This window comes from Plecotus auritus, assembly GCF_963455305.1.
Source record: "Plecotus auritus genome assembly, chromosome: 2".
Taxonomy (NCBI): Eukaryota; Metazoa; Chordata; class Mammalia; order Chiroptera; family Vespertilionidae; genus Plecotus; species Plecotus auritus.
Genome location: NC_137771.1, coordinates 156991196 through 157063284, shown reverse-complemented (window position 1 = coordinate 157063284; position 72089 = coordinate 156991196). Strand labels below are relative to the sequence as shown.

At 41.3% G+C, this 72089-nt stretch overlaps 3 protein-coding genes across 3 annotated transcripts; all 3 read left to right on the top strand.

Annotated features, from left to right (window-relative positions):
- Window positions 1-17689: 17689 nt before the first annotated feature.
- LOC308241882 (translation machinery-associated protein 7-like) lies at window positions 17690-17881 on the top strand (the record flags this gene model as incomplete). The annotated part of the gene is made up of 1 exon (XM_080655562.1): window positions 17690-17881. One exon carries the CDS (start codon window positions 17690-17692, stop codon window positions 17879-17881), a length of 192 nt encoding a protein of 63 aa, XP_080511688.1.
- Window positions 17882-36093: 18212 nt separating this feature from the next.
- Window positions 36094-41489, top strand: DPPA4 (developmental pluripotency associated 4; the record flags this gene model as incomplete). The annotated part of the gene is made up of 5 exons (XM_080654681.1): window positions 36094-36274; window positions 38029-38189; window positions 38272-38322; window positions 38954-39245; window positions 41290-41489. The coding sequence occupies 5 exons, from the start codon at window positions 36094-36096 to the stop codon at window positions 41487-41489; spliced, it is 885 nt and encodes a 294-aa protein (XP_080510807.1).
- Window positions 41490-53116: 11627 nt separating this feature from the next.
- DPPA2 (developmental pluripotency associated 2) lies at window positions 53117-61435 on the top strand (the record flags this gene model as incomplete). Its single annotated transcript, XM_080654680.1, has 6 exons — window positions 53117-53140; window positions 55320-55452; window positions 57425-57570; window positions 57658-57741; window positions 58332-58692; window positions 61236-61435. The coding sequence occupies 6 exons, from the start codon at window positions 53117-53119 to the stop codon at window positions 61433-61435; spliced, it is 948 nt and encodes a 315-aa protein (XP_080510806.1).
- Window positions 61436-72089: the final 10654 nt, after the last annotated feature.

Here is a 72089-nt window from a genome sequence, read left to right as displayed (position 1 = left end):
GCCATTTCAAGCTCTTTAACAAAGGAAGATGTAACACGTTTCTCTCCTCCATACTGTCTCCAGAATCTTGACCAAAGCCTGATAGACACTTGTTTAGATAATACCCTTGGATTAATTTTCTGCCAGGTGTGGTCATGGCAGAAAATAACACCTATTAACAGTAACTAAGTTCTACAATCTCTTCAGCCCATGATACAGCCCCTATCTTCCACATCTTCTCTTTGCTTCAAATTTGATGTTAAAACCACACCATTGGAGACAGTAAAACAGACAGTTAATACATTTAAACCTCATCTTTGTAACAAAGTTCATCCTACCGCACCCCCATATTTCTGCCTCTGCAACGCTTTACATAAGTCTTCATTGTCTTTTTAGTCTCACAAAAACCACCTCATTCTGGTTTTCCTGGTCCCTTGGAGGGAGTCCCACAATGGCCCCTTAACAGAGTAATTTTCCTAAAGCACCACTCCCATCATGTTTCTCTCAGGAACACAGCTGTTCTCATCATTAACTTCTCATCAGTAAGGAGTCAATAAATGTTTGTTGGCATTGACCCCTGGCTTCTGCTAATGAACTTCCCAAGGGGAGAAGAATGGGTTTAATATTTTCAGTATCCGCTTCACTGTAGTATCTTCATGTGTATGTCCACTAACTAAACTTTCCCTCTCCTTTGGACAGTTGTAAATAAATTCATGCACTGACACATTCTTTTTTCTTCACCCTACTGTTTGGTTTATAACAGGATGTGACCACACTGCCTGTCTTCATTTCAATTGTTTTCAAACCAGGTTACAATTTTGAAATATACAGACTTTTTACATTTATTAATTTCAGATTGGCTACTTGTTAATAATATAAAGTACCAACATCTTGTCAGAAAACTGCCTTTGAATCACATTAAATGAGTTATTATACATGTATATTCTTAATTGCTCTTTTAAAAAGGCTGTATTTCCTAAGAGTTTTTTTACAACCTTTCACCAAAGTCAGATCTAAGACAGTATTTGTGGTATTCATCTTACTTGTGCATCAGAACCATTGTTCATTGTCTATGTAGGATCATCAATCTATATTAGCTAACTAATTTGGTCTTGGGGGAACTAATAGAATGAAAATCTGTTCTTTTTAAAACGAACTTTCCACATAAACACTGTGGAAAACATCCTGGATGTTGTGTCTTACACAAGACTGCATTGATTCCCATGTATTTCTAACACCACTCTGCTATAATTGTTGCTAATTAACTGCATTACTAGTGCTCCTTAGAGTTAAGGGATGGATGATCTAAAAAAAACACACACAAAAAAAACATAAGGAGTCAATAACTGTGTCATTCAACATAGCAGCCACTAACCATATGTGGTTATTTAAATTTTAACTAAAATTAAATAAAATAAAAAATGTAATTTCTCAGTCACACTAGCTGCATTTCAAATGCTTAATACCTACATGTGGTTAATTGCTACCTTATTAGACAGTGGATTATACAAAACATTTCCAACATTCCAGAAAGTTCAATTGGATAACTCTACTCTCTAACCTAAGGCATTAGTGCACTTAAAATCACCTGCAGGGCATTTTTAAAAATAGCTTTCTGGGCTCCAAAGTTTCTTATCCGGTAGATGTGATGCAGAAATGGAGAACTCATTTCTGATAAGTTCCTAGGTACTGCTGGTCAGGGTCCACATTTTGACAACCACTGGCTTAGGGGTTCACATCTCAGGTTACTAAGACAAAAACATCTGAGATTGAATCTTAAGCTCACCTCTCACTAACTGTATGATGCTGAGTAAACTTCTAATCATCAGTTCTCTCATCTATAAAACAGAAATGATAACAAATGAGATAATGTAAATATAATGCTTAGCACACATGCTCATTATACGTTAACTGTTAAAATTACATTAGCCTAGAGTTTCTCTGTTACCTAAGGAATTCCCACACAAGGAGTACAACTGGAGGAAATCAGTCAAAAAAAGTGGTAGGTTATATATATATATGTATTTTATTGATTTCACAGAGGAATGGAGAAGGAGAAATAGAAACATCAATGATGAGAGAGAATCATTGATTTGTTCCCTCCTGAATACCCCACCTGGGGATCAAGCTGCAACCAGGCATGTGCCCTGACCTGGAATCTAACTGTGACCTCTTGGTTCATAGGTCATGGTTCAACCACTGAGCCATGCCTGCCAGGGGCAACAGATAGGTTTTGATGGATCAGTGGGGAGAAAGTATTAGCAATCACTCTTAGTGTTCTCAGACTCGTCCCTAAGGAAAGTGTCCAGTGTATAAGATTCTGGGTTCTTGGGGTGCTGTCTGTGTCATTGGGTAAGGAAGGTCAGAGGATCTAAAGAGCATCAATGAAGGATGGAAACACTGATCACAAACTGTATGAGTGTCACCACTTTCTAAGACTGTCCCCACCACTCAAGCGTTGATAAAATTTAGGATGGCTATTCCCTTCAGAGACCTTGTCTGATGAATTAAAAAGTTCTGTTTTCCTTTCTTCTGGTTGGCCTGAAATCATGCTCCAAAGAAAAAGGGAAGATTTTTCACCCTATCACACCATCATTAATATTATTATAACAAATTAATTCTCTTCTTAGTGCAGTTTGAATGTTAGATGGTTAAAATACTCTTAGGTAAAGAAATATTTCAAAATACAGTCTCAACACAGGATAGAGTGGCTAAATCTTTTCAATTTTTAGCCGAAACCGGTTTGGCTCAGTGGATAGAGCGTCGGCCTGCAGACTGAAGGGTCCCGGGTTCGATTCCGGTCAAGGGCACGTACCTTGGTTGCGGGCACATCCCCAGTAGGGGGTGTGCAGGAGGCAGCTGATCGATGTTTCTCTCTCATCGATGTTTCTAGCTCTCTATCCCTCTTCCTTCCTCTCTGTAAAATATCAATAAAATATATTTTATAAATCTTTTCAATTTTTTTTCTAATTACAAAAATAATGCATGCTAATTGCGAGAACTTCAAAATTACAGAAATGTCTGACTAGAAATAATGCCCAATAATCCTTTCCCCCATTCTCCACATTATTATTGTACAAAATGATGTTATAGCGTACACATTGCCCTAAAATCTGTGTTTTTACTTAAAAATGTACCCAAGCCCTGGCCAATGTGGTTCCATTGGATGAGTATTTTCCCCTGCACCAAGAGATTGCCAGTTCAATTCCTGATTAGTGCACATGCCCAGGTTGTGGGTTCAATCCTCATGTAGGGTGTGTTTGGGAGGCAACCAATTGATGTTTCTCACTCACATCCATGTGTGTATGTATGTCTCTCTCTCTTTCTCTCTTTCAAAAAATATCAATAAAAACCTATTTTTTAGAGTGCACCTAAGTTTGCCCTGGCCCAGGTAGTGCAGTTGGTGAGAGCAATGGTCGGCAAACTCATTAGTCAACAGAGCGGCAAACCGCGGCTTGCGAGCCGCAGTTTGCTGACCACTGGGTTAGAGCATCATTCTGATACCTCAAAGTTTCAGGTTCAATTCCCAGTCAGGGCACATAAAAGAATCAAACAATGAATGCATAAGTAAGTAGAACAACAAATTGATGTTTCTCTCTCTCAAATCAATTAATATAATAATAGTACTTTTTTTTTAAGTGCACTTATATTTTCTTTCAAATATGAGAGTACATTGCTCTACTTCATTAATTTTTGGTGGTTTAAAAGCATTTCATTGTATGACTGCTTCACAAATTTAATCAGTTATCTATGGCTGGATATTTGGGTGATTTTAAGTTTTTCACTACTTCATATTTTCTTTTTTTTTAATATATTTTTATTGATTTCAGAGAGGAAAGGAGAGGGAGAGGGAGATAGAAACATCAATGGTGAGAGAGAATCATTGATTGGCTGCCTCCCGCATGCCCTACTAGGGGTTGAGCCCACAACCCAGGAATGTGTCCTTGACCAGAATCGAACCCAGGACCCTTCCATATGCAGGCCGACATTTTATCCACTGAGCCAAACTGGCTAGGGCTCTCCTATCCTATATAATAAATAGGTAATATGCAAATTGACCGTCACTCCAACACACAAGATGGCTGCCATAAGATGGCAGTTGTGGGCGATCAGGCCTGCAGAGGAGGGCAATTGGGAGGGACCAGGCCTGCAGGGGAGGGCAGTTGGGGGGGGGGGGACCAGGCCTGCAGGGGAGGACAGTTGGGGGGACCAGGCCTGCAGGGGAGGGCAGTTAGGGGTGACCCGGCTGGCAGGGGAGGGCAGTTGGGGGTGACCAGGCCAGAAGGGGAGGGCAGTTAGGGGCAATCAGGCTGGTAGGGGAGGGCAGTTAGGGGCAATAGGGCCGGCAGGGGTGGGCAGTTAGGGGTGACTGGGCCAGCAGGGGAGGGCAGTTGGCGGTGACCAGGCCTGCAAGGCAGGATAGTTATGGGCGACCAGGCTGGCAGGGGAGGGTAGTTAGGGGTGACCAGGCCAGCAGGGGAGGACAGTTAGGAGCAATCAGGCCGGCAGGGGAGCAGTTAGGCATAGATCAGGCTGGCAGCAGAGTGGTTAAGAGCAATCAAGCAGGCAGGCAGGTGAGTGGGTGGGAGCCAGCAGTCCTGGATTGTGAGAGGGATGTCTGACTGCCCGTTTAGGCCCGACGGGCAGTCTGACATCCCTCAAAGGGTCCCAGATTGGAGAGGGTGCAGGCTTCATCTCGTGGTAAAATTGCTTAACATGCAATGAACCTAAAGCAGTCATATTTTTATGCAAAAAATTAAAATTTAAAGTTATCAAGACTGCATTATAAAATTTCCAAAAGCCTCCATTAATCAAAAAAAGGGGGGATAGTGGAAAAATAGCATGTAAGGAAAAATATTCTGTAAGTAAATTACATCTAGAAAAATTTTTACTTTGAAAATTAATTTTCATTTATAATGCTAACAGCAAGACACCCATGAAAAACATACATGGTATCAAAATAGGCCAAAGGAAAATCATTTGGGCAAAAAATAAAATGGGTCCCAAGTAAAATTTATAGAAAAGATTCCTTTATTAACTTTTGGTCGAGAATATGTTTGTATATTTTCAGAAAACAACTTCAAGACCATGTGGACTCCTGCAACAGAGAGGAATTGTGACAGGTCTGCTCCAACCATGAAGACAAGAGGAGAAACAGTCCAGAGATGGAAGACCCTGTTGACGCCTTGCCATGCTAGCAGTCAGAAGCTGTGCGTTGCTGCAGGTTGACCAGGACCAAACCAGAGAGGGTCGGACCTGCATTAACACCATTTGTCCACCATCCAGAACTGAAATATCATTGCTGACATGTACAAATAAGGAACTGTTTGACATTGAAACTGGGACTCAGAACCGTTGGACATTGAAATTGGGACACAAACATTTTTGTTCTCATACATTTATTCCTAGTCTGCAAATGTAAGATTTTATTTTAAGGAAAGAAACGGGGGAGATGCCGGAAACCGATCATTGTCTCACTAATTAGAAAGGTGTGGACAAGGAACCTTGGAAGGCTGGTCAACCTTGAAGCTCTGAAAGGTCAGAGCCAACCACTCCCTATCTAATTGAGACAATGGTAATTGAGGCAACTTCCCCATCTTGTAATCATGTAAATCCTTACTGATATGATAATCCGCTTATTACCTGCTTAAGGGCTATGGGTGTTTCCCAAAGCTGCTTAAGGGTAATGGGTGTATCCCATAGCCTCAATAAAAGGGATAGCAAGGCCAGAGCCTAGCGGTAGTCCTCCCACTAGAGGTGGGCTCCCGCCTGGCCCCCCAACATTTCCAAATTAACTCTTTTCCAAGTCTCTTTTCATTTGTGTGCGGCCTTCTCCAGAACCCGAACCCTGAACTGGAACCCTGAACCACGCGGGACGTGAAAGGGGTTCCCACAGCTGAGGGACCAAATTTCGTGCACTAGACCTCTAGTTTACTAAAGAAATTTATATTTGGGAACATTTTTTTTTTTTTTTAATATATTTTATTGATTTCTTACAGAGAGGAAGGGAGAGAGATAGAGAGTCAGAAACGTCAATGAGAGAGAAACATCGATCAGCTGCCTCCTGCACACCTCCTACTGGGGATGTGCCCGCAACCAAGGTACGTGCCCTTGACCGGAATCGAACCCGGGACCCTTCAGTCCGCAGGCCGACGCTCTATCCACTGAGCCAAACCAGTTAGGGCTATATTTGGGAACATTTTTATATATTACAAGTTACATTTTCTTCCTGGCATCACCTGCCTGGTTTTGCTGCTTTTTTATGCCTAAAGCTGAAATACAACTGAGGCCTAGATGTTATCTCTATGGAGGAAATGTAAGGGGGTATAAACTGCTTGACCAGCAATGTAAAAGGTCAGGTGGTCTAGACCTCATGACCAGCCGTATGCCAGGGGAGGAAAGGCCACCCTGGGGGCAAGGTATTGTGCCAGTTTTATTTTTTTCTAGGCACCCAGGGCTTTTTGCCCTGGTAACCTTCTGTAACTGGCTGTAAATTGCTCAGCCACTTTGTTTAGCTATCTGTCTCAGTTTCCCCATTCCACTTGCCAAGGAATTTTCCTAGCTTCTTACTATCCTGCCTCAATGTCAGGAGTCAAAATCCCCATGGATAGGTGTTATATGAACATTTAAAGCCACCAATAAAATATAAGATCATAACCTCACATGAGAAAGTGTATAAAGGGTTGGGGAGCTGAGTGAAGAAGGTGAAGGAATTAAGCAGTACAAATTAAGTAGTTGCAGAAAGAAAGAAAGAAAGAAAGAAAGAAAGAAAGAAAGAAAGAAAGAAAGAAAGAAAGAAAGGAGGGAGGGAGGGAGGGAGGGAGGGAGGGAGGGAGGGAGGGAGGGAGGGAGGGAGGGAGGGAGGGAGGGAGGGAGGGAGGGAGGGAGGGAGGGAGGGAGACAAATTAAGAAGTTACAGAATCGCCACAGAGTCGAATAGCAGCATGGGGAATATAGTCAATAATGTTGAGATGACTGGGTATGGGGCCAGGTGGGTGCTTGGGGCAGTGGGATGGGAACCACGCTGTAGAGTATGAGGTTTTCTGACACTGCTGTACATATGAAACTGGTGTGAAATGGTATTAAAATATAAACCATGGTTGAAAAATATTTTTTAAAAGAACATTGAGCCTGGCCAGTATGGCTCAGTGGTTGAATGTGGACCTATGAACCAGGAGTTCATAGCTCAATTCCCAGTCAGGGCACATGCCCAGGTTGCAGGCTCAGTCCCCAATAGGGGGTGTACAGGAGACAACTGATCAATGATTTTCTATTATCATTGATGCTTCTGTCTCTCTCTCACTCTGCCTTCCTCTCTAAAATCAATAAAAATATATTTTTTAAAAAGAACATTGGAAAAAAAAGAGGAAGTGCGTGTGTAAAAAGGATCAGTAGTAATTCATTTCTGGGGAATTTTAGCTCTACCATCAATATACAGAACGTTTACAGTAGTGTATTTCAGAGCTGTAAGTGGAATAATTCCTTCCCGTTTATACCACTGAGCACATCCTATGAATCAGTGGACAGGTCAATTCTTGGACACATTTTTTTAAATAAATTATTACTGAAATCAGAGAGGCAGGGAGAGGGTGATCGGCTGTCTCCTGCATGCCCCCCACTGGGGATTGAGCCTGCAACCCAGGCATGTGCCCTGAGCAGGAATTGAACCATGACCTCCTGGTTTATAGGTCGACACTCAAACACTGAGCCACGCCAGGTGGGCTCAGACACGTTCTTGAAGTGTTTGTTAGCACCATGGCTGAATTTATTCTGGGGGAGCAGAAAATGTTCTATTTTCATCTTCATCTCTATTTTTCTACCTACAACTTTAAAACAGTTCAGAAAGATGTCAATTTATCCCTTATTATTATATTGTTCTCCAACGAGAGCAAATGTTTCAAAGGCGGTGGTCCATCAATGCCTTTGCAACTCGGGGTTGATGTTAGAGGGGTAAAAAAAAAAAAGAAAGAAAGAGAAAACTGTGTTCAAAATCAATAAACATTTGGCAGTCTCCCTCTCGGGGAGCACGCCCCTGCCTTTCCACTCCCTCTCTCCTCCCCCAGGGGCATTACCTTTGCCTTTCCCTCTCCTGAGTTCCAAGGTCCTTATTTTGCTTCTGTGACTTGCTTCTTGAGCCAACACAGCCCAGCTGACTCACTTCTACTACCACTTTTACTTTCTAAAATAAACTTTATCTTATAATTTGGAAAAAAAATCAATACACATTAAATTCTAGAGATGCTTTAACTCAGTTTCATATTTGAGAAAGGAAACACTCAAGAATAATGAAATTGCACAGTTGTAATTTTCTACTATAACACAGCATCAAGTACATTTTGCCTTCCTTTGAGATACTCAGATGAAAGGCAGGAGTGTATGAATGCAAAGTGTTATTACCTATCTTCTCTTTGAGGCTGCGGTTATTTAGTAATCATTCTCATTTAAGTTATTCTTACTGTTCTATGTATGGCTATGCTTCTAGCTCAGGAGGAAAACAATTCTTATCATAAAAGCCACCCTATTTCAGAGCCCAGTAAAATTTAAAGGCACAAGAAAATGAATTATATTGAACAAGAGTTAAGGCTTCCGAGCAAAAATGCTACGTACTGCAGAATTAATTAAGCCAGCTTTTATCAACTCTCACTGCGAAGTTCTTTGAGGTGGTTATCTGGTGTGGGGGGGGGGGGAGGCGGGGGCGCGAAGGGGGGAGCCTCATGTACTTATGTTTTCTATTCCCTGAATCATTGGGATGCTAGAGCTGAAAGGAAAACAGGGGCCACCATCCATGTCATATCCAGGTCCCCTGGAGGAGGAAAACACAGCCTTACAGAGCAGACCTCATGTGGACAATACTTGGAAAGTGACTAAATGAAGATTTAAACCTCAATAAGGTGGCCCTTGCCGGCTTGGCTCAGTGTGATAGAGCGTCTGCCTACGGACCAAAGGGTCCCGGGTTCAGTTCTGGTCCAAGAGCACGTACTTGGTTGCAGGCTCCTCCCTGGCCCCCTGGCAGAGGTTCGTGCAGGAGGCAACCAATTGATGTGTTTCTCTCACATAGATGTTTCTCTGTCTTTCCCTCTCTCTTCTCCTCTCTCTTCCACTCTCCCTAAAAATCAATGGAAAAATATCCTCAGGTGAGGGAAAAAAAAAACAAACAAAAAAACTCAGTAAGGTGAGAAGACACAAAATCCTGAATGCAGACATTAGCTGTGCTGTTAAACATTTAGGAGGTGGACTCAGGACTTGGTGGGTCACCAGGAGTTAGTACAGATTCTGCCCTCACACTGGAAACTGCAGAATGTTCTCAGTCACTGCATCTCGTCTAAATCTTTGTATTCTTCCTCCTTTACTTCAAGATAGATCACTATCTCTAGGTGAGTTCTTATTATCACAAAGACTAGTACAGAGCCAGGTATTTCTACATTTTCAAATAAAGTTGGTTCTTTAAGGCTTGCAGACTCACCAATGCCGTTCTTCCCCAGTAACGTGCCAGCAAACAGCCTGGGAAATCAACACTAATTAATCTACTGGCAAGGCTCTGAAGAGCAAACTTTGGGAAACATCAATATCCTCTGACGCAGTGATGAATCTCATGGAGTACTGATAGACATAATTGGTCTTGGCTCAAAAAGCATTTGCATATGTTCTCAGTAACATATTTGAAATAAACTAGGGACCCAGAGCTGCCATGGTAACTGTACAGGTTGTGGTCTTCATGTGGATGCTCCAAAAAAAGATGAATGGAGATGGAAATAAAGCTCATGAACCACTTGCCATGTGGCTTGGTTCAAAGCTAAATCAGCCAGGAGGAATTGGCAACATTTTTTTCTAATTGATTTACTAAGGGAATGCTTTTCTGCAATTTGTCAGTCCCAAAGTGCCATCTTTTTCCAATGTATACTAAATTTTACATCTTAAAGGGGACTAAAAGTTTTGCTTTTGGGATACTGATTTCAAGGTGATAATTAAGAAACAAGACTCAGAAAGAACCCTTGATTCCCCAGCCCCCTTCCCTGTCCAAGAGATTCAGATAGAAAAACCTGTTTCAGGAAGGAAGTCTTAGGATGTTGGCCTTAGCCTCATTTGAATTAAGCATGATAATGGGGTCCAGGTCTGGTAGCTCAGTTGGTTAGAGCATCATCCAAATATGCCAAGGCTTTGCTTTCAGTCCCAGTCAGCACACATAGAGGAATCAATCAATGAATGCATAAATAAATGGAAAAACAAACTGATGTTTCTCTCCCTAAAAATCAATGTTTTAGTCCTGGCCGGTATTTTCAGTGGTTAGAGCATTGGGCTCTTGCACGGAAAGGTCTGAGGGGTCGATTACCAGTCAAGGGCACTTGGCTGGGTTTTGGATTGCTCCCGGCCCCCTGGTCCTGCACATGCAGGAGGCAATCAGTCCATGTGTCTCTCTCACCTGTCTCTCTCTTTCCCTCTCCCTCTCCCTCTCCCTCCCTTCCACTCTCTGAAAAGCAATGGGAAAAAAAATATCCTGTGGTGAGGATTAACCAAAAATAAATAAAAATATTTTAAAGAATGATAAACAGGAGGGCTTCAGTTAGGGGTGTGTTAACTAGATACATCCTGTCTCCCATTGTTTCTGAGTTGCCTAGCAACAATTTGCAAGCCACGTGCTCCACTCTTCCTCAACTACCTGTAAATCATTCATTGTCACTTTTTTAAAAATATGTTTTTATTGATTTCAGAGAGGAAGGGAGAGGGAGAGAGAAATGGAAACATCAATGAAGACAGAGAATCATTGATCGGCTGCCTCCCGCAAGTCCTACACTGGGGATGCAGTTGGCAGGGCCTTTACCAGGAATCCACTCTCAACCACTGAGCCAGGCAGGGGGCCATTCTCACTTTTAAAGTCTAAGTCCGCAACCCTACCCCCTTTTCTCCTTTATCCAAAATGACATATATACCCAATGTTGTCTCACTGCCTTTGGCATTTCCATGCTTATGTGAATTGCCCATACGCATGTATTAAACTTTCCATTTTCAAAGAATAAAATAAAAAAGGAAAAAAAAAAAGAAAGGCTCGCTAACCCTCACCCGGATGCGCCGGCGCAGGGCAGTCCGCCCACGGTGATGGTGATGCGCAGCTAGTGCGGCGCTGCTGGGGGCCCTTGCCAGTGGGTAGCGGGCTGGCGGGGGACCAACTCCAGTGGTTCGTACTGGCCGGCTCCGCGGGCCACGTGGCGAGGAGGATGCCAGGGGCGCCCGAGTGGGCGAATAGCCGCCCTGGCGGGTGCTCTTCTTCAGCACAGACCAGTTCGCCAGCGAGGCGCTGCGGGGCTGCGTGCCACCAGGTACGAGGGAGGAGTTTAAGCGCCCGGCTGCTGAGGGCGCCGAAGTCCAGCCTCTGAAGACACCCCGACGGTTTGGATTCCCGCTGGGAAAAGAACCGGCGCCAGAAGGGTGTGAGCCCAGATCTTGGCCAATCCTGGCGCCCCGAAGGCTCGCCGCACCCGCTCGGGATGGTCGGGTCTACACACTCCACGCCCTGTCTATCCGTTCTCCGAGCGCTACTGGCGCCCCGCGGCGCCACGCCCAAGCTAGCCGCTTTGCGTACATTACCTCCCTTCCATTTGCATGTAAGGAAAGCCGAGCTGAGAGAGGATAAGTGAGGATAAGTGATTGCGCAAGGTCATCAGCTGAGCTGACTGGGCCTAGAATGGGGGCAGACTTCAAAGTTCTCCCCTTTCTACTTCCTCCAGTCATATAATTTGTACCCCCCAGTCCCTTGAGTTTAACAGGCGCAGGCATCCCTTGCACACCCATGTTTTATTCGTTCGCCTCCATGTCCTCCCTGTATACAGCCTAGTTTTCTGGGGCTGAAATAAGGACATAGTCTCCAAAACCAACTGTTTTCAAATGAATAAATTTATAAAAACGCTTGAGTATACATTTAGGATTTCTAAAATTTAACAAATCTTGGGGGTGGGGGGGTTATCAATTTAAAAATTTATGTTCTCCTGTTAATCTGTCCCTGGTAATTAGCCCAGCCAGAAGAATTTATAAGATGAGATAAAAAGCATTATCAATTTTTTAGTCCCCACATGTGCTAGTGATGGACTTAGTGTTGTAGGCAGCAGAGCAGCACCAGGTGTATGACCAATGGGGTCAGACCAAACCTGGGTTCAGCAACCTCAATACTTGGGTTCTGGCTAGGAAAGAGTTCAGAGTCTAGACCCAAACTGTAAGAGAACATTTATCTGGTAAATTACAGAGGTAGAAAAGTAATTCCTAAAAGAAATGGACTTAGGAAACAAGTTACAGAAGTAAAGGAAGGACCCTTGGAGCTTGGGAGTGAGGAAGCCAAAGGTAAAGTGCCCCAGGCAGGGAGGCGGAGGGGAAGGAAAAGGAAAAGGAAAAGGAACTGGTGTGCTCCCGAGATTTTAGGGGAGGTCCCAGGGGAAGATTCAATAGAATATTCATCAGTTTTCCAGGTGTGTCCATTCAGGCTTGTGATCTCCACTGATTGATTGGCGGTTACCAGGGTAGGGGGTCATTCAATGCTTAGGCAACCATAGCTGGTTTTGTTGCTTATCTGGACCTGGAGCTGAAATACAACTGAGGCATAGATGTTATCTCTAGGGAGGAAAGGTCAGGGGGTCTAAACCAGCCTGACCAGCGATAAGCTTGGGGAGAAAAGTCACCCTGGGGGCGAGGTCCCACCCTGCAATTGATTGTCCCTTGCTAGGCACCTGGGGCTTTCCACCCTGGTGGCCTTCTGTACCTAGCCCATCAGCCCTGCTCAGCTCATGTTTGTCTAACTACCGACAACACTAGGATACACAATTGCTTTGGCACTTAGCACATACAGAAGACCAGAAGATGGAAACCTAATAACCAAGTAATGCTTCTCTTGGTGCACAGTGAATTGAGAAGAGGCTGGGGAGAAGTAAAAAGTAGAGCATATTAGGTGTTTTATAGAACCATTTCAGTGCTTATGTATCATCACTTGGGCAGATCTGTAGGGCCTGAAGCTAATACAACTTTGGAAGTCTCTCTAAGAAAAAAGAATATAGCCCTAGCCAGTTTGGCTCAGTGGATGGAGCATCAGCCTGGGGACTGAAGGGTCCCAGGCAGGTTGGGTTCAAGTCAAGGGCATATGCCTCAGTTGCAGGCTCCATCCCCATCCCTGGTCAAGGCTCCAGTGGGAGGCAACCAATCGATGTGTCTCTCTCATATTGATGTTTCTGTCTCTTCCCCTGCCTTCCACCCTCTCTGAAAATCAATGGGAAAATATACATAGGTGAGGATTAACAAAACAACAACAAAAAAAGAATATAGCCCTGGCCAGTGTGGCTCAATTGGTTTAGCGTCATTGGGTATACCCAGAGGTCTGGGGTTCCACTCTCCTACCTCCCCACCCCATCAGGGATGGGTTGCAGGCTCCATCCCTAGTAGAAGAAGGAGGGGGAGACGTGTAGGAGGCAGCCAATCAATGTTTTTCTCCGTTCTGCTCCCTCTTTAAAATCAATAGAAACATATTTAAAGAAAAATATAAAATTATGATTGTAAAACTTCTACAGACCTCACAAGAATGGTCCGGAACAGGTGTAGTACCTGAAGCCTTAAACTTCAATAGCTTCATGGTAAATCTGCCTGAGTAGCAAGTCCTGTTCTTTAAAGTAAATGCCTAAGGCCCTAACCGGTTTGGCTCAGTGGATAGAGCGTTGGCCTGCGGACTAAAGGGCCCCAGGTTCGATTCCGGTCAAGGGCATGTACCTCAGTTGCAGGCACATTCCCGGTGGGGTGTGTGCAGGAGGCAGCTGATCGATGTTTCTCTCTCATCGATGTTTCTGGCTCTCTATCCCTCTCCCTTCCTCTCTGTAAAAAAATCAATAAAAAAATATATTAAAATAAAAATAAATAAATAAAGTAAATGCCTAAGGAAACTAGAAGTGTAATTCAATGACAATGTTTGATGACATTTTGGAATCCCTACTACTACGAGATAATTAAGGACCAGAACCACCTTTTTTTGTTTGTTTGTTTCTTTTTTTTTTCTTTTTTTTTTTTTCCCCAGAACCACCTTTTTATTATTCTTGCCTAACACCTGATGGAAGGGAGGAGGAAAGTTGGGAGACAGTTTATAAAAACACAGGTTTGGCCCTGGTCGGGTAGTTGAATTGGATAGAGTGTTGTCCAGATATGCCAAGGTTTGGGTTCGATCTCTGGTCAGCACACATACAAGAATAAATCAAGCCCTGGCTGGTTTGGCTCAGTGGATAGAGCATTGGACTGCAGACTGAAGGGTCCTGGGTTCAATTCCTGTCAAGGGCATATGCCTGGGTTGCAGGCTCAATCTCTAGTCTGGGGCGAGCAGGAGGCAGCCAATCAATGATTCTCTCATCACCTGTGTTTCTATCTCTCTCTCTTCTCCCTTCCTCTCTGAAATCAATAAAAATATATTTTTTAAAACAGAATCAACCAATGAATGCATAATTAAATGGAAAAAAACAAATCAATGCTTCTCTCTCCCTTCCTCTCTCTCTAAAATCAATCAATTAATAAAAAAAAATTAAAAGAAAGAAACAGGTGTTTTTGTTTGTTTGTTCATTGATCTTAGAGAAAGGGAGGGACAGAGAAAAAAAACATGGATTAGGGATAGAACCTGAAACCCTGCCCTAACTGGGAATCAAACCCACTACCTTCAGGTGTATAGGGTATCACTCCAACCTCTGAGCCACACTGGACAGGGTGATTTGTTGTTTTTTTCTTTCATGATATCATGTCTACCAACAACCTCAAATTTTTTACCTTTTTCACCAAAGTTATAAACTCCCCTGAGGGCCCATCTCACTTCTAGGTTTACTCTAACCAATTTCTTAAAATAACCCCATAGAGAGTAATTATTTCCCACTATAAGAGATACCTAATAGGTAGATTATTATAAAGTCGGTGTGTCGAATTCCAGTGTACATATTTAAATACCAATGGATGTGGAGAGAGAGGTGGTCTTATACTGTGTTATAAATTGGTAAAATCATTCTGGCTATGAATTGAACTACATATAAATTTTTAGTAAGTCTAGCTTTTGACCCATCACTTCTAGGAATACACAGTGCAGAGAGATTCAATCAACTGCTCCATCCAGCTCCACAGCCACAACTCCCACCAAATCTCTCCATTCTATTGAATAGTAAAACAGTGGTTATGTATGATACTAGTGGCCTGGTACACGAAATTCATGCACGGAGGGGGGTTCCCTCAGCCCAGCCTGCACCCTCTCCAATCGAGGACCCCTTGGGGGATGTCCAACTGCCAGTTTAAGCCCAATCCTACAGGGATCGGGCCTAAACTAGCAGTTGGATATCCCTCTCGCAATCTGGGACCATGGGCTCCTAACCACTCACCTGCCTGCCTGCCTGATCGCCCCTAACTGCCTCTGCCTGCCTGATCACCCCTAACTGCCCTCCCTTGCCGACCTGATCTCGCCCCCAACTGCCCTCCCCTGCCAGCCTGATCTCGCCCCAACTGCCCTCCCCTGCTGGCCTGATCACCCCTAACTGCCTCTGCCTTGGACCCCACCACCATGGCTTTGTCCAGAAGGAAGTTGAACATCTGGAAGATGGCCGGTCAACCTGGTCTAATTAGCATATTACCCTTTTAGTAGTATAGATAGATTATATAGGATAGGATTGCTTAAATGGGGGGGAAGCCTTTTTCAACAGGAGGAGATGCTCTTGGCAGACAAAAACACATAATCCCTATATCTGGACTGATAGCCAGCCATATGCACTATATTGCCAAACTGGTCATTAAAAAATTAAACTGCTTTCTTACACCTTACACCAAAGAGCTGTTGCCCTTAAAACCCCTCCTTAGCCCCCACCTTAGGTTTTGCCTTCCCAGTTCACCCAGAAGGTTCTGATTGGTCGGTTTCTATGCCAGTCAGCATCTCCGGGCCTGATCAGAGAGGCAGGGCTGATCAACAGCCACCCCAGGCTCCTGGCGAACAGGCTGAACTGCTGATCTCTAGGGAGAGAGCGGTGAGGCTGCTGGCGAGGCCCAGAGAGAGAGAGAAGCAGGGTATGATTTGATACATGAGTTACGAGGAAGCAGGAAAGATGATACCCTCAGCTTTGGATATTTTGGGCCTAAGGTGCATGTGGAACATCTTTGAAAGCAGCAGCTAGCTCTTACTAGCTTTGTAACCTCAGGACCTAGAACATCTTCTGGCAGGTATTTATGAACGTACTGAGTGATTCAGCCCCCCAGATTTTATTGAGACAGCTTGTGTGCCCTGCTTTGTGCTGAGCACAAAGGGGGTTGGAAATGTCTTTTGGTGACTTGTTTTCTGGTCCATAAATGTCTGAAATGGTTGCTATACCAGAGTTCTTGGTTACAAATAATAGAAACCAACCAGGAAAATTTTAAGCAGAAAATCACCTTATTGGAAGAATATTGGGTTTAGAATCCACAGGAGGCTGGGAATCTATGCTTGGAAAATGGGTCTTCTTTCTCTATCTAGACAAGATTTCTTACTGAACAGCTTCTCTCCATAATTCATTATAGTAGGTCCTTTAGTATTTTTTGCCTGATAACTTCTAGTGTTATCTCATCAGTTATTAGAAACTGTTTTGCTTAGTAACCAATACTAGAATCTGAGGAAATGGGACATTTTTTCTAAGCCATTTTTGAATCCTTAAAAAAGGAAAAAAAATTCTTTCATTATTTATTTGGAAGAATATCAGAAAATGAAGATTTTTTTTGCCCACTAATATTTCTACTCAGACTTATATATCCCTCTTTTTAAATCAGCCATCTTTAACAGGCTCCTTCTCTCCTCTGCCTGTCTGTTGTATGGTTGGAGTGGGTTCTGCTCATTGGATTTGCATCTTGTTTTATTCGGCCTCCAGTGATTGGTTGGATACCTGGGGGCAACCAGGAGGTGACTCTGATAACTGGAATGGTGAGTCAAGGTGTTACCCGGGGTCATGTCTCACGATGCCAAAGAATGAGCTCTACGGACCAGAAGATTTAAGCAAAAGTGTGGAAAATTTATTACAAGCATATTCAGATTCCCCTCATGGGGAGGGGGGGTCCAACAATGGGCTGCCTACCTTAAGCCTTGTAGTCCAGGGGTATATATTTGCTACAAGCCTGCTCTATGTCTACCAGTGTCATCACCTGCTGGATTCCCTCATTGTTCTTGCCCAGCAACAGACCTGAACTTTCTTCGTTTCTATGCGTTCATACATCTTGTTGCAGAAGGCCCTCCCTTGGTTTTCCATGCCTCCCACTTTGAGTCCAGAAACACTTTATTATTTCTTCTTGGTTGGTTTCTGTGATTAGGCTTGCTCAAACTGCCATGTCTGCCCCTGCCTATGTTCCACCTGCCTTTGTTTTCCACTAGTAATGTCTGCCCTATCTGCCTACTTTCAAATTAACCCTCTCAACTCCACCTCAAGAAATAGGATAAAATAAAATAAAAGGAACATCTGAGAGGCTGTTCTTTCACTCTGCACTTTGTTGATGTTGGCCTTCCTTCCCAGACTATAAACTCAATGAGGGCAGAGACAAATATCAGTCTTGTTGACTGCTGTAACCTGAAGGCTTAGAACAGAGCCTGGCACGTCAGGGGTGTTTTATAAATGTGTTGCCTGATTGACTGAACCTAAGCCTCTCATACTTTAAAATAGAGATGTGTCAGGTTCCAGTGGCAAGGTCTGGGGAAGGGGTGGCAGGTGCCATGTCTGGCCAGGAAGGTGGCAAGAAGAAGCCCCTGAAGCCGCCCAAGAAGCAGGCCAAGGACATGGATGAGGAAGATAAGGCATTCAAGCAGAAGCAAAAAGAGGAGCAGGAGAAATTCAAGGAGCTCAAAGTGAAGGCCGCAGGGAAGGGTTCCTTGGCCCCAGGTGGTATTAAGAAATCTGGCAAATAAATGATGGTGGAAAAATAAAATAAAATAAAATAAAGGACAATAAAAATAAATAAATAAAAGTAAATTTTTAGAAAAAGAAGAAGAAATCTGGCAAAGTGCTCTCCTTCTTGGGAGCACACCTGCGCCTTCTCTGTCCCCTTCTTCATCTCCCAAGGCACATTACCTTTACCTTTCTCTCTCCTAAGCTCCAACAGCCCCTTCTTTTGCCTCTGTAACTTGTTTCCTAAGCCTATTTCTTTGATGGCTCAGTTTTTCTAAAGCCCTAGCAGTGCCTAGCTGGTCTGGATCAGTGGATAGAGCGTCAGCCTGTGGACTGAAGAGTCCCGGGTTCAATTCCAGTCAAGGGCACATGCCCAAGTTGCGGGCTCGATCCCAAGTAGAGATTGATATTTCTATCTCTCTTCCTCTCCCTTCCTCTCTGAAATCAATAAAAATATATTTTAAAAATGGTACATCCTAGTCACTATAATGATTAGTAATCAATTAAATGCAAAAAAAAAAAGTACAAGGGATCATTGCATGACCTTGGAGAGTTAAGATAAAACGGACAGCTGTAAAAAAAAAACTTTACTCTTTCAGTTAGGGTTTGCTTTTTTTTCCCGAAGCTCCATTTTCCATTGTTGCTTTTTAATCTCTGGAGTTAAGAAGTTCAGGATTTGCCCAGATAAGATAAAGTAAACAAAATTCTTTACCTTTCACCTTCTTGTTTCCACCCTTTTTTTTTTTTTTTAATATATTTTATTGATTTTTTACAGAGAGGAAGGGAGAGGGATAGAGAGTTAGAAACATCGATGAGAGAGAAACATTGATCAGCTGCCTCCTGCGCACCCCCCACTGGGGATGTGCCCGCAACCAAGGTACATGCCCTTGACCGGAATCGAACCTGGGACCTCTCAGTCCGCAGGCCGACACTCTATCCACTGAGCCAAACCGGTCAGGGCACCACCCTTTTTTTTTTTATATCCTCTCTCAGTCTTTGGTCTTGTGCCTTTTAGTATTCTTTTTATCTTTTTTTTTTTTTTTTTTTTTTTTTTTTGCTTTGCTTTCCCTTCTTTTTCCTAAGTTTTTCCTGTGGTTGTTGCTTTGTTTTGTGGTTTGTTTGTTTTTTTAATTAAACCTTTATTATTGAAAGTATCACATATGGCCCTCTGGCTCCCCCATTGACCCTTTCTAGCCTGTCCCCATTCCCCCCATGTAGAGAGAGCCTGGGAAGGTACGTGGGCATTCTTCCTTAATAATTGTCAGCTGGACCCAAGGCAACAGGCAAAGCTGCGTCTTGGTTACACATCTTACCAAAAAGGCAGATGTGTTCTCAGCATTGACTCTTATCTTTGCCCAGATGTAGGGAAGTGGGTTTTGATATGTAAATACAGTCAAGCACCAGGAATGAATACGACCTGGGCCCACCCAAGCTCCTTTATCTTAAGTTTTTGGTGAAAGCTTCCTGGTATTTGGGGTATAAAATAAACATGCTGCATTGGCTCTGGGTCACTGTCTCTCCATCAGAAGAGGGCAGCAGTCCACCCGGTCCCAGCTTTTTCCTTCTATCTCTGTGTCTTGTCTCTTCCTTTTATTTCTCAATCCCCAGCCCCTTACTCAAAGAACTGGGTCATCTCTCTTTCTGTGCTGGACATGGAAAAGAGAGACCCTGCCATACCCTCCCCCACCTCAGGCCTTCTACACCCTATTGTCTATATCCATGAGTTATGCATACAAGTTCTTTGATTGATCTCTTCCCACCCATCCCCCCTCCCCCACCTCCTCTCTGAGATTCCGAAATTTGTTCTATGCTTCTATCTCTGGATCTATTTTGTTCATCAGTTTATTTTGTTCATTAGATTCCATGTATAAGTGAGATCATGTGATACTTGTCTTTCTCTGACTGGCTTAATTTTTTTTAATTTTTTTTATTGATTCCAGAGAGGAAGGCAGAGGGAGAAAGAGACAAAAACATCAATGATGAGAGAGATTCATTGATCAGCTAACTCCCACATGTCCCCAGCTGGGGACTGAGCCCACAACCCAGGCACATGCCCCTGACCTGAATGGAACCCGGGACCCTTCAGTCCACAGGTCAATGCTCCATCCACTGATCCAAACCAGCCAGGGCTCTAATGGGCTTATTTTGCTTAGCATAATTCTCTCCAGGTCATCAGAAAATTAAATATGGAACTGCTATTTAACGCAGTGATCCCACTACTAGGAATATATTCTAAAAAACCCAAAACATCAATTAGAAAGAATGTATGAACCCCTGTGTTCATACCAGCACAATATATAATAGCTGAGATCTTGAAACAGCCCAAGTGCCCATCAGTAGATGCGTGGATAAAAAAGCTGCGGTACACTTACACCATGGTATACTATGCAGCAGTAAAAGAGAAGGCTCTCTAACCCTTTGAGACAGCATGGAGGGACCTGTTGTTGCTTTGCATAACTTTATTTTTTTGTTGTTGTTTTTTGTTTGGTCCTGCTGTGTCTTGTTCTGTTCTGTAAGCATGTATATAACAGCTGGCATGACAAGGTTGGGGTTGAGCCTCATTGTCAGCAAGTCAGAGAGGACATCCCTCCCATGAATGGGGCATCAACAGGAGAGCCCAAATAACACACACAAGGGGCATTTCCAGAGCATCCAGCTCATGAAAACAAAGAGACTGTATCACTGGACCACTCAAGACACTTTCTACACAAGGCTATCCCACAAAGACTGGGAGGCATAAAAGTTTTATCTAATACATATATAAAAAAAAAACAAAGAGACTTCTAAAATGGGGAGACAAAGAAACAACCCCAAAAGTGAAAGATGAGGAGGAATCTCCAGAAAAAGAACTACATGAAATGGAGCCAAGCAACCTATCAGACATAGAGTTCAAAGTAATAGTTATAAAGATGCTTAAAGAACTTAGTACAAATTACAAGGAACTCAGTGAAAACTAAAACAGCATAAAAAAGGAAATAGAAACAATGAACGAGAATCAGACAGAAATAAAGAATAGCATATCAGACATCAAAAACTCACTGCAAGTAATTAAAAGTAGATTGGATGCAGCAGAGGATCAAATTAGTGATTTGAAAGACAAGGTAGAAATAAATACCCAATTACAACAGGAAACAGAAAAAAGAGTTAAAAAGGAGAAAAATAGTATAAGGGAGCTCTGGGACAACATGAAACATAACAATATCTATATCATAGGAATATCAGAAGGGGAAGAATGTTAGCAAGGAACAGAGAACCTGTTTGAAGAAATAGTGACAGAATACTAATACTTCCCCAATCTGTTGATGGAAAATGTCAGACAAGTTCAAGAGGCACAGAGAGTACCAATCAAGATAAACCCAAAGAAAGCCTGGTGGCATGGCTCAGTGGTTGAGTGTCAACCTATGAACCAGAAGGTCATAGTTAGGTTTTCAGTCAGGGCACATGCCTCGGTTGTGGGCTTGCTCCAGTGTGGGGCATACAAGAGGCAGTCAATCAATTATTCTCTCTCATTCTCTCTCTCTCTCTCTCTCTCTCTCTCTCTCTCTCTCTCTCTCTCTCTCTCCCTTATCTCTGAAATCAATGAAAATATATTTTAAAAAATATGAACCCAAAGTGACCCACACTTAGACACATCATAATTTAAATGGCAAATGTTATAGACAAAGAAAGAATCTTTTATTATTTTGTTGTGGTTCTTAATCCTAGCCTTATGACATTTTTTGGTTGATTTTTAGAGAGAGTGGAAGGGAGAGGTAGAGACAGAGAGAGAGAAACAGCAATATGAGACATCGCTGCATGTGCCTAGACCAGGGCTTGGGATTGAGCCTACAACCAAGGTACATGCCCTTGATAAGAATTGAACCCATGACCTTTGGTCTGTGGGCCTATGCTCTACCCCCTGAGCCAAACCCGGTAGGGCAAGACAAAGAAATAATCATAAAGGCAGCAAGAGAGAGACAGAAAATTACCTACAAAGGAGTTTCCATTAGAATGTCAGCTAAATTCTCAATAGGAATACTTCAGGCCAGAAGGGAGTGGAATAAAGTATTCAAAGTAATAAAAGTAAGGATCTAAATCCAAGACTACTGTATCCAGCATGGGTATAATTTAATATTGAAGGTGAAATAAAAAGTTTTTCAGACAGAAAAAAAAGGCTCAAGGAGTAGATTACCACCAAATCAGCAATGCAAAAAATGTTAAAGAGACTGCTTTAAGAAGAAGAAAAGGAAAGAAGATCATAGACATAAAGAAAATAAAAATAGTAATAAATATCAATAATAACCTTAAATGTAAATTGATTAAATGCTCTAGTCGAAAGACATAGGATGACTGAACAGATAAGAAAATATGGCCCATATATATGCTATTTACAAGAGAGCCACCTAAGAACAAAAGATACACATAGACTGAGCAGTAGGATATGGGAAAAAATATTCCATGCAAATGGAAAGGAAAAAAAATCTGGGGTAGCAATATTCACATCTGACAAAATAGACTTCAAAACAAAGGCCATAACAAGAGACAAAGAAGGCCACTTCATAAGACTATAGGGAATGATTCAACAAGAAAATATAACCTTGGTAAACATATATACATCCATTAGAGGAACACCCAAATATATAAAATATCTCTTGATGGACTTTAAGGAAGATTGACAGCAATACAGTCATAGTAGGGGACTTTAACATACCACTGACATCACTGGATAGATATTACAGACAAAAACTCAACAAAGAAAGAGAGGCCTTAAATGATACACTAGATCAGATTGATCTAACTGATATTTACAGAATATTTCAACCCAAAGCAATAAAATATTCTTCTCAAGCACACATGGAACATTTTCATAGATAGATCATATGTTAGGACACAAAATCTATACAAATTCAACAAGATTGATATCATACCAAAGCATCTTCTCAGATTACAATGTCATAAAGTTAGTAATCAACTACAATAAAAAAATAACTCAAAACCATTCAAATAAATAAATAGCATGTTATTAAACAATGAATGAGTTAGCAATGAGGTGAAGAAGGAAATTAAAAATTTCCTGAAAACAAATGAAAATTAACACAAAACCACCCAAAACTTATGGGATACTGTGAAAACAGTCCTGAGAGGGAACTTCATAGCATTACAAGCCTATCTTAAAAAACAAGAAAAAGCATTAATTGTCCAGCTAGTGTGGCTCAGTGGTTGACCCTCGACCTATGAACCAGGAGGTCATGATTCCATTCCTGACCAGGGCATGTGCCCAGGTTGCAGGCTCAATCAACATTAGGGGGCATGCAGGAGGAAGCCAATTAATGATTCTCTCTCATCACTGATGTTCCTATCTCTCCTCCCTCCCCCTTCCTCTCTGAAATTAATAAAAATATATTTTTAAAAAAGCATTAATAAACTGTCCAACCCTACAACTAAATGAATTAGAAAGAGAAAAACAAGAAAAGCCCAGAATGAGAAGGAAGAAAATAATAAAGATCAGAGCGAAAATAATGACATAGAAACTTAATAAAAAAAAACAAAGACAATACAAAAGATCAATGAATCCAAGAGCTAGTCTTTTGAAAAGATAAACAAGATCAGTGTTCGGCAAACAGCAGCTCCTGAGCAACATGCAGCTCACGAGCCATGGTTTGCCGTTCTGTTAACTAATGAGTTTGCTGACCACTGAACAAGATTGATGAACCCATTGCCAGACTCATCAAGATACAAAGAGATCTTGTGGGGCTCCTGTGGTGAGACATCTTGGCCAGCACAGTTACTGGCCCTGGGAAGACAGCTGCCTTTCTCCTTCTGTGAAAAGGAAACAAACAAATAAAAATATGAACAAAGAGAGAAAACCCAAATAAATAAAATCAGAAATGAAAGAGACCATATAACAATGGACACCACAGAAATACAAAAGTTTGTAACAAATACTACAAACAACTATATGCCAATAAACTGGACAATCAGGTTAAATGGACACATTTCTAGAAACATACAATCTTCCAAAATCCAATCAGAAAGAATCAGAAAACCTTAATAGGCCAAAAACAACTGATGAATTTGAAGCAGTAATTTAAAAACTCCTAGCAAACAAAAGTCCTGGGGACTGGATGGATTTACAGAATTTTACCAAACATTCAAAGAAGAACTAACACATATCCTCCTCAAACTATTTCAAAAAATTCAAGTGGGCGGAACACTTACAAGCTCTTTTTACAAAGCCAGCATTTTCCTAATTCCAAAACCAGATAAAGACACTACAAAGAAAGATATTACAGGCTAATATCTCTGATGAACACAGATGCTAAAATCCTCAACAGAATTTTAGCAAATTGGATCCAGCATTATTTTAAAAAGATCATGTACCATAATCAAGTGAGATTTATTCCAGAGATGCAAGGCTAGTACAATATTTGCAAGTCAATAAATGTGATACATCACCCACCCAATGTGGTTCAGAGGTTGAGCATTGACCTATGAATCAGGTTGAGGTTTGATTCCTGGTCAGGGCACATGCTGGGGTTGCAGGTTTGATTCCCAGTGAGGGGTGTGCAAAAGGCAGCCAATCAATGATTCTCTCTCATCATTGATGTTTCTATCTCTCTCTTCATCTCCCTTCCTCTCTGAAATCAACAAAAACATATTTAATAAATAAATAAATCTGACACATCACATAAACAAAATGAAAAATAAAAATCACATGATCATAACAATAGATACAGAAAAAGCATTCGACCAAATCCAGTACCCTTTTTGACAAAAACTCCCAGCAAAATGAGAAGAGAGGGATCATGCTTCAACATAATAAAGGCCATATATGACAAATCTAGAGTGAACATCATTCTCAATGGGCAAAAACTAGAATCATTTCCCCCAAGAACAGGAACAAGACAGGTATGCTTTCACCAATCTTATTCAACGTAATACTAGAAGTCCGAGCCACAGCAATCAGACAAGAAGAGATAAAAGGCATCCAAATTGGAAAAGAGGAAGTAAAACTGTCATTATTTGCAGATGACATGATATGGTACATAGAAAACCCTAAATACTCCATCAGGAAACTATTAGATTTAATAAGTGAATTTCGGCTTGACCAGTGTGGCTAAGTGGTTGAACATAGACCTATGAACAAGGAGGTCATGATTCGATTCCCAGTCAGGGCACATGCCTGGGTTGTGGGCTCAATTCCAAGTGTGGGGTGTGCAAGAGGTAGCCAATCAATGATTCTCTCTCATCATTTATGTTTCTATCTGTCTCTCCCTCTCCCTTCCTCTCTGAAATCAATAAATTATTTTTTAAAAAAGACTGATTATTGGGTGGCTATGTCTATGTTGAGTGAGAGATAGACTAGAGTACAGGTTCCCCTTCAATTGATCATCCATATTTTGAGTAGAACAGTCTCCCATTAAGAAGGCATGTAGAAAAAAAAATCTCTAGGACATGCCAAATCATTAATTATAGTACATGTTTGATTACGATGCTTGTTTTACCACTTGCCAGGCATCTGGAGCTTTGTATATCTGGCCCATCATCCTTGATTTGGGGAGGTCAGGAGATCTGGACACAAAATGACATTGTGACAGTGTCTTGAGATGGTGTTTCCTGAGTACAAGTAGGGCTGGTAACTGGTAACCTGGTGGAGACAAACTGTTTTTTTTTTTTTTTTAAATAAATCTTTATTCAGATTATTACAATTATTTCTCCTTTTTCCCCCCATAGCTCCCCTCCACCCCTTTCCCACCCCACCTTCTGCCCTTACCTCCCCGCCACTGTCCTCATCCATAGGTGTATGATTTTTGTCCATTCTCTTCATGAATCCCCCATACCCCTTTCCCCCTGAGAATTATCAGTCCACTCCCTTTCTATGCCCCTGATTCTATTATATTCACCAGATTATTCTGCTCCTCAGGTTTTTAATTCACTTGATTTTTAGGTTCACTTGTTGATAGATATGTATTTGTTGTTCATAATTTTTATCTTTACTTTTTTCTTCTTCCTCTTCTTTAAGAATACCTTTCAGCATTTCATATAATACTGGTTTGGTGGTGATGAACTCCTTCAGCTTTTTCTTATCTGTGAAGCTCTTTATCTGCCCTTCAATTCTGAATGATAGCTTTGCTGGGTAGAGTAATCTTGGTTGTAGGTTCTTGCTATTCATCACATTGAAAATTTCTTGCCACTCCCGTCTGGCCTGCATAGTTTCTATTGAGAAGTCAGCTGACAGTCGTATGGGTGCTCCCTTGTAGGTAATTAACTGTTTTTCTCTTGCTGCTTTTAATATTCTCTCTTTGTCTTTTGCTCTTGGCATTTTAATTATGATGTGTCTTGGTGTGGTCCTCTTTGGATTCCTTTTGTTTGGGGTTCTGTGGGCTTCCTGGACTTGTAAGTCTATTTCTTTCACCAGGTGGGGGAAGTTTTCGGTCATTATTTCTTCAAATAGGTTTTCAGTATCTTGCTCTCTCTCTTCTTCTGGCACCCCCATAATTCTGATGTTGGTACGCTTGAAGTTGTCCCAGAGTCTTCTTACATTATCTTCAACTTTTTGGATTTTTTTTTTTGCTTTTTGCTTTTTCGGTTGAGTGTTTTTTGCTTCTTTGTATTTCAATTCTTTGACTTGATTCTTGTGTTCCTCTATTCTGTTTCTGGGTCTCTGTATAATATTTTTTATTTCAGTCAGTGTATGTTTAATTTCTAGTTGGTCCTTTTTCATATCTTCGAGGGTCTCGTTATATTTATCGGCCTTTTCTAGGATATTCTTAAAAAGTCTTATAACGGTGGTTTTGAATTCTATATCCAGTCGTTTGTTTTCCTCCATTTCTTTCGTTTGTGATCTGATTCTTTGACCCCGCATTTTCACTGATTCCCTGAGTTGGTAAGGTAGATATTTGTGCTAGGTTTCCAATATGGCCCAGTGGGTCTGCCTCCCCAGTTAACCTGAGGTGGACACTCTTGGTGCACCCCTTTGTGGACTGTGTGTACAGCCTTGTTGTAATTAAGTCTTTATTGTTGTTGGTATCACTGGGAAGAATTGACCTCCGGGTCAGTTGGCTGTAAGGATCAGCTGTGTCTATGCTGGGAGAAGCCCGGTGCTGGAGACAGCCCTATAGGATTAGACTTGCCAAATTGCAATAGCCTCTGTGCTCAGCTTGGATGGGGTGGAGCCTCAGTCTTGGCTTCCCGTCAGCCCCGCCCCTGCGCGCATGTGCGCTTTCAGTCCTCCACCTTCCCCGGCTCCCGAGTCTCCGCCCGAGAGTCCAGACTCCCCCCACAAGAGCGTGGGACCCCAGGGGCTCGCCTGGAACCGGGGTTCACTGCAGTCAGAACTGGGGCACAGTGCCGTCAGGAGCCTCTGACTCCCCTCCACCAGGGAAAGCCCACGGCAACCTCCACAGCCCTTGTGCGCACCGGCGCAGGCGCGCTTTCAGTCCTCCGCCTTCCCTGGCTCCCGAGTCTCCGCCCGAGAGTCCAGACTCCCCCCGTAAGAGCGTGGGTCCCCAGGGGTTCGCCCGGAACTGGGGTTCAGTGCAGTCAGAACTGGGGTTCAGTGCGGTCGGAGGCTTCCTTCCCCCTTCCGCCAGAGGAAGTCAGCCAGGCTCTCAGCCGCCCTTCCTCTCTGCACGCACAAAGACCCTTTGCCGTACCTCCAATTCTCTGTGAGCTTTTCTCCTTCCTTCTAGTTGTAGAATTTTCACTCAGCCTGCTTTCCTGTGGTTCTGGATGGTGTCCGTTCTGTCTTTTAGTTGTAGTTTTGAAATTGTTGTGCGAGGCAGCAGTTTAGGTGTTTACCTATGCCGCCATCTTGGTTTCTCTCCGGAGACAAACTGTTTTTACAAATTTTAGTATTACTGGGGCAAAAGCTAGAACAACAAGAATTATGACAAATGGTCCGGTGGAAGGGAAGAGATATTAGTTTGGAGGGTTGTAGTCTAATATACCAAAATGAGATGAGGTTTATTCCCTCTCTCTCTCTTTCTTTCTTTCTCTCTCTCTTTCCTTAAATTCTAAATTCAAGAATATTTTTTCATTGATTTTTAGAGAGTGGAAGGGAGGGGGGAAACACAGAGAGAGAGGGAAACATCTATGTGAGAGAGACACAATGATTTGTTGCCTCCTGCACACACCCCGACCAGTCGGGGATTGAGCCTGCAACCAAGGTACATGCCCTTGACCAGAATTGAACCTAGGACCCTTCAGTTCATGGGCCCACATTCTATCCACTGAACCAAACCAGCTATGGCAAAATGAGGTTTATTCTCTTGCTTTCTTTTTACATATATATATATATATATATATACATATATATATATATATACATACATATATACAATCCTAGCCTTATGACATTTTTTGGTTGATTTTTAGAGAGAGTGGAATGATAGCTTTGCTGGGTAGAGTAATATTGGTTGTAGGTTCTTGCTATTCATCACTTTGAATTATTTATTGCCACTCCCTTCAGGCCTGCATAGTTTCTATTGAGAAATCAGCTGACATTCGTATGGGTACTCCCTTGTAGGTAACTAACTGTTTTTCTCTTGCTGCTTTTAATATTCTCTCTTTGTCTTTTGCTCTTGGCATTTTAATTATGATGTGTCTTGGTGTGGTCCTCTTTGGATTCCTTTTGTTTGGGGTTCTCTGTGCTTCCTGGACTTGTAAGTCTATTTCTTTCACCAGGTAGGGGAAGTTTTCTGTCATTATTTCTTCAAATAGGTTTTCAATATCTTGCTCTCTCTCTTCTTCTGGCACCCCCATAATTCGGATGCTGGTATGCTTGAAGTTGTCCCAGAGGCTCCTTACACTATCTTCATATTTTTGGATTCTCTTTTCTTTTTGCTTTTCTGGTTGGGTGTTTTTTGCTTATTCGTATTTCAAATCTTTGACTTGATTCTTGCGATCCTCTAGTCTGCTGTTGGATCTCTGTATGTTATTCTTTGTTTCAGTCAGTGTATGTTTAATTTCTAGTTGGTCCTTTTTCATATCCTCAAGGGACTCACTAAATTTATCAGCGGTTTCTAGAAAATTCTTGCAAAACCTTGTAACTGTACTTTTGAACTCTGTATCCAGTCATTTGCTTTCCTCCATTTCTGTCATTGTGACCTGTTTCTTTGTCTCTGCATTTTGGCTGCTTCCCTTTGTTGATAGAGTGGCTTTGTGTGCTAGGTGTCCTATAGGGCCCAGTGGCTCAGCCTCCCCAGTTACCTGAGGTGGACACTGTGTCATTTATATAACTTGGTGCACCCCTTTGTGGGCTGTGTGCACAGTCTTGTAGTTAAGCCTTGATTGTTGTTGGTATCACTGGGAGGAATTGATCTCCAGGCCAACTGGCTGTGAGGATCAATTGTGTCTACGATGGGAGAACTTCTGTTCTGGAGACACCCTTATGGGGCAGGACTTGCTTCAGTGGGGCTTTGGTGCTCACTGAGTCTGCCCCCTGAGTGTGTCCCTTATGGATCTGAGGAGTTGTAACCTGGATGGTCCTACTCTGATACCTGGGTACACTAACTGTTGGATCTCCAAGGAGGTGCAAATTTAGCCTCTGCCTGAGGCCACCCAGCAGGAGCTACAGAGAGATCTGCAGATTTCTTTCCTTTGTTTGGGGTTTAAAGGTGCCTAGATGAGACCCAGCTGTGAAGCAATGCAAGCTGCTGTGGAGCCTTGGGCCTTCTTTTGGATATTCTGGGGCTCTCTGACCCAGCTGCAGTTTGTTAGGTAATTTTAGATTGCAAAGGGCCAGGCCATTCATATGCAAAAGCCTCTGTGCACAGCTGGTGTGGAGTTGTAAATTGGGTGTGGTGGGGTCTCAGGGAATCAACAGGGCAGAGCAAACAGCATGGCTGACCTTTAGCCCTGCCCTAAGAGGCCCCTGGGTCTCAGTGTCCTGCAAGCACCTCTGAGAAAAAGCCGCCCTCATGTTCCAGCCCGATGCCAGACAGTCCTGTTTCCCCCCCTTTTGAGTCTGGGTCCCCAGAGTCTCGCCCAGAACTGGAGTTCAGAGCAGTCAGGAGCTTGTGTCTCCCTCCCAATTGAACAAGACAACCACGTCCTCAGTTGCCAGCCCTTTCCGTGCGCACCGCCGTACCTCTGCACTTTACTTCTGCACCTCCTCTGAGTCTCAGTGTGCTTTTCTCTTCCCTTCTAGTTGTAGAATTTCCACTCAGCCAGCCTTTCTGTGGTTCTGGGTGGTGTTTGTTTTGTCTTTTAGTTGTAGTTTTGAAGTGGTTGTGTGAGGCAGCAAGTTCAGGTGTTTACCTATGCCGCCATCTTGGTTTCTCCTATATAACTTCCTTTAAAAAAAAAAATATGAACACTTCACAAATTTGGGTGTCATCCTTGTGCAGGGACCTGCTAATCTTCACTGTATCTATATAACTTTCTTTTAACATTTCTCTTTACAAACCTTCTATAACTTTCACAAACCTTTTTACAACTTTATTTTTTATTTTTTTTTTAAATATATTTTATTGATTTTTTACAGAGAGGAAGGGAGAGGGATAGAGAGCTAGAAACATCGATGAGAGAGAAACATCGATCAGCTGCCTCCTGCACAACTCCCACTGGAGATGTGCCCGCAACCAAGGCACATGCCCTTGACTGGAATCGAACCCGGGACCCTTCAGTCCACAGGCTGACGCTCTATCCACTGAGCCAAACCGGTTTCGGCTAATTTTTTTTCATTATTGATTTCAGAGAGGAAGGAAGAGGGAGAGAGATATAGAAACATCAATGATGAGAGAGAATCATTGATCAGCTGCCTCCTGCACGCCACCTACTGGGGATTTAGCACACAACCTGGGCATGTGCTTTTGACTGGAATTGAACCTGGGACCCTTCAGTCCACAGGCCAATGCTCTACCCCAAGCATGTTAAACTCAAAGGCTAACATGGGCCAAATAAACAGGTTTAAGTTTATGTAGGCCCCAAAAAACGAAAGCTTCAATTTTCATAGAAAGGTAGGTTTATTTCAATAGAGACATGCTGAATACAAAGGGCTGAAATAAATGAGTAATCATTAACATAAAATAATAGAACATTTTAATATAAATTAATATTTTTTCTTGAATATTAATTTACCAGACACTGAATAACTGCATAAATTAATAAGCATAATGCAACTAAACCTATTTTTCTTGTTCCCTGAAAGCAAAATATTTCCTGTTGTGCACATCAAACAAGGCAGTCCAAGACTAATGACGTGGCAATAGGTTGCTAACATATTCACTGCTAGTATTAGTGGAGAGAAATAGTTTGCCTGCACGTAAGGGAAATGAATGCAACATGATTATAGTAACCAATCATTAGGAAATGTTGTATTTCGTTATTAATAATTATGTATAACAGATTATTGTAAAAATTAGGTCACAAAATTTTTATTAAAACGTTTTTCACATACTAGTACCATCATATTGTCTGGGCTGCAAAAATATTCGTTGTGGGCCGCATGCGGCCCATTGGCCTCGAGTTTGACATGCTTGATCTAGACCCCTGCTTTCCTCTTTGGTATTTTGGGGCTTGCTCAGTTCACACCTACACTTCCTTCTCTACTCCTAGCTCCCATTTACTTACTTCCTATGGCCACCTATTTCTATACTGTGAGTAGATTATCACTTCCATCTGAGTAAAAAATTATCTCTTTTTCATCATTTTAGGGCAAGCAATGAGATATAGGAAAACAAAACAAAATAAAGGGACAAAACAAACTTTGTAATCTGACAAGGGAAGGTTTGAAATCCAACAGTCACTTGTTCTGAACATAGGAAATGTCTTCACTTATCTTTTTTTAAAAATATATTTTTATTGATTTCAGAGAGGAAGAGCGATAGAAGCATCAATGATGAGAGAGAATTCTTGATTACCTGCCTCCTGCATGCCCCGCACTAGGGGTCAAGCCAGAAACTCGTGAATGTGCCCTGAGCGAGAACTGAACCAGGACCTGCTGGTTCATAGGTCGACGCTAAACCACTGAGCCATACCAGCCCGGGCTTCAGGTATCCTTAATCCCTGACAGTTTAGCAGTGAGGTGTGATCTGAGGAGGCCATTTTCAAACATTTTGTAAGAAAAGAATCCTTGTTTGGTAGTCAATAGGTTAGGACCTCAAGCAGTAGAATCAGGCTGACCTAGACTTAATGAATTTTAAATACTTATTGAACTTTTAAAACTATTAGTTGCTGACAGATGGTAAGGTGTTAGTTATCATTAGTACAGATGGGAAGCTGGAGGTTTTTATGTGTGTTTTTAAAATTTTCACCTGAAGATATGTATTTTAGGGAGAGGAAAAGGAGGGGATCCATTGATGCAAGAAACATCAATCCATTGCTTCCTGTATGTGCCCCAACAAGGGATCCAACCCAAAACCTGTGTATGTGCTCTGACCAGGAATGGAACCTGCCACCTTTCCATGGGACGACTGAAAAGCTGGAGTTTTAATTGTTTGAGCAACCTTCTTAAGAAAGAAGATGTTGCCTTAGCAGTTTTGGCTCAGTGGATAGAGCATCGGCCTGCAGACTGAAGAGTCCTGGGTTTGCTTCTGTTTAAGGGCACATGCCTGGATTGCAGGCTTGATCACCAGTAGGGGGCGTGCAGGAGGCAGCCGATCAATGATTCTCTCTCATCATTGATGTTTCTATCTCTCGCTTCCTCTCTGAAATCAATAAGAATATATATATATATATATATATATATATATATATATATATATATACATATATATATATATATATATATATATATATATATATATATTTAAAGAAAGATGTTATGTAGTACATGAAAACCTTTTTTGCTTTCCTCAAGCCACCAATCTGGCCCTGAAATTCAACTGTTTCCTAAAGTTCTGGCTTTAAATCCCTTCACTACTATGGTTCAGAAGTCTTTTGTTTTTCCCTTGGAATTTTTCTGAAGTTTTAACTTCCCAAGATCTCCTGAGCCACACCTTAGATAATTATGTTAAAAAGCTCAGGAAAAAAAAGGCCAGTAATGGTATTAATCCATTCATACCACGGTTCCCTCATAAATAAAAACACAGGTAGCATTCACAAATTGTGGGGGAGGGGAAAAAAGGAAGGGGGAAGGAGTTCCTTTGGTTGGCAGGAAGTAGGAGGAGACTTTTTAAAGCAATTTTGGGTCAGGGGCCATTTCAGAAGTAAGAACATTTTCTTCGTCAGCCTTGAATTCTTTTCTCAGTATGGAAAATGCAAAAGGCAAGAAGGTAAGGACATTAAGGACATTTTAGTGGCTTTGTTTTCTGTCTTTGTGTGTTACACTCTCATCATCAGCACATTCATTCTTTTTTTTTTTTTTTTTTTTTTGGTAAGAGAACATTTATTGGGTAAATTACAGAGGTAGAAAAAGTAATTCCTAGAAGAAATGGGCTTAGCAAACAAGTTCTAGAGGTAAAGGAGAGTGAGGAAGCTAATGGTAAGGTGCCTGGGGCAGGGAGAGGGAGGGGGAAGGGAAAGTAAGTTCTAGATATGGTGGAAGCCTGCTAGATATGAGGAAATAAATAAGAAATGAGTTGGCTGTTTTTGGTTTTAAAGAGATGCTTTATCCTGTCAAAATAATCAGGTATCAGGGCTAGAAGGAAACGAAAATGGGAATAAAAGAGAGGTGAGGAAAAGACTTTAGAAAGAAGCAGTTGACTAAGGCTGGGAGAAAAATGAGATCCTAAACCAAAGGTGCTGTGTCTGAGCTGGTCTTTTCCTGGGGTTGTTAGAGCCAAGAAATAATTAGAAGCCATACATACTGGTGAGCACTGCAGACAGAAACTAAAGCTGGAGAGACTTCGAGGTTACTACTGTGGGGGCTAAAAAACTATATTACACTTTTCCTCCCACCTTCTAAGTTCTTCTGGCTGGGCTAATCAGATTAGCAGAGACAGATTAATAGGAGAAAATAAAGTTTTAACACATGTGCATGGGAAATTCACATGGGCAGGAAAATTCCCGAAGACAGTGAGGCAACATTGCCATTTTGGACAAAATAGAAAAGGGTGTGTGTGTGTGTGTGTGTGTGTGTGGCGGGTTGGGGGGGGAGGGGGGAGGAGGAGGAGAATGGTGAGATCTTAGATTCGTAAGTGAGAATGGGCAATTTACAGGTAGAGAAAGAGCTGAGCTTACACGGCAGAAAAATCCTAGCCAAAGACCCCCACCTGAAGCCCTCTTATTATCATAATTCAAATTAGGCCAAGGTGAACATCCTAAGATCTTTGTGAAGCAGTTTCTCTGTCTGAAGCTCTTGGGGCTGAGGGGGTCAAAGGTTCTTTCCAGTGCTTGCTTCGGCAGCACATATACTAAACTTGGAATGATACAGAGATTAGCATGGTCCCTACGCAAGGATGACACGCAAATTCGTGAAGTGTTCCATATATATATATATATATATAAGTTTTTTAATAAACGTGTTTCTTTTTTTTTTTTTTTTTTTTTTTTAAATATATTTTATTGATTTTTTACAGAGAGGAAGGAAGAGGGATAGAGAGTTAGAAACATCGATTAGAGAGAAACATCGATCAGCTGCCTCTTGCACACCTCCTACTGGGGATGTGCCCGCAACCAAGTTATGTGCCCTTGACCGGAATCGAACCTGGGACCTTTCAGTCCGCAGGCCGACGCTCTATCCACTGAGCCAAACTGGTTTTGGCAATAAACGTGTTTCTTAATAAACAGCTTAAAATCAATATCCCAAAAAGGCAGCCTCAGGGTGGCCAAAGTTTGGTTTCTTTCAGTACAGAAGAATTAAACAACTCTGCCAAGAAACCTGATCACTCTTGGGATCTCTTCCTAGAACCGAGTCATTTTTGCCCTCTCAATTTTAAGATTTTTGTGAGGCCCAAAAGTGAGTATTTTGTGAAAGAGCTTTGCAAATGTAAAATTTGAATATGAATGTTAAACTGCTATAGAGTTGTAAAAATGCCATACAAATGTTAATTTGTCCAGTACTCCCACCTGGATGGATGATAGAAGTGCTTTAGATTTGGGAGCAAATTGACCTTAGATTTAATTTTATCTAAAATACTGTGTGCCCTTAATTTTGTAACCTTAGTTATCAATACCTGATAGAAGATAGAGGCTCAACAGAGGTCAGTTTCTCCATATCACCCAACATTATCATCCCCACTGTTCTCTTGTTTCTTTTGATTCTATTAACCAATAAGTAATTGAATGCCTATAATGAAAAGTAAAGAAATTCTACCCTGGTGGGGCTTACAATCAAATGGAGTAATAGGCACTGATCAAATCACAAGCAAATGTAAAATTGCAACTGAAAAGTGGTGGAATGAGGAAATGATGTAGGTTTGCCATGGTTGTAAAGGCTAAAAAGGATTACCAGATGAACTAAAACTGGAAGTGAGAGTCAAAAAGAGTAAGTTTTAAAATGTAAATAGAACCCAGGGGGGGAAGGAGGGGGAGGGTGGAGCTGAGGGAAATCTTTTTATTTTTATTTATCAGTTCTTTTTATTTTTTTAATCCTCACCCAAGGATCTTTTTCCATTGATTTTTAGAGAGAGGAAAAAACAGAAATAACTGATGTGAAGGAAACACATCGATTGGTTGCCTCCTGCACGCACCCCAACCAGAGCCCGGGCCAGAGAGGAGCCTGCAACCAAGGTACTTGCCCTTGACTGGAATCTAACCTGGGACCCTTGGGTTTGCAGGCCGACACTCTATCCACTGAGCCAAATGGGCTAAGGTAGGGAAATCTCTTTAGGTCAAAGTAACTGTGTTGGGAAGGAAAGGAATGCTGAGACTGAAACTTGGGGCAATGGAGAGTAGTGGAAAAAATAAAAAACTGAAATGGAAAATATGAGGCCGGTACATTGTATTAAGGGCATTTGATTATCCTGATATTTCCCTGCTAAGAACAATAATGGATGTATAGCATCTCTATGGGAAACATTTTTTGGAAGCAGTCAAGAATAAAGAAATGGGGGGGAGGGGTTGTAAATCTTCCTGGTGAGAGATAAGGATAATGTGGGTGATATAAGGGCTTCTTCCAAAGCAGAGCATAATTTCCTCTATTTTATTTGTATCTATAACTTGTGTCTTCTCTCATACATTCAAATTGGCCTTCTCCCATTTCTCCATCATTGTTAGCTATCTTATACATAAACCTGAGCATTAAGATGATACCCAGAGAATACACACTGCCTACGGACTTCAGTGACCTTCAGTGACCGTCTTGGTGTCTTGGGTGTGGATAACCTTAAGGCAGATAATGTGATGTGGTAGGTCAGACACCAGAGGAATGACTGACTGGCTCTTCTATCCCCAGCAGAAGTCCCCAAAGAAGTCAGGGGAGCAGCAAAAAGCTTCAAAATCCCAACTGGTACCAACTAAAGAGAAACATGAGGGTGCTGGTGAACCAAGTCAACAAAGAACCTCAGAGATGGAGACCAAACGGAAGAGATCTAAGAAAGATGACAAAGGTAAGAGGTACACAGCCCCTCAAATCCCATTTCCTTGGTTTAAGCCTGAGGAACTTTTCTGGAGAAGGAAATAAATGTTTGTCCTCTACTCTGCAGGCCATATGCGTCCTTTGAAGCCTGGCTTAAATCTCGCCTCCCTGAAGCCTTCTTTCAGTCACCTCTTAAAACTTATTACTTCCTGTCTCCAAATTCCCACAATACATTTGGTTCTAATGATCATTTTGCTTCCACTCTGACTAGGAGAAAATTCTGAGATGTCCTAAATTACAGCCGCCCGAGTAGGAGCGAAAGACAGAACTGTTGGTCTGTTGATGTCCAGAGGCCGGCTAAGAAAGAACTGCTCACATTCTTCTTGTTGTGTGGAGCTTGGATTAAATTCCCGGTTGTATTTCTACAGATTATTGTAGCCAAGTACCATCACACTCCATGAGCCACCGCTGTGTCTTTATGTGTGGGCTTTCTGACTCTATGCCTATCCCAGTCCTGGCTCCACTTCACTCTCTCCCATCCCTTTGCCGATGGCTAATGTAAATTCTTTCACGTGGGTGTACACCTTTCTTCCCCCTCCCTGCTTCTTAATGTATAAAAACACTTGTAAACTCCCAAGTCGATGGACATGCTTGTCTCTTCCACCTAGCCAAGCTGCTGGTGGTTTGGACTTCATGTCCCAAGACCCATCTCCTTTTCAGCTAGCATTTCTGGCTCAATGAAACCTTTCTTTAAAAAAAAAAAAAAGACTTTCAGCCATGGAAATTAAAATTTTTGTTTTAACCAGCTGCTTGGAGTTAAGGACCTCGATGTGCAATGACTTGCGGCAGACGGATGCAGGTTTGCAATTACATTCTTGAAACTCACCCTGGCTGGTTTGGCTCAGTGGATAGAGCGTCAGCCTGCAGACTGAAGGGTCCCTGGTTCAATTCCGGTCAAGGGCACATTCTTAGGTTGCAGGCTCCCGACCCTGATTGGGGTACATGCGGGAGGCAAACCAATCGATGTGTCTCTTTCACATCGATGTTTCTCTGTCTCTCGCCTCTCATCCTCTCCCACTCTGTCTAAAAATCAATGGAAATATATCCCCAGGTGAGGATTAAAAAAAATAATAACATTCTTGAAACTCCACTTCCTATTTTAAAAATCGAGGATAATGTCTACTAGGCTGAGTCAGGGGTGGAAGGTCAGTTGTAATTTATATAGAATGATTCGGTAAAACTTCTAAACTATACCCAGCTAGTAACCTGGACTCAGTAAATGCTGGGAATTATTAGTGTAGATATAGCTGTGTTCTGTAAGTCTTTTCCTAAATGGTGTGTGTGGGGTGCAGCAGGAGGCCTGTGTGCTAGGACAGCAATGCTGCCCTGGTGGGGTGGGCTGGCAGATCTGTGGGTAACAGTCGTTGTTCTGAACATTGCTGAATGGTTTACTGTTTTGCGAGAGAACAAGGCATCACTGCATATTTATGATCATTTCCCTGGATTGGAAGTATGATCTCTAAGCAACTTCCTTGGAATCTCTGGGTTAAGTAGCTCACAAGTGTGTGTGAGAAGTGGGGAGTTTTAGGAATTAAAAACTGGGGAACTCAGAAGTATTAAGTCTTAGGTGTGAGGTCTGTGCCTTTGAGGTTTTGTGGTCACGGGTAAGTCATTTAACTGTATACTGGGGACTGTACTATGATAACTAAAAGTGATTGTACTTTTGACATTTTAAAAGGTCACATAAGAGTTAATTATTACTAATTTTATCCCATTCTCCTTCAGTTTCTTGTCCACAAAAGATGGCACCAGAAAAAAAAAGAGTAAGAATTCACAAGAAGATACCAATTCCTCCGCTGCCCCTTCACTTGCCACCAGTTAACATGATTCACCGAGACGTCGTGAGGGCTTGGTGCCAGCAATTAAAGCTGAGCACCAGCGGCCAGGTGAGGGCCCAGGCTGTTAGTGCGGCTAGAAGGCAGTGTGGGAACCTTGATCTAATTATTAACTCATTTTCTCTTGTCTTAGAAATGGGAAACATATGATAGGCTGCGTGCATATGCTTACCCTAATCAAAAGGTGAGTAACGGGTAAGAAATTTGGTAGAATGGAAGCTTCTGTTATCATCCTAATTACCTACTTTAGTATGAAAAAGTTGTAAAAGAATTGCCCTCCACTCCTAAAAAGGCACAACATCCCTGTCCTTAGTTTTCACCAACTCTGCAAAGAGTAATAAAAATGATGTTGCACTTCTTTTAAAAAAAATGTTTTTATTGATTTGGGGAGAGAGAGAGAGAAGTATCAAGCTGTTGCCTCCCACACGTGCCCCAACCAGGGATCAAACTCGAAACCTGGGTACGTGCCCTGACCAGGAATCAAACCGTCAACCTTTTAAGACACACTAGCCTGGGTGAGGCTTCATTTATTTTATTTTATTTTATTTTATTTTATTTTATTTTATTATTTTATTTCAGATAGGAAGAGAGAGGGAGATAGAAACATCAATGATGAGAGAGAATCATTGATTGGTTGCCTCCTGCATGCCCCCACCCCGCCATTGGGGATCGAACCCACAATCCGGGCATGTGCCCTGACTAGTAATTGAACCATGACCTTCTGGTTCATAGGTCAATGCTCAACCACTGAGCCACACCAACTGGGCTAGGCTGCACTTCTGATAACACTTTAATCTCTCCAATCCTATTTGTAGAATATTCCTATCAAACCAGAGGAGGCAAAGATATTGACATTATCACAAAGGAAATTGAAGATGGAAAAGGGGGAAATGACTCTGGACAGTTCTGGTCTTCCTGAACTGACTGCTCCCCTGGTGGAGGGGCCTGCTCCTGACGGGGGTGCTGCTGCTCTCCTGGAGGGAATGGACAATATTTTCGTGACAACTTCCACCCCGGATGATGTGTTTGCCTCCTGGAGCAGAATTGCAGCCACTACTGGGAAGACTGGGGAGATGGAGACTGTGAGGTTGACACAGGAGGCCTCTGGTAAGCCCCATATCAAAGCTGGTTCTGGTTCAGATTAGGAAATAACTTTAATTGAATTATTATTTAATGTTTTGTTGTTGTTGTTGTTAGTCCTCACCTGAGGACATTTTTTTTCAGAGTGGAAGGGAGCGAGATTGACAGAGAAACATCCATGTGAGAGAGATAGAGAGAGAGTCATCAATTGGTTGCCTCCTGCACAGGCCTGGACCAGGGCTGGGGATCAAGCCTGCAACCAAGATACAGACCCTTGACCAGAATTGAACCTGAGACCCTTCAGCCTGCAGGCTTATGCTCTACCTACTGAGCCAAACCAGCTAGGGAGCTTAATTGATATTAATCTCAATTTAGGGTATATCTAAATGACCTAAAGGGCTAGTGATTCCTGCCATCACCCTTAGTTTCTGATTCAAGGCCTGAGAATGTGCATTTCTGGCAATTTTCTCGGCACTGCTGAGGATGCTAGTAGGGGGACCACCCACTCTGAAAACCACTGCTCTAAATTACTGGTGTCATCACAAAGGGATGGCAATCTGTTTGAATTAATTTAGCGTAACAGTTTTGGCTCAGGGGATAGAGTGTCAGCCTGCAGACCAAAGGATCCCAGATTTGATTCTTGTCAAGGGCATGTACCTCGGTTTCAGACTTCTTCCAGCCATGGTCAGGGTGCGTGCAGGAGGCAACCAGTTGATGTGTTCCTCTCACATCAATATTTCTGATAATTCTCTCTCTTTCCCTCTCTCTTCCACTATCTCTAAAAATCAGTGGAAAAAATATCCTCGGGTGAGGATTTAAAAAAAAAGAAAGAAGGGCAGGCTCTAAAATCAACTCCCTGAGCTGAAGCCCTGGGTCTTCTAACATCCGTTAAATGAGAAACACTGACAGATTGTTTCAGCTTGTTCCCACTTTTCACACCATAAAATGGGTTAAGAATACAATGCTACCTCCTACTTTTGTAAGGATTATAGAAGATATAATTAAGGAAGACAATAAATTGGCAAGCTAAACAAACTGCCTGTTGAAGTGTTCACACCCTTGGACCTATTTCATGAAGGCCATTCAGACCTCTCTGGGTTAGTCTCTCTGTTGAGGAAACCAGAATGGGTCATCTACAAATGTAACTCTTCGACATAAATAAATTTATTTTGAGGTGAAGGCAATTAAACTCAGAAAAAAACCCTCCTTCTTTTCTGCCTAAAGGGAGGACATAAATTCTCCTTTTGCCAGAGATGCTCTTGTCAACTGAGAGATGGTACCAGAGGAACCTGTGAGCAAACCTTACTCCATTAGTGTCCTCCCCTGTATTTACCTCCCCACAGTTCACCACCCCTGGAGGCCTAAACCTGCTTTCTTTTGTCCCGTCATTTCTCCACAAATATATTGTTCTTTGTAGAAGATGTTATACAAGATGGAATCCTAAGTCGCCATTTTGAGTCCGGTTTTGTTGTGTATTCTCCTACCTGGCATGCACTTCATACATTAATAAAGTGTTTTTCTCTTATTAATCTGTCTTTTTAGAATCCCAGCTGGAAGCCTAAGATGGGTAGAGAGGTAAAGTTTTGCCTCCCTAACACCACCATCTACCCACTTGCAGCTTATTCCACTTCCAACTATAGTTTTTGTTTCTTTTTAAAGTTGTAATAGGAACTGTCTTGCATTATTTTCTAAAGGGAACAGGATACAGCAGGTTAACTCAAAATTCCAGGGTTCAAAAAAAAAAAAAAAATTCCAGGGTTCATATCTCAAGAGCTAGCACTTGAGAAAGAATCGAAGACCAGGATGCAATTTTTTTTTTACAGAGAGGAAGGGAGAGGGAGTGTTAGAAACATCAATGAGAGAGAAACATCGATCAGCTGCCTCCTGCACACCCCCTACTGGGGATGTGCCCACAACCAAGGTACATGCCCTTGACCGGAATCGAACCCGGGACCCTTCAGTCCGCAGGCCGACACTCTATCCACTGAGCCAAACCGGTTAGGGCCAGGATGCAATTTTGAACATGATTTGGTCTTGCTCTGTTTGTACTTACCTGTTTTTCCTTCCCCAGGTTACAAGTGGTGTGTGGTCCATGGACAAAGTCTCCCTGCAGACACAGAGGGTTGGGTTCAGCTACAGTTTTATGCTGGGCAAGCCTGGGTTCCTGAAAAACCGGGGCAAGTGTGTGCACTCTTCTTGATACCTTCCCGCAACTTTCCACCCCCACACCTGGAGGATAATATGTTGTGCCCCAAATGCATTCATAGGTAATTACCTAGTTCTTTTCTACAAACTAAAAGTGGGCCCTTGGATTTTAGTTGAGGGAAACGAGAAATGCATGTTTCTTCATCTTAATTAGCCCTGTATTTCAAGCAAAAGTTATCAGTAAAGAATTTCAAGAAAATTATCACCCATTAGTATATTCCTAGGAAAAAAACATTATGTCTATTTGGAGACCCATAATTTTAGAGAAACACACATTTATAATTACTATATTCCAAGTATATGCACTACACTGAAATAATGACTATCCCAAAAAAAAACACCCATCTTCCTTTAAGTAGCCTACAGTCTAATGCGGATGATTGGTTTGTAAACATCTGTAAACATTTGATGCCATGTGGTGACTGGCATCAAAAAAGAGATTTATTAACGTAAGGGAAGAAATGACTAGATGAAAAGCAGTAAGGTTATTTTTCAGTATGGGGATCAGAGCCGAGGCTGTGAAGGAACCTTAGGACAATATAGAATTGAAAGTAGTTCATTGTGACAGAATATTGCAGAAAATAAGCCTCAGTTTTCTGTTACAAAATATGCGTGGTAATGCCTATCTAAAGATTGTAAAAAAAATAAATAAATAAATCCGTAAACAAGAAAAATGTACATTTGCAGTTGGGAGGAGGACAAGGAGTTGAGTCAAGCAGCTCATCCCTAGGTGAGGGGCCACTGAAGGGTTTTAAGCAGGTAAATGGACTGAGGCTTACATTCCAAGGAGGAAAGAGTGTACGAAGCATTGGAAGAAATCTTGTAGGGAAATCCACTTTTCATATGTTTAATGGGCCTGCCACTTCCTATAGGTGCCAAAAACAAATAATCTTGCTTCTAGATAATTATCTGATGGTTATTTAGATATTGCTAAAGGTAAGAGTTGCAGTGGAGTTCAGGTTAGTGCTTCAAGGAACAGCAGTATTGGGGGAATGTGTTAAAGGAGGCAGAAAAGAAATGAGAAAAGCTGGACTATGAAGTTAATGGGAAGAGTGCCTGAGGAAACTTTTCTAATTCAAGTGAAGCTTGAAGAAGGTACACATAATATACTTGTTTAGATGATATAAGATTCAAAGCAGTAAAGGATATAGAAAATTTGGTGTTGGTTGAGTCAGGGGAGGAAAGAAGTAGACACTGCACTTGGAGGTATTTTCTGAAAGTACAAATGGAGTAATAGGATGCTTACAGGGGATTTTCATCGGGGACAGAGAAGATGGGGAGAAAAGAATCCCTCTGGTGCAGCCCAGTCTTGGCTCCTAAGGGTCTGTGCCCCCCACCACTCAGCTGTAAGGAACCACCCAGGGCTTCATCTCAGCTTTCTGTTGTCCCGCTTACCCTCCACCCTTTTGGTGTCATGGTTACTGAACACCAGAGATCCAGCACAGCTGGTAGAGGATAGCACTCTGAAGTGGGGCCCCTCAGGCCAGACTCCGCCTTCACCATCTAGGAGTGGCAGCCCCTGGGACCTGGCACAGGGAGTGTACGCTTGTTTTTTCCCCTTTTGGCTGTCCTGCTTCCTGCCACAATTCTATGCCAACGAAGTTAAATACAATGGAGGTCATGTTGGATAGCTTTTTACTGACATACTGGGACCATGGGAAATGGTAAAAAAAAAATCACTCGGGGGCCTCTCCTGCCCCAGGCTGCACAGAACAGGAATATGATAGAGACAAATGGTAACGTGGCTGAAATTGCCATTCCTAGAGGACCTGGCCATGAGCTTCCCACCCACTATCCTAAAGTTTAAGGACAGTTTTACTGGCATTCCAGCACTGGGTTTCTTGACATTTCTTGTTTGGAATTTTAAAGATGACAGTCATTTCATTTGCTTTATAGGAATAAGGTATTAGCGAGAAGCTTCCATTGCCAAGAAAAAGGGTACAGCTATGATTGTAATTAATATGGTAGAAAGGTGACTACAATCAACTCCACGGTGCCACTGACAGCAACTCCGGGCTGCTTGACACCCTCCACGCTCCCTGCTTACAGGGCCCAGATGGGTGAGGAGCAGATGTTACTCTCAGACTACCAACAGTGCCTGCTGCTTCGTCTGCTGGGATATGGTTATGTTTTAAAATAGACATGCATTTCACAAACTATCACTCATTGCAGTGAAGATGCAAAAGTCACACCATCCAACGATTGCCCATCTGAAACAGAAGGGACTCGAGCAGCTCTTTCACGGTGGGAACCTGAACTGGACCTCTCGAGGGGAGTGGAGAAACAGGTGTGCTCCCTCACTAGACTCCTGCCTCAGAATTGTGTTCGCTCCCAAAAAACATTCTTAATATTCAAAACATTTTGCGAAGTTGTCTTAACTTGGGATTTCTGTAGTGTGTCTCTGGGATAAAAACACAGGGCACTTGGGCCAGTATCATTTCCAGTTGTAACTGTTTTGTATATTTTTGCTGTTTAAAATATGTCCAAGGTTACTTGAGTCATAAATACCTAGTATGCTTAAAATACATATGTAAAGTAATCCATCTGCTATGTTTTGAGAACTTTGTTGTATGCAAATTATTGTTAATGTTCTTAACTCGGTAGGATTAAGCCAAAAGGCATGATTTTGTTTCAGTGTAATAATATACACTTTATTTCTTATTAGTGTATGTATATTATTTTGTTTTCTTTTTTAACTTTTTCCCTTTTTACATTGGATTGCTCAAGTTTCTATTTTATTTCCTTCCTTTCTTTATTAATTTGGGAATTATACCTACTTTGCTTTCCAATTCTGCTAGACAGTTCCCTGTTCCTAACACACTAAAATAAACTTAAAATTCTCTTTACATAAAATAAGTCCTATCACTAAGATTGTTTAGTTACCCCTCCTTACTGCCCCTGGCAGAATAAAATCTAGTCACATTCCCCAATCCTCCATAAAATCCACAAACCTCCCCCAAATTACTATAAAGTTTTCACTATCCCCCCTTCACTGTCTTTGTCCCAAGATCTTAGAATATTTCAAAGAGACAAATTGAAGTTACATTCTCTATAATTCCATGACAAAGGGGCCTTGTGTATGGTCTTGATGGGGGAGGGCGGAGGCAAGAGAAGAGCCATTTTTCCCATCTAGAAATTAAAATTAACAGCCACAAAGATATGTCTGTGCCCATAAGCACATGTGTGGTGTGTGTGTGTGTGTGTGTGTGTGTGTGTGTGTGTGTGTGTGTGTGTGTGTAACGTATGAGGTGCAATAGAAATCTGGGGCCAGCTCTCCAAATTTTCCTTGGCTCCAAAGGGACATAGACAACTAAGACTTGGTACTGAAGTAACAGCTCAAGTCTGAAGTCCTGCTAAGACATTGCTGACTGAGGCAAAGGAACCTGCATGCAGAAAGTCTGAACTCACTGACAGGAAGCAAAAGTGGAAGTGACCACATCTTCAAAGATCCCCCAACACTAAAGAGCAGAGATGGAAAGAAGAAAGGGGGGGAAAGTTTTTTTGTTGTTAATCCTCACCCAAAGATATTTTTCCATTGATTTTTAGAAAGAGTGGAAGGGGGGAAAAAAATGAAAGAATAGAAGGGAAGGGGAGAGACTGAGAGAGGGAAAAACATGGATGTGAAAGAGACACATCGACTGATTGCCTCCTGCAGGATGGCGAGGTACATGCCCTTGACCAAAATTGAACCCGGGACCCTTCAATCTACGGGCTGATGCTCCTCTATCCACTGAGCCAAACTGGTTAGGGCAAAAACTTATTTTTCTTTATTTTTTATTTTTTTGTTAATCCTCACCCGAGGATACTTTTTCATTGACTTTTTTTTTAAAGGTCATTCCCTTTTCCCAGGCAACTTAATTTATTTATTTTAAAAATATATTTTATTGATATTCACAGAGAGGAAGGGAGAAGGATAGAGAGTTAGAAACATCAACGAGAGAAAAACATCGATCAGCTGCCTCCTGCACACCCCCTACTGGGGATATGCCCGAAACCAAGGTACATGCCCTTGACCTGAATTGAACCTGGGACCCTTCAGTCCACAGGCTGACGCTCTATCCACTGAGCCAAACCAGTTAGGGCTCCATTGATTTTTAGAGAGAGGAGAGACAGAGAAAACATCAATGTGTCCATTGGTTGCCTCCTACAGGCACTGCGACCAAACCTGCAACCAAGGTACGTGCCCTTGACCAGAATCAAACCCAGGACCCATCAGTCCATGGGCCAAAGCTCTATCCACTGAGCCAGAATAGCTAGGGCAAAACTCATTTTTCTTTAGAAGCAAAGTTGTTTTGACACAAGTAAAGACATCTTCATTCTTCATCTGTTGTCATTGATAAGCAGTCAGCAGCTCAACACCTAAGGGGCCCCACTGGGGGCTTATCCTATACTAGAGTCTCAGTGCATGAATTCATGCACAGGTGGGGTCCCTCTGGGTGGCCTGCAGTCCAACACCACCTGCAGCTCCTACCTGCCACTCTCCCTCATCCCGGCCCCACTGTGCCTGCCACGGGCTCACGCCCAATCAGTCCTGATTGGGAGAGTCCTGCATCTGGTGCCCTCCCAAGAAGAGTGGCCTGTGAGATTGGCCTGAAACCTGCTCTCTGACATCCCCTGAGGGGTCCCAGATTGTGAGAGGGTGCAGGCCAGGCTGAGGGACCCCACCGGTGCATGATCGGGCTGGGGAGGGAATGAGGTGGGGCGTGTCTGGCTCCAGGAGGGGCTGGGGGCCTGGGTTGCTGAGGATGACCCAGGCTTCCAGCCCACCCTGGCTGCCACTCAAGGAGGGGTGGGGGAGTGGCCAGCCTGAAAACAGCCCTCAGCCCCTTACCCAGGCTGGCCACACCCCCATGGGGTGAGGGTCCCCACTAGGAAGCTTGGCCAGCCTGCAAACAGCCATCAGCCCCTCACCCAAGCTGGCCAGGCACCCCAGTGGGGACCCCCACCCTGAAGGGAGTGTGGCCAGCCTGAAAACAGCCCTCAGCCCCTCACCCAGGCTGGCCACACCCCAAGGGAACCCCCACCCTGATCTGGGACACCCTTCAGGGCAAACCAGCTGGCCCCCACCCGTGCACCAGGCCTCTATCTATACTAATAAAAGGGTGATATGGTAATTAGACTGGGAGACTTTACAGGAGACCTTCTGGACAAAGCCATGGTGGCGGGGCTGAGGTAGAGGCAGTTAGAGGCCAAGAGGGGAGAGCAGTTGTGGGTGATCAGGCCAGGATGGGATGGCAGTTGTTGGTGATCAGGCTGGTAGGAAGTCCATTGGGGGTGATCAAGCAGGTGGTGGGGGGGAACTTGGGGGCAAGCAGGCTGTCAGTGGGATTTAGTTGGGAGTGATCAGGACAGTGAGGGGGGGGCAGTTGGGGGCAAGCAGGCCAGTGGGGAGGGTAGGCGGGGGCAAGCAGGCCAGCAAGGGGGGCAGTTGGGGGTGAGCAAGGCCAGCAGGGGGTCAATTGGGGGTGAGCACGCTGGCACAGGGGGCAGTTGGGGGTGATCAGGCTGGCATGGAGGCATTTGAGGGTTAGCAGGCTGGCCGTGTGGGGCAGTTGGGGGCAAGCAGGCCAGCAGGCAGAGTGGTTAGGGGCAATCAGGCAGGCAGGCAGGTGAGTGGTTAGGAGCCAGCAGTCCCAGATTGCGAGAGGGATGTCCGACTGCCCGTTTAGGCCTGATCCCTGTAAACTGGCAGTAGGACATCCTTTGAGGAGTTCCAGATTGGAGAGGGTGCAGGCCGGGCTGAGGGACACCCCCCATGCACGAATTTCGTGCACCGGGCCACTAATAGGATAATAAAAGCTTAATATGCTAAGTGTTGGGTTGACTGGTTGATCTGGACTGAGCAAGATGGGCTGGACATGCCCTGGGACCCTCCTGTGGTCCCTCCCCGGCTGGCCAACCTCCCACATCACTCCCCCGGCCCTGATCGTGCACAGGTGGGGTTCCCTCTGCCTGGCCTCGCCTTCTGGCAATCCAGGCTGAGGGACTTCCCTCCCCACCCCCCAAGTGCACAAATTTCGTACACCGGGCCTCTAGTGGATAAATACAAGTGGAGAAGCAACTCTGGCAAAGGGACATTTAGACTGAATGTTTAGAATTTGTGAGGACTATCTGAGAGATTAGATTTGGACAAAGTGACTCTTCTCTAACCTAAAAACTCTCCAAAGACTCTTTGGGCATCTCTCATTCCACATAGATGGTGGTGGGTTATAAACCACCCCAGAATCTAGGTGAGAGACATCAGCCTGCCTATTACACTGAAGTCTTCATTCCCTAGCATCATATCATGCTCTAGCAACAAGGAACTTTTACTTTTGTGCTGGCAGCTAGAAAGCCAGCTCTAGCTTGGATGCCATCTCCCCAAAGTGCCTTCTAGCATAAAAAGACACACCTCATATTAAATGTGGATGTGTAATTGCAATTTCCACAGAGAACCCGGGCTAAATAAATTGCTGGCATAAAGCAAAACACTGTTGTTTCATCATTCAGAAGATTTTTTTTTCTTCAAAAGAAAAAAAAAAAAAAGCAAAAATGCCCATTTATTCTGTTAGAAGGTTAAGATTTGTAACTATTGCTCTAAAGTAGAAATTAGTTCAATAGTCCTTTTAAGTGGGAATTTCTTGAAATGAAGAATGTGGCAAAAGTTGGGAACACCAAAAAAAAAAAAAAAGTTGGGAACACCTTCCAGTACAATTTCATTTTTCTCCTCAGAAAAGGAAAGAACTCAGTAGCAGTCCCTTCCATTTGGAAGTGAGATGGAACTATAGTGGCCAAACTGTTTCTCAGAACCCTAAGGCTCTGCAGATGTCTTATGGGTTTTATTTCTCAGCTAGAGTCACTCCACTTTTACCTGTTATGTATTGGTGCTCCATAAATATTTACCCTTTAAAATATGTTCCTCTAGCCGAAACCGGTTTGGCTCAGAGGATAGAGCGTCAGCCTGCGGACTGAAAGGTCCCGGGTTCGATTCCGGTCAAGGGCATGTACCTTGGTTGTGGGCACATCCCCAGTGGGAGGTGTGCAGGAGGCAGCTGATCGATGTTTCTCTCTCATCGATGTTTCTAGCTCTCTATCCCTCTCTCTTCCTCTCTGTGAAATATCAATAAAATATATTTAAAAAAAAAATAAAATAAAATAAAAATAAAAATAAAATAAAATATGTTCCTCTAATTATTTTTTTAAAAAGGATTTTGAAAATACAATGCATTTGCAAATAAAAATATATTTGAAATTGGTAATGCATTTTTCTTTCAGAACACTGTTATTGAAATAAATATTAAAATGCAAGTATTCATAAATAATTTTTCTTAATTTTTAATATATCTACCCTACAGCCTAGATTATTATTTTTTTTAAATATATTTTATTGATTTTTTACAGAGAGGAAGGGAGAGGGAGAGAGAGTTAGAAACATCGATGAGAGAGTAACATCCATCAGCTGCCTCCTGCATGCCCCCCACTGGGGAGGTGCCCGCAACCAAGGTACATGCCCTTGACCGGAATCGAACCTGGGACCCTTCAGTCCACAGGCCGACGCTCTATCCACTGAGCCACACCGGCTAGGGCTAGATTATTATTTTTTAAAATATATTTTTATTAACTTCAGAGAGGAAGGGAGAGGGAGAGAGAGAGATAGAAACATCAGTGATGGGGGAGAATCATTGATCTGCTGCCTCCTGCATGCCCCACACTGGGGATTGAGACCACAACCCAGGCATGTACTCTGACTGGGAATCTAACCATGACTTCCTAGATTATGGGTTGTTGCTCAACCACCAAACCACACCGGCCAGGCCTAGGTTATTTTTTTTTTTCAAATAGCTTTACATCCTGCTTTTGAGCTTTGAGGTATATACTGAAGCCCCAAACTTAAGTTGGTGTAATACAACTTAGAGAAATTTGTTGCACCTAATTAAGAGCCTTCTCTGAACCAGGCGCTATGCTGAGAATGAAGAGAATGAAGATGCCTTTGCTAACTCAAGAGTGTCATAGACTGGTAAGAGAGTCAAGTGAGTCTGTGGTCAGTGTTTACACCACATCCTTTAGCAGCAGTGCTGATAGGGGCTTCTACTCAAAAGGGGGTTGGGTGGGATGAGGAAGACAGGAAGAACTGTAGCAAACCTGCATAGCCAGCATTCAGACACAGCTAGACACAGCATAGAAGGTCCCTGGGACCTTCATTTTCAGGGGTTCTAAAGGCTGGGCATTTAGGGAGGTCTTGGGATCAAATCAATAGAATATTCATTAGCTTTATGCTGATATACCAAAACGAGATTTATTTTTTTAATTTGTCCTTGGGTGTGGTTGGAAAATGGGACTTAATTGGATTTCTGTTATCTGTCTCCCTGAGTAGGGTGATTTAAGCTATTTACCCTCTGGTTGGGGAGGAGAGTGCAGACCATTTACTCTTAAGTGTCCTTGGTTTAGGGAAGATAGGATTTACTTGATGGGTAAAAACTGCATTTAACTGTCTCAGCTTCCCCATTCCACTTGTCCTGGAATTTTCTTAGCTTCTTACTTTTCTATAATACCACTACATATTTGTCAGCCTGGATGGTTTGATAATATTAAATAATTATTTAAAATCATTTTTAGATATTGCACTGGCCAGTGAGCTCAATAGTTAGAGCATTGGCCCATGCACTGAAAGGTCTCAGGTTCAATTTCTGGTCAAGGGCACATACGTGGGTTGCAGGTTCAATCTCTGACCCAGTCGGAGCACATTCTGGTGGCAACTGATCAATGTGTCTCTCTCACATCAGTGTTTCTCTTTCTCTCTCTCTCTCCCTCCCCTCCTTTCCCTCTCTACCTCCTTTTCACTCTCTCTAAAAATCAATGGGAAAAATATCCTTGGGTGAGGATTAAACAAAAAATAAAATTATTTATTTATTTTTATTTTTTATTTTTTTAATCCTCACCTTAGGATATTTTTCCATTTTTTTTTGAGAGAGTAGAAGAGAGGGGAAAGACAGAGAAATATCCATATGAGAGAAACACATCTATTGGTTGCCTCCTGAATGAGCCCTGACCAGGGCCCGGGCTGAGGAGGAGCCTGCAACTGAGGTATGTGCCCTTGATCAGAATGGAACCCAGACCCTTCAGTACACAGTCGTCTCTCTGTCTGCTGAGCCAAACTGGATAGGGTAAAAATAAAATTATTTTTAGATATGAAAAAGATATTGTAATTGAAAGGTGAATGTGGTGGGTTAGCGTTGTGGTGGGTTAACACACCCGGGTAGGCTAAATAGCCATCTCAAATGATGATTAAAGAAAATTGAATTTATGTAGAGAAAGGGGGTAGGGAAAGGGACCTCCAAAGGGAAGGGCTGCACAGCACCGAGCCGAGGGGACATTGGGTGGGTGATGGCAGCCCCCAGGAACTGGAGTTTCATCCTTACATGCAGTCACTGGCGGGAAACTGGTGGTCAGTTGGGTGTGGGGGCTAAGCTGGCGGGCTTGGAATGCGGATGGAATGCAGGTGTGCAGTCAGGTGCCTTCAGGACAGTTTCCATTCTTTGTACGGCCTGATTCCTGTTGTCCAGCAAGTTTTACCTGGTTTTTTGTTTTGTGGCGAGAAGCTTGCAAATGGCCGTTAAGGATTGTATTGCCCTGTAGGCCTAACAGTAATTATACTTAGAAAAAGTCTCCCATCCCCAAGTTTATAAATAAAATGACATGAGGTCTGGTAGTTCCTTCAAACTAATCCAGGGGAATAGGAGGTGTTTGAGATGAAATGAGATTGGCTAGAACTCAATAGTTGTTGACGCTGGATGATGGATACAGAGGGTTCATGACATTATTGTCTGCTTTGTACGTGTTTGAACTTTCCCATAATATAACATTTTCAAAAAGCAAAAACAAACAAACAAAAAACACCCAAAAACCAACATACAAACAAACCACAAGAAAACAAATAAGATAATTATGTTGTAATAAATGCTAAGAAGAAAAAAAGTGGTAATAAAATAGTTTTCCCACTTGAAGTTCTGACTAGCTTAAGGCACTGGGATTAGTTCAGGCTACCAGGATTAGTTCCTCTCTAAATTACTGAGGAAAAGCCCACCAGGCCACTCCCCTACCCCCGCCCCCTTCGAATAGATAGGTGGAGTGCATTTCTGGTTGAATTTCCATGGGTCGATTCAGTTTCTAATCTGAAAGAAAGGAGTCAGGATTCCAACCATTATCTGCCTAATCCAAAACCTTTTGGTCACACCCTGATCTAGACTATGCTTTTAGACTTTTAAGTAATTTTTTAAAAAGTAATTCTTTACCTTGAAGGCTTGATGAAGCACACATCCTGAAGATCTGGGGTATGGTCTCATAATTTATTTTCCCAATCATTTCTTCAGTAAACTGAAGCTGAGCCCTTGCAGATCACATTTTGAATATAGTACATATAAACTAAATTAAACTGATCTGGGCTCCATGGGTCCTGAGACTAATGGATTGAACCACTTCCCTAGGGCAGAGAAAGCACCCCGTGAGACCACTGCATGACAAAGCTGCCATAATGTTTGCTAATAATTTCTTTAATGGCTCTGGCTCCTTGGTGTGGCTTCTTCAGGGTCAGTGGTTCTCAACCTTTCTAATGCCTCGACCCTTTAATACAGTTCCTCATGTTGTGGTGACCCCCAACCATAAAATTATTTTCGTTGCTACTTCATAACTGTAATTTTGCTACTGTTAATGAATTGTAATGTAAATATCTGTGTTTTCCGATGGTCTTAGGCTCTACAGTAGCGGTTCTCAACCTTGTGACCCACAGGTTGAGAACCGCTGGCAGAGAACCGCTGGCAGGGTTGCCTAAGACCATCGGAAAACACAGATATTTACATTGTGATTCATTAACAGTAGCAAAATTACAGTTATGAAGTAGCAACGAAAATAATTTTATGGTTGGGGGTCACCACAACATGAGGAACTGTATTAAAGGGTCGACATTAGAAAGGTTGAAAACCACTGTTCAGGATCATCTCTTGTCACACCTGCCTCTAACATTATGCTCCAGTGATTCCAATGTGCTTGCAGTTCCTTCAGCATTCATTAGTCCATCACTTGCCTTAATATTATGGGTCTTGCTGCTCCTCTTCTAAACAGCCAAACCCTTTCCTCTACCCAGCTCCCCAGTATTATAAGGTTAATATTTAAGTCTAGAACTAAATCCAGAAGGGATTATGTTATTAAACCCTACAATTCAAATCTAATCTTCCAGTGAGTGACACACCCCTGGGCCTAAATCAGTTATGAAATACCTCTGAATCTTTTTTTATTCCTTCTATAATAACATCATTCAATCCATCATCAGTATTCTCTGAGAAATGTTTAAAACTACCCTGTTCAATTGTAACTTGTCTTCGAGAATTTTTCACTTCCAGTTTTATCCCGTCTTTATTTCTTAAAAGTAAAAATCTCTCTTTTCAAAAATTCATGAATGCTAATACTTACCCAAAAATTCCAAGCTCACCTAATAAGATAAGATAGGGGATAAAACTGATAACAACATCACCCAGTCAGATAATGGTGGGAGGGCGGGGCTTGGGAAGAGAAAGAAAAGGTCTTTTGAGAAACAGGAAGTCGAAAGAGACATTTGCTTATAAAAAGAGAAATCAGGCTAGAAACCCTGTGGTTAAATGGAGTCAACTGCACGTATCCTCAACACTGCTGGCATTGCCTTCCTCTGAGTGCTCCTGAAAATGGCAAACTCAAGAAGCGAAAAGGTAAGTTTAGTTTAAATAAAATTAATTTTTCCGCAGATTCACTTTTCAAAGCCTTTCTGGAGCTCACTTATGTTTTTCTCTTGCCACGAATCTTAATTTCTGTATGTAAGACATTTCTTCGTCTAGGAATCTCCCCTTCGTGGTTGATTATTTTCTTCCACGTGATTGTGGCTCTGTATACTTGGGTGAGAGTAGAAAGGAGAAGCAAAGATTCTTCTTCATAGTGCAAAGTAAGAGATTTATTTTACAGAAAGGCATGTTGTAGGTCAACAAGATAAAGACTGGAAAGAAGGAGAGCTGCTGTACAAAGAACACAGGAAAGATTAACATGGATAAGGCCAAACATGAAGGGACCAATTAGTTTCTTCCAGAAGTGAGAAGTAATGTAATCCCAATGGCCTTGGTATCAAATGGGTTTCCAGACCAGGCTTGGGTCACCTTGGACTGCAGGAGAGGATATAATTGAGGCTTCATGGGTATTTTCAGGGCTGCTGTAACAGGCTAGACAAGGACTGAGTTGGCCAACATTAAATATATGATTATAGGCAGGCCATATAGCTGCTTTGAGCCCCCATTTATCTCTAGAGTGGAGTAATACTTCTCCAATAATGTCAATGTTTTTTTGAAGCTGACCATTGAATGTGTGTGAAAGTGCTTTGAAAAAGTGTTATACAAATGTAAAATCCCTATATGCAAGCTAGGAGTTTGAGAGCTACAGGAAGTCTTTGAGATTATTTAAATAGGGAAAACGGATGGCTGCTTCAGATGCCGCTTGGCTGCTGTGGGAAAAGTGTATTACATTAGGGCTGGGGTGGTTTTGAGAGAAAAAGCTAAGTTCAGAGATTTACTCAAGCATGTGTTACTCTGTGGCATTGGTCATTTAATTTCTGAGACTTAGTGGCCTAATTTGTAAAATAGGAAAACTAATAAATTACTACAAGCATGTTATAAGGATTAAACAAAAGAAATACAGAAAGCATCTAGCATAGTGCATGTTTACTGTACAAAACCAGTAAATGTTAATTCCTGCCTGTCCACTTCACCTTTCAGTCACTAGATCATTAAAGCCCAATCTGTGCTGGGCACTGTGTTAGTTACTGTAATAGCAAAGGGAGTAAAACAGACGCATTCTCTCTCCTCAGGTCCTAGGCTGAAATAAGCCCATATGGCCGGAGCTCAGAAAGCTCTTAAGCTGGAATGGCAGGGCCACACTGTCTAGGAATGTGTCATGTAGGCTACATGAAAGAGTTTTGTCATTTACTCAAAAAGCAATGATAAGCTATGGAAGTATTTTTTAAAAAATATATTTTATTGATTTTTTTACAGAGAGGAAGGGAGAAGGATAGTTAGAAATATCGATCAGCTGCCTCCTGCACACCTCTTACTGGGAATGTGCCCGCAACCAAGGTACATGCCCTTGACCGGAATCGAACCTGGGACCTTTCAGTCCACAGGCCGACGCTCTATCCACTGAGCCAAACCGGTTAGGGCACAACGGAAGCATTTTAAGCAAGCAGGAGAGCAATCTAAAGAAAGAGTGGAGTTAGAATGGATTTTTAATAACTAGATTTTTGCATCTGCCAGTAAGGGTTAATGATAGCTTGAGTTGTAAATCATGTGATGGAAGATGGGAAGGCAGCAACACATTTCATATAGATTTCAGAGATAAAATGAAAGTATTTAGTGTTTTAGTTGATGGAAAGGAAGACCACGAGGGGAATGGTTTCCCCAAACCCCTTCAATTTCCTTTTTATTTGTTAATCCTCCCCTGAGGATATTTTTCCATTGATTTTTAAAGGGTATAAGGTAGGGGGAGAGAAAAAAACATTGATGTGAGAGAGAGATAGCGATTGGTTGCCTCCGGCACATGGTCTTATCGGGACCCAGGACCCTTCCACGGACCCTTCCACAGGCCAAAGCTCTATCCACTGAGCAAACAGGCTAGGGTTCTTCCATTTTCTCTTTATCACTTGTAAATCTGTTTTTAACCATTTTCTCATTTTTTTTGTTTGTTTGTTTTTGAAAATCTAGTAAAGGGTCTGCTAATAACATCATATTTAAGAAAATCTCAGTAATTTTTTTTCCATCACCTTCTCAGTTTTGTGATTTGAAAATAAGCGGTTTAATTGTATGCATCAAATGAAAATTGGTAACTGACCTTTTTCAGGATTTCTTTCAGGATGAATTAGAAGAAGAAAATGTGATACTCACATTGGTTCCAATAAGCGAGGAACATAATGAACATCAAATGGAACCAAGTGTTTCTTCAACCTCAGACAGCAAACTGACAGCACCTAGGACAAACGATAAAGGTGTGATGATAAGGATTGCTCAGTGTACTGCTCCTCCAGCTCTGGAAAGCCCAGGAAAAAGGATTTTTCTTTTCTCTTCTTTGGCCATACCAGGCCCAGCTTAAATCTCACCTCAATTACCTGTAATAAGAGATTTCTCTAACTCCCATGCTTGTCATTTGCTAAGCACTATGTACTGCTTGCTTTTAAGACACACAAAAACCAGCATGTAGAGTGTTTTGGACAGAGCATAGACTTATGGGGCAGCTGGATAGAAGTTCAAATTTCCAACCCATGACCCTCAACCTTCTCTTCATTTTGGTTAATACATACTTTGCATACCTCTTACAAAGACTAATTTTTTCCAGCTTTATTGAGATATTTACACAATACTGTAATTTTAAGGTGTACATTGTGATGATTGGTACATGTATATACTGTAAAATGATTACAAAAATAAGGTTAATTAACACATGCATCACCTCACACACTTAGCTTTTTCCCCCTTGTGGTAAGAACATTTAAGATTTACTCTTTTTTTAATCATTATCAGAGGATGTTTTAATTAATTAATTAACTAATTAATTAATTATATTTTTATTAATTTCAGAGCGGAAGAGAGAGGGAGAGATAGAAACATCCATGAGAGAGAATCATAGATCCACTGCTTTCTGCACGCCCCCTACTGGGGATTGAGCCCACAACCCAGGCATGTGCCCTTGACTGGAAACAAACCTGGGACCCTTAGGTCTGAAGGCTGACACTCCTATTCACAGAGCCAAACCAGCTAGGACTGAGGATGTTTTTATTGATTTTAGGAAGGGAGGGAGAGAGAGAGAGAAACAGAAAGAAAAATCGATTGCCTCCTGTACCCAACCCAAAACCTGGATATGTGCCTTGACCAGGAACCTGCATATAGGATGATGCTCTAACCAACTGGGCCACACTGACCAGGGCAAGATTTTCTATCTTGTAACTTTTAAGCATACAATACAATATTGTTAATATAGGCACCATGCTGTACATTAGATCTCCAAAACGTATTCATCTTATAACTGAACATTTATACCCTTTGACCAACATCTCCCCATTTTCTCACCTCCAAACCCCAGGCAACCACCATTCTACTTTCTGTTTCTATGAGTGAGTTCTGCTTTTTTAAATTCCACATACAAGTGAGATCATAGAGTATTAGGAAGATAAAATAATTTTGAAAAACATAATATTTTGCTAGGTTGAGTAATTACTGATCAAATATCTAGCAGCTCTTAATATCATAACTCTTTATTTCCTCAGCGCTTCATATAAGGCATTGAATAAGTATTTTCAGATGATGAAGTACATAATGACAAATTATGGCCAAGCAGATTGAGTAGAGGAAAGTAAAAGGATGACTATTGTTGGTTAGGGTGCTTTCTTGGATTCCTATTGGTCCAAGATCTAGACATTGTGGAGGAGCTATCCAAAATGTTCTATTCAGGTGGTGTTGATGGCCATAAACACAATAGGTTGCTATGTTAGTGTAAAAAGCATGAAGCCCAGCCTGCGTGGCTCCGTGGTTGAGCACCTACCTATGAACCAGGAGGTCACGGTTCAATTCCCAGTCAGGGCATATTCCTGGGTTTTGGGCTCCATCCCAAGTAGGGGGCATGCAGAAGGCAGCCGATCAATGATTCCCTCTCATCATTGATGTTTCTATCTCTCCCTCTCCCCTCCTCTCTGAAATCAATTTAAAAAATATATTTAAAAAAACAACATGGAATTTTGAATATCAAAATGTACATTTGAGTCCCAAGTCTGTCATTTTATTGGATATGTGGTATTGGACAAGTCCTTTATTCTTGAATCTGTTATCTTATTTGTAATATGAGAAAAAATATTTGGTACTTATCTGCATAAATTGGGTTGTAAGAAATAAATGAGAACTTGGTAAAATTATAAAGAATCTTACAAATTTTAGATTATTACTACTTTGGTTTTCTTCTTTTCTCAGTTAGTCTTCCTCAAATGAATGAACAATTCAAAGATTGCCCAAAACCAATCCTTCCCTTGCCGACCACTTTGCCATCATTTAATAAAGTGCGTCATGACACTTTGCGGAACTGGTGCCAACAACTGAATTTGAGTACCGATGGTAAGGTGAGTAAATTGGAGAGAATTTCTGCCACTCAGAGCAAATATTCAAAGTCTTGCTAACTTTGCTTTTTCTCTCCTTAATTTCCTTAGAAAATAGAGGTTTATCTGAGGCTCAGGGAACATGCTTATTTTGAAAAAAAGCGAGTGAATGGGAAGCATGGATGCAGTGTAAATGTGAGTTCTGACTGTGAATTTTTCCTCCTCTCCCAGCATCTCTTCATATGTTGTACCTCTAAGGTAGTGGTGAGGAATGTCCAGCCATCTAAGTCGCACGAAATCATTTCATCTGGCCATGCCAAGACAACTGCAGCTTGTCTAGGAGCTTGTTTCATAACAACATGAATTTATATTAAGTGAATTATATTAAGCAAATGATGTTACAAATATTCAAATGGCCATTGGTCAAAAAAAGGTTCCTCAACCTTGCTTGCTCTAAGGCAAGATTTCTCAACCAAGACTATTGACATTTTGAGCCAAATAAGTTCTTTCTGTTTGGAGGCTGCCCTGTGTATTTTAGGATGTTTAGCAGACTAAACATCCCTGGCCTCTATCCACTTGATGTTAGTAGCAATGCTTCCTCCCTCACAGTTTTAGCAATCAATAATTTCTTCCATTTGAGAACCACTACTCTAAAGGAACTAATATTCCTAAACCTTTCCCATGCTGACCTACTTGGGTAAATGTATAAAGAATGATAAAATTGATATAGAAGTCATTATGGTAGTAGCACTTCACAGAATACTCATCATGAATCCCATTTTCAGAGTGTTGCTGAAACACCAGAAGAGGCCACATTGCAGTCATGTTCGGGGAAATTGACCAAGAAAGCAAGGAGTAAGAAAAGTCATCAGATGACTAAAAGAGAGGAAGAGACTCATACAGTTGAAGTGGCCAGTACAATTGAAGTGGCCAATACAGTTGAAGTGGCCAGTACAGTTGAAGTGGCCAGTACAGTTGAAGTGGCCAATACAGTTGAAGTGACCAATACAGTTGAAGTGATAACTTCAGCTCGTGAGGCCATGTTGGCAGCATGGTCAAGAATTGCTGCAAGAGGCTCGCTATCTAAGGCTGCAAATTCATATAACATTCCTATTTCTGTTGAGAATTTTCTGCTGCAAACATCTGGTAAGATCAACTTTAAATAGTAAGCACCATTCCAGAGAAAGGTTAACTTTCAATAGTCCAATACTGAAAGGTAGTATAAGGAAAAGAGTTAAAATATCTGTAGATTGGATATTAGATTCTTAGAAAACTTACCTTTTGATTGATTGTCAAGTTTTTCTGGATGAATTTCTAAGCCAGGTGATAGAGTGGTGACCCTTTCTGATCACAAAGCAGAAGTACAAGGTGGGAAAAAAGCATAATCTGATAACGCGGTCAGCCACAGCCTGAGGTCTTTTATTTTTTTAAACATATTTTTATTGATTTCAGAGAGGGAGGGAGAGGAAGAGAGATAGAAACATCAATGATGAGAGAGAATCATTGATCTGCTGCCTCCTGCATGCCCCCCACTGGGGATTGAGCCCACATCCCAGGCATGTGCCCTTGACCAGAATCAAACCCAGGACCCTTCAACTCATGTCCATGCTCTATCCACTGAGCCAAACCAGCTAGGGCCAGCCTGAGGTCTTTTCCTCTCCTTTTCCTCAAGGCTTTCTTCATAGCAAAGTGTGGGGATTTGAACAGCCCTGGTTCAGATTCTTTTTTTTTTTTTTTTTAAGATATTTTTATTTATTTCAGAAGTGAAGGGAGGGAAAGAGAGAGAAACATCAGTGATGAGTGAAAATCATTGGTCGGTTGCCTTCTGCATAGACCCACACTGGAGATCATGCCCGCAACCTGGGCATGTGTCCTGACTGAATCAAACCTATGACCTCCTGGTTCATAGGTCGATGTTCAACCACTGAGCTATGCCAGCTAGACCAGATTCCTTTTTGTTTTTGTAAGAGAACAATTACAGAGGTAGAAAAAGTAATTTCTAGAAGAAATGGGTTTTGGAAACAAGTTATAGAGGTAAAGGAAGGGCCCTTGGAGCTTGGGAGTGAGCAAGCTAATGGTAATATGCCTGGGGGGAGAAAGAGGGGAAAGGGAAAGAAAAAGGCACAGGCAAGCTCCCAGGAGGGAGAGCGCCCAGGCCAGATTCTTGTTTTATGACTTCCTTGGTATGTCGCATTGGCAAGTTAGTTAGTACAAGCCCTGGTATCCTGTTTTATAAAATGAAGATTACAACTATTTTATTTCATAGAATGATAGTGAGACTTATGAGATATAACTTGGCACATTAAAAAGCAGGCAATAAAAAAAGTTTGGGGTCCTTGTTCTCTTAAGAAATCTTGAAAATAACTTTGCCCTGCCTTCCTCCAACTCCTCCTCTTTCCTTGATATTTTTGTTTTCTTCTCTAGCTGACCCTACCTCAGGTCAGCTAAAAGTCCTCCGTTCTTTTTAGCTTGAGTTCTTTTTCTCTCCACATCATTTCCAAAAGTGTTCTGGCTCCTCTTTTATTCAGGGCTGACTTGTAAGGCACGTTGTTCATTACACAAGGAAGACAGACAGAAGCTGAAATTGGCCTACTATCTGCTCTCCAAGTCGCACTCCCTTCTATGAAAAGAAATTTTCCAAAAGCACTGTCCAGTTACATAGCTGTCTCTGAAGGACTGCTTACCCAGCAATGACACCTTTCTAATTTCCATTAATGTGCCATATGACCTAGTAGCATTGCACACTTATTCATCCTTTTAGTACCTCTATTTATTTTTTAAATACATACATACATAGTATATATATATATATATACATATATACACATATTATTGATTTCAGAAAGGAAGGGAGAGAGGGAAAGAGAGACAGAAATATCAATGATGAGAGAATCATAGATCAGCTGCCTCCTGCAAGCCCCATACTGGGGAACAAGCCCACAACCCGGGCATGTACCCCTGACCAGAATCGAACCTGGGACCTTTCAGTCTGCAGGCCAATGCTCTATCCACTGAGCCAAACCAGCTAGGGCAGTAGTACCTCTCTATTTAGCAGTTATTAAGCATCTACTATGATCCAAGAGTGTGCCTAATCACCAGGTATATAGTGCTAAACATAATCTCTATTGTTTTACAGTCTGACTGGGGAGTTTTTATGAATATTTGAGCTCACGGTGACTGCTTCTTTCTCAATTTCAAACACTTGATATCTTACCTTGTTTTGTCTTAAATATCCCTCTCCCCAATTAGATTGTTCCTTAGGCTTTCAACAAAGATCTTTTTGCCTGTTTTTTATATTTGAAGCAGTACAATGAAGTAGTTAGACAAATGGGTTGTGAATCAATACCTGGATCCATGTCCTGGTTCTGAGAAAATTATAATATTTAACACTGCAAGCTTCAGTTACTTCATTTTTAAATAAGAAAAGTGAATATAAATGTTCTTAATAAATTTATGAATACATGCAAACCACTTAGCAAGCATTTAAAAATGTAACTGTTATCCCTCATGCTAGGTAATCTGTGAAGTTAGAGTATAATGTCTTTTGGTCTACATTTTTTCTTGCTTCTCATTCAGTTGATCCATCAACAGAAAATAAGAGCAAAGTCAAGAGTGAGTTGCTGAGAGGTTGGATCGGAGTGTAATTACTTGCTCTTCACTGTTTATATTTGCTTCTCTTTCCTCCCCAGGTGTCAGGTGGTGTGTGGTCCATGGCAGACATCTCCTGGCAGACAAAAAGGGTTGGGTTCGCCTGCAGTTCCATGCAGGTCAGACCTGGGTGCCTGACACTCCCACGAAGATGATTTCTCTCTTACTTTTACCGGCCTGTACTTTCCCATCCCCAGACCTAGAAGATAACATGTTATGCCCTGACTGTGTTAAGAGGTAACCCTTAAATATTTTTTTCTGTATATCTAAATGGTAGGAGAAAGCAAATGGTCAAACATACTGTTTTCTTAATTTGCCATATAGATCAGGCAAACATAGGAAGGAAAAAGAACTTGATAGTGGATTAGAACTCAGATAAGTGTGGCTTCTTAGCAATCTTAAAGTATGTAACAAGTTAGAATATTAATTTCCTCAAGTTTAGAGATCTGTTTTAAGAAATAAAGTTCTTAATATGTCAGATATTTAGCTGGGGTTAAAAAAAATTCGTAAGGCAAAATCCATGTAGCATGGGGGAAAAGGGAGACTTACGTAATACTTTAAACAATAAAGAATTTAAATTAAAAAAAAAAAGAGAGATGCTGTGAATAAATGGAGTAGCTTAGGGAAACTTCAAAAAGGATTATGTGCACTGAGGAAGATCTTATCAGTTGGGAAATAATAATTTGGGCATTTGGTAGTGGAAACAGTCCATACAAATACCTGGAAGTAAAAGAACATGACATACTTAGAAATAGCAGATAGGTCAATATGATTGAAGCTATATTGACAAATAAGTCTGGAAAGGGAGGGGTAGACCACTGATGGGTTTCTATCTGTAACGATGGTCTCATTATCTGGTGGGTTACAATATCTCTGTCACTTTTGGGACATACAGTCCCTTGAGAATATTATGATAATTATAAACCCACTGTTCAGGAAAATATGCATTGGACATACACAAGCACTGGTTTAGAATTTCTAGAGACTATAGAACTGTTTTTTGTTTGTTTATTTTTTTAGACTATAGAACTCTTAATGTTCACCCATTAGTAACAGCTTTTGGTGATAGGTTTGGGTGGAGTTGATGTAAGATGGGTGTCAAGGGAAGCTAAGGCTTTTTTAAGGACATGGATTATACATGGATTGTAATCTTGCAACAAAAACTAGGTTGGAGGGTAAGTAAAAGATTACTCTAATAATTCTGAAAAGATATAACTTATAAACTTAACAAAAAATTTAAAGAGGAATGGGATAAATTTAAGAGATATAGGAGTAAAAGGAAGGGTGCTAACTTATTCAGTTCAGTGGTGAAGAATATGACATGTGGGACACGCTTGACATGGGCCTAGAGGCCTGAGATAAGGATGGTTTTATAGAGAAACATTTTTGGGAGCCATTAGCATTTAAATTGTACATAAGAGTATGTAGGAATTAAAAGGGACATAGGAAAGAACCCTAAAGAGAATCAGTATTTTGATGGCAGGTGAACCACGGAGACTGTAGAAGTATAGTTATAGGTTGGGAAACAAGTAAGAAAAAGAAGCAATGGGCAGAGTTTCTGAAGAATATGGTTGGCAGTGAGATGGCCATGTAAGATTATGAATAATGCAGTGCTGGTTTTTTGTTTGCTTGTTTTTTTAATTGATGTTAGAGGAAGGGAGGGGAAGAGAGAGAGAGAAACATTGATTGGTTGCTTCCTGCACATGCCCGGACCTGGGATGGAACTGCAATCTGGGTATGTTCCCCTACTGGGAATCAAACCCACCACCCTTTGGTGCATGGGACAATGCTCCAACCAATTGTGCCACATAGGCCACAGCCACAGTACTGTTGAGAATGTCAGTTTAGGATATAATTGGTGCCTTTTTTGAGAGTAGGTTAAGAGGGTCAGTATATGCAGAAATGTGATAGTGACAAGTTAGAGCATGTGAAGGATTATGGCAGGACATACTGATAATCTGTACCACCTAAGTGAGGAGATAGCAATTAGCTGAAATAATAAGATCAAGGGTGCTTCCCTCCTTTCTTCCTACATTCCTTCCTTCCTTTCTCCCTCCCTTCTTCTTTTTTCTTTGTATTTTTTAATGGGAAAATCATGAGCATGTGTGGACAGAGAGGGGATGTGGAAGAAACTGTGGGAAGGGAAGAGACAGTATAAAGATAAAGGAAATTGAACCAATTGTAGTATACAGAATGTGAGGCTTGATATTAAGTGGACAATCTTGTTTCTTTGTTTAAGACAGAATTCTTTCACCCACCATTCTTAGGTGAGGATGCAGGTGCTAACTACGTAGGAACTCCAGAAGTAGATTCCTTATTTTATTGCTCATTTCCAAGGGATTGGTATGGAATGGTTATCTTATTCTAAGTTTTTAAAAATTCTTTTCTCACTTGTTTTCTAGGAATAAAAGGATGATGGAGAAATTAGTTAAAATGAGGAAGAGAAAGTAACCTGGTTTGAACACTCCCAACACAGAAGAAATGGTGGAGAGCTCACAACTAAATTAACTTGTGTCCCATTGATTGTTGTGCTCTGCCCTGGACACCCTCAGCATTCCTGATGCCTTGAGAACAGATGTGAATGTTTGAATTCTGTATTGGAAGTTTGCCAAAAAGTGACTGTCACTGCTGCTTCAGGTGTTCAGCTATGTAGAATATAGTTTTGTTTTAATTAATAGATTTTTAAAGCAGTTTTAAGGCTTTTGGAAAAATTAAGCAGAAAGTAAGAGTTCCCAAATTCTGTTGTGTCTCACCCCCCCCCCCCCCCCCATTTCCCCTACTATCAACACCCTGCACCGGAATGGTAAATTTGTTAAACTTATTGACCCATCATTATCACTGAAAGCCCATAATTGACATTAGGGTTCACTCTTTATGTTTTATATTCTATTGAGTTTTGACAAATGTATAGAGATGTATCCACTATTATAGAATCATACACAAATAGTTTCACTGCCCTAAAAATTCTGTACTCCTATTTGACATTCCCTGTTCCCTATCCCTGACCCCCTGATATTTTTACTGTATCCATAGCTTTGCTTTTTCCAAAATGTCATACAGTTGGAATCATACCGTAGCCTTTTCATAGTCACTTCTTTCACAACAATATGCACTTAAGGTTTCTCCATGTCTTTTCACAGCTTGATAGCCCACTCCTTTTTGGCACTAAATATTCAATTGTTTGGGTGTACCATAATTTGTTTATCCATTCACAGATTGAAGGTCATCTTGGTTGCTTCCAAAATTTGGCAATTATGAATAAAACTGCTGTAAACATCTGTGTTCAGGTTTTTGTGGACATACATTTTCAACTTATTTGGGTAAATACTGAGGAGCATGATTTTTGGATCTTATGTTAAGAGGGTTTAGCTTTATGAGAAACTATCAAACTTTCTTCCAAAGTAGCTGTACCATTCTGAATTGCCACCAATGATGAATTAGAGTTAGTGATTTGGATTTTAACCATTCTAATAGGTGTGTAATGGTATCTCATTGTTGTAATTTGCAATTCGCTAATTACATATTATGTGGACCAGCTTTTATTTATTTTTTATTTTTTTATTTTTTATTTTTTGCAGGTAGTCAGTCTGGTTTAATTCATTATGGCTTTTTCCAGGGGAGGAGATTCACATGCAAGAGAAGAACAAAAGTTACAAATGCTCCCAAATGGGTCCAGAACTCTGGCTCATTTTGCAAGGCCTCTTGGTCACAGGAAATGCTATTTAAGAAGCTGCTTTTGTATAAAAAAATTATATAGTCACAAAATCCCATTGAAGATATATACACAGCACAGGTCCTTAGGAGAACACAGAAGGCGCGTTTCACCTCTTGTGAGGTGGTCGGGAGACCTGCTCTGGCATCTAGAAGCACATGGTCCTGAGCATCCTGGAGCCTGTCGTGGGCTGGCGGACCCCCTGGGAAGAGTGGTTCTGGCTGGGCCTGCCCAGCTACCCAGGACACTGTCCCTTCATGTGGCACCCCTGATCTTTTGGGCCTGGTAAGCTACTTTACGAGCTTTTCTTTTAAATGGTCTTAGACCCAGAATAGTCATGTGCCCTGAAGAAGACATGGTTTCCAGGGGTGTGAGGAGTCAGTTAAGGGCATGGCAAAGGCCAGCTTCCTCCCTGCTTAAAGAATGAAGGAGGTGGTGCTCCTTGAACCAAAGAATCTTGGAAGGATCATTCTCGACCAAGTGCCTGGCATGGGCAGGGGCACCAAATGCAGACGAAGGTCACTGGGGCTGGGGGGCTGGCGGTTGGCCCCTGGTGGTTTCTGTCTTACTTCCGTCATCCCGTTACCTCTATCCACCCCCCTACCGCCCTGCCGGCATGAATATCCCTGTGACAGGGGTCACATGGCTCCCTTTGTGCTTATTTTTGGCAGAGAGTGGACCAGCTTTTAATGTTTGTCATCTGTATATCTTTGGTGAAGTGTCAGTTCAGGTCTTTTGCCCATTTGTTTTTAAACTGGCCATTTATATTTTATTTTTGAAGGTTAGTAATCTTTTATAATATGTTTTTTAAAATTTTTTTCTTTGATTGCTTTGAGAGAGAGAGGAAGGAAGAGAAATAAAAACATCAATTCGTTGTTACACTACACTCATTTATGCATTCATTGGTTGATTATTATATGTGCCCTGATCAGGGGTCAAACCCAAAACCTTATATATCTGGACAACACTCTAACCAACTGAGCTATTCGGCCAGACTTATTAAGTTTTAAGAGTTCTTTTTATATTTTGGATGACATTCCTTTATCAGATAAATCTTTTGTAAATATTTTCCCCAGTTTTTGGCATGTCCTCTCATTCTGTTGATTAATTAGTATATTTAGATCATTGATATTTAAAATGATTAATAGAGATGCATTGAGATATTTTTCATTCCCCCATTTTTAGTTTTTTGTTTTGTTTTTGTCTTTTGTTCCCTTCTCTGGTTCTAATTGAAACATTTTATTAGATATTAATAAAATGGATACCCATTAATAGAATTTAAAAACACATCTTGATGGAGAAAAAGCATTTAACAAAATACAATGTTATCATGATGGAAACATTCAACACAAAATAGAATGGCCCTGGCTGGTTTGGCTCAATGGATAGAGAGCATCAGCCTGCATACTGAAGGGTCTTGGGTTCAATTCTAGTCAATGGAACATGCTCAGGTTGTGGGCTCAATCCCCTTCCTCTTTGAAATCTATATATATATATATATATATATATATATATATATATATATATATATATATATATATATATTTAGAATGGAGCCCTGCCTGGGTTGGAGCATTGTCCATTAAACCAAAAGATTGTGAGTCCACTTCCCAATCAGGGCACATGCTTAGATTGCAGGTTCCATCCGGGGCACATAACAGGAGACAATCAATCGATGTTTCTTTTTGTTCTCTGTCAAACAAAATCCACAGATATCCTCTGGAGGATTAAAAAACAAAAAAGGACTAGAATGTAACAACCTCAAGGTGATAACAAATTACATGTGAAAAGCCCTCAGTTAATATACTAAGTGATGAAAGGCTGAAAGTTTTTCCCCTGAAGTCAGGGACAAGGCAAGGATGCCTCCTCTCCCCCCCCCCCCCCCCCCCGGTTTTTTTTTCAGAGAGGGAGAGAGAGAGATAGAAACATCAATGATAAGAGAACCTTTGATCGGCTGCCTCCTGCACACCCCCTACTGGGGATCAATCCCACAACCCCGGCATGTGCCCTTGACCTGATTGGAACCCGGGACCCTTTGGTCCCCAGGCCGACGCTCTATCCACTCAGACAAACCAGCTAGGGCAAGATGCCCATTTTTACCACTTCTATTCAAGATGATACTGCACGTTCTCGCCAGAGAAGTTAGAAAGAAAAAGAAATAAGAGTCATCTAAATAGGAACTGCAGAAATAAAACTGTTTATACATAGATGACATTATCTACAGTAATTATTTAAAAAACTTTTAGAACTAATTAACAAATACAGCAAATTTGAAGAATATATAAATCACAAAAGTTGCAACAATCTGAAAAAATTAAAATGATTTCATTTCAAATAGCATCAAAAGTAGCATTAAAATATATTAAAGGAATAAACTTAAGAAATTATAAGACATGTATACTGAAGAACTACAAAGCATTTCTGAAAGAAATTATACCTTAGTTCATAAGAAGTGTGGTAAACATTAATTTTGATGTAGACATGCCCTTCTATTTTTTATATTGCTACCTTATGCATTTTATTAAAAAATTTTGACCCTAGCCAGTTATGCTCAGTGGATAGAGCATTGGACAGTAGACTGAAGGGTTCCAGGTTCGAATGCGGTCAAGGGAACATACGTCAGTTGCAGGCTCGATACCCTACCTCTGGTCTGGGATGTGCAGGAGGCAATAAATCAATGTGTCTCTCTCACATCAATATTTCTCTCTTCCACTCTAAAAATCCATGGGAAAATATACTTGCGTGAGAATTAACAAAATGAGCAAGCAAAAAATTTTGCACCAAAGAAAAGTGGGATGAATAGCAACAATTTGTGAATATCATTTTTTCCCACATTTGAGAAAACTTTTTCATTTGTTTTTTATTGGTTATCCTGCTATATGGAGTACTCTTTGCCCTAAATGCTTTAGCATGCAGCCTCTAAGAATAAGGATGGTCTACATAATCAATGTCATTGTCAAACCTAAGAAATAGTAATATAATAGCATCTAATATCTAGTTCATATTCAAATATGATTAATTGTCCCCAAAATATGTTTTATACTCTCAAAAATCCAGAATTCAGTAGTTTCAGACATTTAATTGATTGTAATATTTTTCTAGTTTTTTTTAATCAAAGATCTTTTTTTTCATAGATCTTTTTTTTATAATACTGTCTTTGAAAAGGTCACTTTTCTTGTACATTGTACTACATTCTGGATTGTTTCCTGTGGTGTTCTTTGACTAATTCTCTATATTTTCTGTAAACTCAAAAATAAGACTAAAGACTTGATTAGATTTAGATTAAACATTTTTATTTTTTTTTAATTTCTTTATTGATTAAGGTATTACATATGTGTCCTTATTCCCCCATTACCCCCCACTTCCCATTCATGCCCCCATCCCCCTGTTGTCTGTCCATTGATTAGGCTTATATGCATGCATGTAAGTCCTTTGGTTGATCTCTCCCCCTTACCTCCACCCTCTCCTACCTTCCCTGAGGTTTGACGTTCTGATTAATGTTTCTCTGTATCTGGATCTATTTTGTTCATCATTTTTGTATTTGTTGTTCATTATATCCCACAAAAGAGTGAGATCATGTGATATTTATCTTTCTCTGCCTGGCTTATTTCACTTAGCATAATGCTCTCCATCTCCATCCATGTTGCAAATGGTAAGAACTCCTTTTTTACTGCAGCGTAGTATTCCATTGTGTAGATGTACCACAGTTTTTTAATTCACTCATCTGCTGATGGGCACTTAGGCTGTTTCCAAATCTTAGCTATGGTGAATTGTGCTGCTATGAACATAGGGGTGCATATATCCTTTCTGATTCGTGTTTTTAGTTTCTTGGGATATATTCCTAGAAGTGGGATCACTGGGTCATATGGGAGTTCCATTTTTAGTTTTTTGAGGAAACTCCATACTGTTCTCCACAGTGGCTGCACCAGTCTTCATTCCCACCAGCAGTGCATGAGGGTTCCTTTTTCTCCGCATCCTCTCCAGCACTTGTCATTTGTTGATTTGTTGATGATAGTCATTCTGACAGGTGTGAGATGGTACTGCATTGTTGTTTTGATTTGCATCTCTCTGATTATTAGTGACTTTGAGCAGGTTTTCATATGTCCCTTGGCCTTCATTCAGTCTTCTTTCAAAAAGTGTCTATTTAGATCAGTTGACCATTTTTTGATTGGGTTCTTTATCTTCTTTTTGTTAAGCTACATGAGTTCCCTGTAAATGTTGGAGATTAAACCCTTATCGTTGATATCATTGGCAAATATGTTCTCCCATGCAGTGGGCTTTCTTGTTGTTTTATTGACAGTCTCCTTTGCTGTGCAAAAGCTTTTTATTTTGATGTAATCCCATTTGTTTATTTTCTCTTTAGTTTCCATTGCCCTAGGAGCAATATCAGTGAAGAAGTTTCTTCAGCATATTGAGATTTTTCTGCCTGTGGATTCCTCTAGTATTTTTATGGTTTCTCATCGTATGTTTAAGTCCTTGATCCATTTTGAGTTTATTTTTGTGTATGATGTAAGTTGGTGGTCTAGTTTCTTTTTTTTGCATGTATCTGTCCAATTTTCCCAACACCATTTATTGAAGAGACTGACTTGACTCCATTGTAGGTTCATGCCTCTTTTGTCAAATATTAATTGAGCATAGTGATTTGGGTTGATATCTGGGTTCTCTATTCTATTCCATTGATCTATATGTCTATTCTTGTGCCAGTACCAGGCAGTTTTGAGAATAGTGGTTTTGTAATACAGCTTAAAATCTGGTATTGAGATGCAACTTACTTTGTTCTTCTTTCTCAGGATTGCTGTGGCTATTCGGGGTCTTTTATTATTCCAGATGAATTTTTGGAGAGTTCTTTCTAGGTCTGTGAAATATGCCATTGGTAGTTTAATGGGGAGTACATTGAATCTATAGATTGCTTTGGGTGGTATGGACATTTTAATGATGTCGATTCTCCCATTCCATGAACATGGTATGTTCTACCATCCATTTACGTCTTCCTCTATCTCTTTTTTCAGTGTCCTGTAGTTTTCCGGGTATAGGTCTTTTACCTCCTTAGTTAAGTTTATTCCTAGGTATCTTAATTTTTTTGATGAGATGGTAAATGGGATTGCTTTTTTAGTCTCTCTTTCTGTAAGTTCACTGTTGGTGTATAGAAATGCCATAGATTTCTTGGCGTTAATTTTGTATCTTGCTACATTGTCAAATTCATTTATTAAGTCTATTAGTTTTTTGATGCAGTCTTTCGGGTGTTTTATGTATAATATCATGTCATCTGCAAATAAGGACAGTTTTACTTCTTTTCCAATTTGGATACCTTTTATTTCTTCTTCTTGTCTAATTGCAATGACTAATACTTCCAGTACTATGTCGAACAGGAGTGGTGAGAGTGGGCATCCCTGTCTTGTTCCTATTCTTAGGGGAAATGGTTTTAGTTTTTGTCCATTGACTATGATGTTAGCTGTAGGTTTATCATATATAGCTTTTATTATGTTGAGGTATGATTCTTCTATTCCCATCTTGTTGAGAGTTTTTATCAAGAAAGGGTGTTGGATTTTGTCAAATGCTTTTTCTGCATCAATTGATATGACTGATTTTTATCTCTCAATTTATGTGATGTATCATATTTATTGATTTGCAGATATTGTACCATCCTTGCATTCCTGGGATAAATCCTGCTTGGTCATGGTGTATGATCTTTCTTTTTTTTTTAAATTTTTTTTTATTAAGGTATTATATGTGTACATATCTTACCATTGCCCCCCCCCACCCCACTCCCATACATGCCTCACCCCCCAATGTTTTGCATCCGTTGGTTACTCTTATATACATGCATATAAGTCCTTCAGTTGATCTCTTATTTCCCCCACCTCTCCCTAACCTTACTGCTGTAATTTGACAGTCTGTTTGATGCTTTACTGCCTCTGTATCTATCTATCTTTTTGTTCATCAGTTTATAATATTTTTCATTATCCCCAAATGAGTGAGATCATGTGGTATTTTTCTTTCATTGACTGGCTTATTTCGCTTAGCATAATGTTCTCTAATTCCATCCAGGTGCCTACAAATGGTAGTAATTCCTTCTTTTTTATGGCAGCATAGTATTCCATTGTGTAGATGTACCATAGTTTTCTGATCCAGTCATCTGCTGACGGGCACTTAGGCTGTTTCCAAATCTTAGCTATGGTAAATTGTGCTGCTATGAACATAGGGGTGCATATATCCTTTCTGATTGGTGTTTCTAGTTTCTTAGGATATATTCGTAGGAGTGGGATTACTGGGCCAAATGGGAGTTCCATTTTCAGTTTTTTGAGGAAACTCCATACTGTTCTCCACAGTGGCTGCACCAGTCTGCATTCCCACCAGCAGTGCACGAGGGTTCCTTTTTCTCCGCATCCTCGCCAACACTTGTCGTTGGTTGATTTGTTGATGATAGCCATTCTGACAGGTGTGAGATGGTATCGCATTGTCGTTTTGATTTGCATCTCTCAGATAATTAGTGACTTTGAGCATGTTTTCATGTGTCTCTTGGCCTTCCTTCTGTCTTCTTTCGAAAAGATTCTATTTAGGTCCATTGCCCATTTTTTTATTGGATCCTTTATCGTCCTTTTATTAAGTTGTATAAGCTGCCTGTAGATGTTGGAGATTAAACCTTTATCAGTGATAACATTTGCAAATATATTCTCCCATACAGTAGGGTTTCTTGTTGTTTTGTTGATGGTTTCTTTTGCTGTGCAAAAGCTTTTTATTTTGATGTGGTCCCATTTGTTTATTTTCTCTTTGGCTTCCATTGCCCTAGGGGCAGTATCAGTGAAAAAGTTCTTTTGGCATATGTCTGAGATTTTGCTGCCTGTGGATTCCTCCAGTATTTTTATGGTTTCCTGTCTTATATTTAAGTCCTGTACCCATTTTGAGTTTATTTTTGTGTATGGTGTAAGTTGGTGATCTAGTTTCATTTTTTTGCATGTATCTGTCCAATTTTCCCAACACCATTTATTAAAGAGACTGTCTTGACTCCATTGTATGCTCATGCCTCCTTTGTCAAATATTAAATGCGCATATTGGTTTGGGTCGATATCTGGATTCTCTATTCTGTTCCATTGATCTATATGTCTGTTCTTGTGCCAGTACCAGGCTGTTTTGAGGACAGTGGCTTTGTAATACAGCTTAAAATCTGGTATTGAGATGCAAC